At 37.8% G+C, this 72089-nt stretch overlaps 3 protein-coding genes, 1 long non-coding RNA gene and 1 pseudogene across 5 annotated transcripts; all 5 read right to left on the reverse strand.

Annotated features, from left to right (window-relative positions):
- Positions 1–4416: 4416 nt before the first annotated feature.
- LOC113095981 (protein Jade-1-like) lies at positions 4417–13176 on the reverse strand. Of its 2 annotated transcripts, none has more exons than XM_026261353.1 (11): positions 13006–13176; positions 10988–11120; positions 10508–10578; positions 10211–10368; positions 9936–10120; positions 9623–9834; positions 9391–9558; positions 9177–9293; positions 8052–8585; positions 5904–6021; positions 4417–5765 (listed from the first exon to the last, which is right to left on the reverse strand). In XM_026261353.1, the coding sequence occupies exons 2-11, from the start codon at positions 11037–11039 to the stop codon at positions 4840–4842; spliced, it is 2541 nt and encodes an 846-aa protein (XP_026117138.1). In that variant the 5' UTR covers positions 11040–11120; positions 13006–13176; the 3' UTR covers positions 4417–4839. The 2 variants fall into 2 exon arrangements, with proteins under 2 accessions (XP_026117138.1, XP_026117139.1); XM_026261354.1 differs by lacking the exon at positions 13006–13176 and adding an exon at positions 12063–12133.
- A 673-nt stretch (positions 13177–13849) lies between these two features.
- On the reverse strand, positions 13850–15449 carry LOC113095987 (uncharacterized). The gene is made up of 3 exons (XR_003288436.1): positions 15155–15449; positions 14490–14599; positions 13850–14400 (listed from the first exon to the last, which is right to left on the reverse strand). It is a non-coding gene; the product is annotated as an uncharacterized LOC113095987 (long non-coding RNA).
- Positions 15450–19593: 4144 nt separating this feature from the next.
- Positions 19594–26540, reverse strand: LOC113095988 (membrane-associated progesterone receptor component 2-like). The gene is made up of 3 exons (XM_026261366.1): positions 26143–26540; positions 23161–23316; positions 19594–21635 (listed from the first exon to the last, which is right to left on the reverse strand). Exons 1-3 carry the CDS (start codon positions 26492–26494, stop codon positions 21538–21540), a joined length of 606 nt encoding a protein of 201 aa, XP_026117151.1. The 5' UTR covers positions 26495–26540; the 3' UTR covers positions 19594–21537.
- A 1781-nt stretch (positions 26541–28321) lies between these two features.
- Positions 28322–54912, reverse strand: LOC113095985 (la-related protein 1B-like; annotated as a pseudogene).
- Positions 54913–57592: 2680 nt separating this feature from the next.
- LOC113095977 (protein NRDE2 homolog) lies at positions 57593–71588 on the reverse strand. Its single transcript, XM_026261347.1, is given in 16 exon segments — positions 57593–57842; positions 57971–58042; positions 58122–58263; positions 59233–60161; positions 60532–60924; positions 61058–61230; positions 61501–61624; positions 62477–62610; positions 64784–65100; positions 65102–65172; positions 65253–65730; positions 68034–68177; positions 68682–68849; positions 69554–69671; positions 70500–70615; positions 71454–71588. Coding segments are annotated over 15 exon segments (3450 nt in total). The 5' UTR covers positions 70561–70615; positions 71454–71588; the 3' UTR covers positions 57593–57716.
- Positions 71589–72089: the final 501 nt, after the last annotated feature.

The following is a 72089-nucleotide window of genomic DNA, read 5'->3' on the forward strand; positions in this document are numbered from 1 at the left end:
TTCAAATATATATATACACAAATCAAATATTTAAAATGTGGAATGTGTTTAACATTCTGAGTCACTATAATGACAGCGTCAAATGTGAACTAAAACACTTTTGTAATTTGTCAACAATGAAAAGAAATACGATTCCCAAATATGGTTTACAGTAATTGTAGAAGCCAATGTCTATCGTTTGCCAATTGTTAATCTGATGCCTTGTTTGAAATAGAAAACCTGCAGAAAACCTTCCTCTCAAGGAATCCAGACATCTCCAGAAGTAACCTCAAGAAAATTTATTCACAATCTGCAACAAAACTAAAGTATTGCGTAAGAATAAAAGAAAAAGAAACATTTCTGTGAACAGTTATACCAAGCTTTCTGGCTAATGTTCTAGTGCAACATCTCAACGAAAACACTCAGGCACAAGATTCACTTTTTCTTAAGGAGATCAACTCACATTTTGCATGAGAATATACATTTACAGCTATAAAGGAAAAATGCAAGAACACACTGAGTACTACTCCAAGGCAACCATGTCAAGAAGATCAGTCCTTTCATTGCAACAGTGTCTTCATCAGAACTATAATAGTGTCTTGTGTTGTTTAATATCAAGTGCAAACATGAATTCAAAGTAATGGATACTGGAAGTAAATGATTGTTAAAAGCCTTCCTGAACAGAACTGCGAATGGCGTTCACTATATGTGTCATAATGTCATCATACTGAGTGTGGATTTGTCTGTCTGCATCTACAGAGTCCATCTATTGCTGAAGATTATGGTTAAGTGAAGAGTTAATCATTTTTTTGTTTGTATTTTTCTGGAAAGGAATTACTTCGAGACCAAAGAGAGTACATTTAAGGCCATTAACCTGTTACACCCTAAGGTTGTTTGAAAGAAAAACAAGAAATAATACTATAAATTACGTACAAATATAAGATTTTACCTGAGAAGGAAAAGGTGCCACAACTTAAGTATGGCACGAGTCACATACACACAACATGATGGCCATTTAAGTTAGCAGAATACTGAGAAATCAATTTAAAAGTCTTAAAGGTACAGTTCACCCAAAAATGAAAATTTGATCTTTATCTGCTTACCCCCAGGGCATCCAAGATGTATGTGACTTTGTTTTTCAGTAAAACACAAATAAAGATATTTAACTCGAACCGTTGCAGTCTGTCAGTCATATAATCTAAGTGAATGGGAATCACAGCTTTGAGAGTCATAAAAACATACACAAACAAAACCAAATTAAACCCTGCAGCTTGTGACGATACATTGATGTGTAAAGACATTAAACGATTGGTCTGTGGGTCATTCTACAGAAATGTCCATTTTTCTGTCCCTAGCCTTTACAGAAATATTACACTTGAAAAACACATTAGGTTTACAATTTTTTTATATTTAAAAATGAAACAATATGTAATTTGAACAATTACACTTTCTTGAGCCATCAATGTGGCAATATTTGATTTTTATTAATTAATTAGAATTCCAAGCACCACAGAAGTGCTCGTCCCCACAGTCATGTACAGAGGGAAAATGCTTTATTTTGAGGTCAAAAACAGTGTTTTCTTCCATTTAAAATACAACCATGTGTCCATAACTATAAAATATATGATGTAAATTACATTAAAAAACAAAATGCTAAATAAATATTATAAAATATATAATGAAAGTAGTGGTCCCCTGGAGTTGTGTCACTGGTGTTACCGTTTAACAAAAAAGCTCTTATTGTGAAATAACAATCACGCTGATGACATCACTCGACTTTCTTCTTCCAATTTTCTGGAGATCTATGAAGAGAAGCCCATGGTAAGTCCACTGTCTCTTTTCAATTATCAGAAATCTTCTCATTTATCTCATGATTTCATATGAAGCTTTTAGTTGAAGTCACTGGTATGACCTCTTTTATTGTTTGGGCATTGTAAAAAACTAGAATACAAATGGATTAAACTACTTAATTTAGTGAGTACACCATGATTGACAACATGTGGTTTGATACCTTGCAGCAGCCATTTTGTAAAATGCAGTTTTCATGAAAATTGTCACTGGTGTTACTGTCACTGGTGTCACCTTCCTTATGGGTAACACCAGTGAAGATCAGTAACACCAGTGACTCCCTTTTATAGATAAACTTTGTTCAAAGCTATTCATTTAGTTATTTTGCATAAAATAGCACTAAAATTGTGATTCTAACTTTTCTTTGTCATTGTTAATCCTCCTTTGGTCAGGTATTTCTAAATTGAGGGTACAGCTAAACTGAGCGCAGCTGAGAAACAGCGACTATACAGAAAGTGTAGGGATGATGATCCTGAACACAGAGCAGAGTATTTGCAGAAAAGGAAACAGAGCTATGTCCGTGACATTGTCACACAAAAAAGAAAGAGAGTAAGTAATTTGAGTGAAAGGGAGAAGAGATATGAGCGAAAGGCATGGAGGGCCCGTCAGCAAAGATGCAGGCAAAGAGTCAGAGCAGAAGCATTGACCACCCCCCCCCCCCCCATCATCACCAGATAGATCACCCAGCATTTCAAGGTACAAACTGAACTGTTACAAATACAGAAATAAATGGTGAAAGAGATATAAAAGTGCATAGCATTCAGTACCTCCACATAAACACTCACACTCACTCACAAACACACTCTCTCTCTCTCTCTCTCTCACACACACACACACACTCTCGCACACACACTCATACTCACTCTCACACACACACACACACACACACACACGTTTGTTTTTGTGTAAAGTGTGTTCATCCCATAGGCGTAATGGTTTTTATACTGTACAAACTGTATATTCTATCACCATTCACCAACCCTACCCCTAACCCTAACCCTCACAGGAAACTGTGTGCATTTTTCATTTCTCAAAAAATCTCATTCTGTATGATTTATAAGTGTTTTGAAAAATGGGGACATGGGTTATGTCCTCATAAGTCACCATCTCCTTGTAATACCTGTGTCATACCCATGTCATTATACAGAGTTGTGTCCTGATATGATACAGAAACAAGAGCACTCTCTCTCGCTCACTCTCACACACACACACTCTCTCTATCTCTCACACACACACTCAAGCTAGGGTTAAATGAGTGAGAACTTTTTTCACGAAAATATTTTGCTTTACAGACAACTACAACGAGGGAGGAGACAACGTAGGAGAGATGCACAAAGGAAACAAAGGGAAATAGAGAAACTGAAAGACAAGATCATCGGTTAGAAACAAAGATATGAAATGGTGAAGAAATGAAGTTAAAATGTTAAGTTAAAATGTTGTCTATGATATTTTTCTAACTTTGATTTCAGTTCTTATGAAATGAGTCATTTGTATATGTTATGTATGTCACTGGTGATTTGTTGTGTCACTGGTGTTACTGTTTTTTTTTTCTTTCACATTAAATAAAATCTGTCATATGTGGCATAATGATCATTTTAAATTCATTGAATTCTGCTGCACTTAAGAGTTAAGCTTTAAATGATTGTATTATTGCTTGTTTAAAACCTTTTTTTCAAATATTTTCATTGTTATAGCAAATACATGGTTGTGCAATTGAACTAACATCATTCAGTCACATTTTTAACAAACCTGATTAAAATAAATAAAACATAATCACCGTATTACTTAGATCATCATTAATTTTCTGTACCTCTGACTGCATGTGCTGAAAAAAAATTAAAAAATATTTCATAAACACCTTTAATATCGCTAAAGAAGTAAGGTAACACCAGTGACAAAAAATGGTGTATGCGGTCTTTAAATAAATGCACACAAAAAATAAAAAATCATTAAGCTGTAATTTATGTGTACTCATAAAGTCAAAGGGTAATCTAATAATGTGGTCTAAGTTTAAATGTTAGAAAAAGAAATCAATTTTAAGAGATCTTGCCATACCAAATGTGGACGTTTCTGTAGAATGACCCCTGTGCAAGAAACTGAAAAGTATTTATATATATTTTTTTACCTTTTTCAGCACAATGTCTGAACTGTCCCGAGTGGTTCTCAACAGCCTGCGTGACACGTCTTCTTGCATTACGGTGGATCGCTGAATTTATAAGTGCATTACCACCACCTATCTCTCAGGTGGACCACTGACACTCCCAACTGAGACTGTAGATAGTGTCAATGGTGCATTCGAGAGATAGGTGGTGGTAATGCACTTATAAGTCTGAGATCAGGACAGTTCATACATTGCGGTGAATCAGAGGTAAAAACGATATAAATACCATTTGGTTTTTTTGCACAGACCAATTTTTTTCTTGTCTTTACACATCCATGTATCGTCAAGAGCTGCAGCGTTTTGTTTGTGTTTTTTTGACTCTCAAAGCCATGATTCCCATTCACATCCATTATATGATTGACAGACTGAAAGAGTCAGAGTTAAAAATGTTTGTTGGTGTTCTACTGAAGAAACAAATTCACATATAGATAAACATCAAGTTTTTATTTTTGGGTGAATAAAACCAAATTCTGGACACTGGTAAGAGTTGTGGTCAGATATGATATTCTTTCAAACAGTTAAGTGCAGTAATTCTGTGGAACTTAAGACAGTTGGGCTGTACTGGCTTTGTTTCACGCTGGTAACATATGTTATAAATGCTAATAACTCATCTAAAAATTGTGCCAGTTAATTTAACCTGATTTTAAGTTTCATTCATTAAGAAGACTTTTTTTCTTTGTCATCAGCCAATCGTTTGGTCTTTGACACCTCTCTGCGTATGTTTTTGACATACACTCAAAAAAATAGTTTCAGCAACAGCAGAAATTACAGAATAGAAAAATAAATATTCCACCTGTTCACCTTTCATTGAAGAGCAAATGAAAATGAGAAATATAATATATTTAGACACTTCATGATGCAAGAACTCCACGTTGGATCACATCTGAACCGTAACGTCTAGTCATCGGGCTTCGAAGTCTTTGAGCATGACACCTCTTACCCTGTTCTGATTGGCCTAGATCAGACTCTTCCAGATGGCTTCGGTTCTCACTTCCTGTCCGCAGCCGGGTCCTAATTTGAGGGGAGGTTGTGGCGGTGGGACTTGTATTAAAAATTAAGGAAGAATTTTGGTCCATGTCATTTCTGTCCTGTCCATCTTTCCCCGATGACGTTCTTTCACTCCGTTTAGGAATTCTGAAACTGCCCCAGTTTTTCAGATTCCGCCTAGTTGTTCCATTTGGCACAATTTTTTCTTGATGATGGCTTGAGTTGGTCTTCCTCGGTGATACATTATAAGTGGTCGAAGCAGTGACTACAGAACTAGCAGTGGTTCTGCTGTGAGACAGCAGTAATCTGTCATCCAAGTTGTCATGATCAGTCTCATTCTTCACCGCGTCCTCCATAGACTTCGACTGTCTCAGTTTGTCTTTTATAGACACCTGTTCCAACAGCTTGCTCCTCCTCCTCCTGTCCTCCAGGGGGCGCTCGCTCTCCTCATCTCTTCTATGAGATTCACAGCCCCTCAGTCTGCCCTCTGAACGTGTCACCATAGCTGAAGCTGCCGTCTTACAACCTGCAGAGCCTGAATCAACCACCTCAGTACTGGGAACATTGTCCATGACCAGGCTTTCCAATCTGGGCATCTTTGCAGGCTTGTCTGCTTCGATATGCTTTGAGACTCTATAGGTGTTGCTCCCATTCTCGTGATTTTGAATAGTGGTGCCCAGGGCGCTGTTGTGGCCACAGTGACCCTTCAAAGGCTGAGGGGATGCAGGTACAGGAGGTGCTGTCCGAAAGTAAAACATAGCCTCCTCCAAACGTCTAGTAGAAGATATACCTGAGCAGGAGAGAAGGTAATGGTTTAAAAAATAAAAAAATAAACGGAATACAGACAAGACAGATATATATTGTATTGTATATATTCTCATATTTGAAATATACTCATTCAAGTGAGTGCAGTGAGCATCATACTGACCAGTGGCACGTCCCTGCTCGAGCAGCCGGATGTGGTGATGAAAGATCTGCTCTTGAACTCGGCACAAGGTTCGTTTAATTCTTTCCCGGCGACTGACCATGTATGTCAAATTACGCACCTGAACACACAGACATATGAATTCTACAAACAAAACAAAGTGATAATTCACTCAAAAATGAAAATAAATTTACTCAGCCTAATTCATTCATCTTGAGAACACAAATGAAGTTATTTCTAATATTTTCTCATCTTTCTTGATAAGGTTTGTTCTTGCATGTCAAGCAAGCATGACTGAGCTTTTGTTTACAGTTGATTTGCTCTATGCATGTGCAATGTTAATGTATGAACAAAGGCCTAAATGAAATCTGTTCATTATTTAAAGCGATAGTTTCTTATTTGAAACCCCTTGATTCATTTTCAATATATTTTTCAACTTTTAATGAGTGATTCGATTGCATGGAGATTAAATGGAAAAACAGTAAGAGAATATGAAAAATATCTTCATTTGCGTTTCGAAGATGAACAGGTTTGGAACAACATGAGGGTTAATAAATAACAGTTTTTCATTTTTTGGGTGAACTAACCATTGTGTGGAGTTTCTAAACATGAAAGATACTCTCAGCAGCTGTGGCAATATAGCACATAATAATCTAAAGACTTACCTACTCTGTAAAAATTGTTTATTTGTCTAAAACTTCCTTTGTGTAGTGGGAATAGTTTTTAGGGTCCCAATCTTAAATTCTTGCAGCTGGAGTTCACAGAGAGTTATATTACATTTCCATAAAATAAATTTTAATTCCTTCACTTCTGACGTCTTGACTCTCCTATTATTTGAAAAAACGGGCTAGTGTGTATTTTCTATTTGGGTTTGGCCAAGCAACATATTTTATGGTCTAATGATAGAGATACAGGTGTTGTAATGACTGTGGCGTGACAGAACGACACAGGGACAGAAACGTTGTCAAATGTTAGTGATGACAGTAATTTAAAACCTTGAGAAAACAGTTTTTTAGTAACAATATTGAATAAAAAAAACAAAACAATTATAGGAATCCAACAATTGATGACTGGACGATGGTTATTTTCATACTAATCCACAAAAACCCACACTGAAATATCTGCAACTCACTAACAAAGTGTCTACAGCCGCTGCAACAGTTGTCACACCGTGTCATGGACGCGACAAAGTGACTATTGCAAATCATTTGAACTTTGCTACACAAAATCGATTACAAAAATCGATTCCATTTGCTGATTTTGAACACGATTTTGTGTAGCTTGTCAGTGAACTACGGCTCTGTGTAGTAAAGGCCAACCAGTGTTGCCAAGTCGGCAGTTGTTTTTCATGTCCGCGGGTTAGGGCTGGGATAAACGATTATTTTTTTAAACGATTAATCTAGCGATTAATTTTTTCAGACCGATTCTATTTATACATGTTGATTTACATATCTGAATGAAAAAACATGAATTCCTTAACATTGCAATATATGTTTATTGCTCTTAAAATTACAAAATAATTCGCGCCAGAAACTTTGGTGTTTCGCCCTTTTTCTATCATGTTTAATGATTTTGATTAATATGCACAAGGCAGAGAGGACCAATATATACCAATAACGTGATGTTTAGCCCCTGAAATGCGAATTTTACCAAGGCAACCCTACCAAAAAAAAAACGTGTATTTTAACCCTGGGACGCAATTTTTATCAGGGCTAGTTTTGAGGCTAGTTTTGAGAAGCAAGTGGGCAGGATTTGTTTTGAAAACCTGGCAATCCTGATCTGAAAGCACATGCTGGAGATCTACTTCTAATCACAGGAGCAGCTTTACTGACGAGATGCGCATGAAAATTGCATTCGATTGATAAGCGCTTGTGTGAGAGGGTTATGAAAGAAGTGCAAAGACATTTTTATTGGTTATAACTTCCAGAGATAAACAGAGCACTGGTCTAAGCTTAAGCTTTCTAGAGAGCCTGCGTTCACAAAAGCTATCAAATGGAGTATTACTTTGAAAAGCTGTGCATTAGACTGTATGTAAAAAAAACTGAAGAATACTTTAGGCTCAACAGTCTTGAGCTGTGACTGGTGGCTGCTGTCTTCCTTTATATTGTGCCAAGTGGTAATGTGGCTACAGAATGGCTTTGCAAAACTTACCCTCTCTAGATCCTGTCGTAAATGCGTGAAGAGGCGGAGTCGTCGCAAAAGCACTTCCTGTTCCCGACGGGCAAGGCTTTCTTCCTCCTCTTTCTTCGGCATGATGAGTGGCTGGTTAAAGTTCACCTTCCTTTTCAATTTCCAGTATTGGAACAGGAAGTCCACAGTTTCCAGGGGCAACTGCAGGTGCTCTGCGACTTCATCAGCGGCGACAAAGCGATAGAACTCGTCCTCCAACTGCTGAACTCGAAGTTTACGCTCACTGAGTCTGGTTTCTTCTGGGTTTTGTGCTAGCCTGGGCTGTGAAGAGGATGAGATGTTCACTCCTCTATTTCTCCCTCTCTCTTCGCTGGTCTGGACCTTCACTGGCCTGTCATCATCTCCCTCTTCCTCATTCCAGTCCATTCCTGAGTGCTTGGGACAAAAAGACTTAAACTTGACTTCATCTGCTTCTGTGAGGATTGTGTTCATCTTCAACCCACACTGCAGACCGCAGGTCACATGGAATGCCACACGGCAACTTTTGGCAGAACACTAGGGGGATTTTGAAAGAGAGAATGCCAGGATTAAGAAATAGAAAGATGGGGAAAATGTGAAGTTGATTTTGTTTAAATTATTATTAATAATTCTACTATTATTAACAAAATTCTACATTTAAACCAAGTAGCATGGATGCAGCATCTTGCAAAAACCAAACGGAATAAATAAAACTACTTTTGGCAGTCAGCAACTATTAATTTATTCCGAGAGTGAAAGCATCCAATACCTGAGGGGGATTACGGAAATATCAGAGAAGTCATGTGATCTCAACATGTTGGTCCCCATGAGGTGATGATAATACTGATATGACCTCAACCGATGTGAATGTACATTATTTAAAAAAAAAAATCAGAAATACTATGTATTTTGTATTGTGTCAATTTTTTATTAAGGTTATGAAAGGTAACTAAGTGCTTCAACCTTAAATTACTGATGGTATCAGTTGATGATATTTTATTCTCCAGAGCTCAAATTGAGAGAAAATATTCAGGTTTAAAATGCACTTTAGGCCCTCTGGAAGATTTTGAATATCTAAATGAACGACATTAACGATCTGTATATTAGTTAGACATCAGCACTGTTTACCTGAATACAAGCTCCTGTTTTCTCTTTACACAGGCAGCATATTAGAGCCCATCTGTTGCTGGGTATATGGGACACATTAGTGATAGGCTCCATCTTTTCAGGGTTACCAATGCTTACCTAGAAGTAAAGAGCACACAACAAAAACCAGTCTGAGCTCACACACTACTCTTAACAAAATGACTTTATAAGTCTTAAGTTTTGCATGCATCCTTACTTCTGGTATCCAGAGGGCACAGCTGACGTGAACCCACTTGGTGCCACTGCGAGTGGGTTTCATGGCCCCTCCTGTTTTAGGACACAGATGACATTTTGGAAAGATGCCCAGTGCGCAGGTACGACAAAGCCAGCTGCCGTCGGGAACCTTCAGTATACCGTAACATGCCTGTGGGGAGGTACATTGTTATATAATGTTATACATATATGTGCTTGCACAAACACATACACACCTGATGCACACAGATGTTGCACTTGTCACAGAACACCATTTCATTGCCATCCTCGCCGTCAGGGGACTGACAGACGTCACACACCACGTCTTCATCGTACTCTATGCCAAGCCCCTCCTCCGTTTCCATGGCGTGGCTCATGTTGTCATAGCAACGGTGCTCAAACTCCTCCATGACCCGCTCCATTGTCAGCTCATCCAGGAGTTGCATGCCTACAAGCAAATCAGTTAGTCACACGTAACATTTGTTCCAACAGTGTAAGAAATTTGAGTGCATAATGGGTCAAATGAAAACTCTGACTGTATCTGCTCACCCATCTTACTGAATTCCTCGTTAGCAATCTGCAGCCAAGCGACGTCCTCCTCATTCAGGTCATAACGACACATGCCATCAGCCAGCGTCTGAATACCCACGTATCCCAGCATCGATGACTCAGATGAGCGAATCAGCTTCTTCGGCCTGATGAACAGAGGAGCGGGGGATTTCTCAGCTACAGTGCTGCAGGGAAAAAAGAAAACAGGAATAAATCAATGGCATCCATTAAAGAAGAATAATTTGACTTGTTAAAAAAAAAAATACAACTCATACCGCACTATACACTGCGGTATGGAGTTGGGACTAACAGGGACTTGAACCCCTTTCTCCCACTCCTGCCGCCAGGGATCTGCCAGCTCATAATAATCCTCTGAATTCAGCTGGTATGAATCATGCAGCTTCATAGCAGTGATCAGGTCTGTCCTGAACACCTGGAGGAGAAAGAAAAGGGGGGGGGGTGACTATCGGAATATGCATCAAAAGATGTGTGACAAAAATCTACCACATTATCTTTTAGCCTGTTAAGGTCGTATGTGAGGTGGTTCGGAGTGTGAAGGCAGATCTGTGTACCTCTGAGGGTCTTTTTCCATTCTGTTTCCTGTGCTTTGACTTGGAATGCTGAGAGCAGGATGTGGAGTTACCTGAAAGAGACAGTAACAAATGCATGCAATGTGTTGTGCTGAAGATTCTGAGAAAGAGGGATATTCATGTTATTAGCAGCACTAATGGTTAGTGTTATGATATATATATATATATATATATATATATATATATATATATATAGACAATATGTTATTAACGGTTATATTAGTTTTAAAAAATGGCAGTAATAGTTATGCATAAAGAGATGGCTTGTGACACATGTATTAAAATAATAATAATAATGATGTGGGCAGATAATTTACAATAAACATATTGCAAAAATAAGAACGGTCCAATCTGGATTTCACGGTGACTTTAATAACATGCAACTTCAGTGTTACCAGAAAGGCTATTTTAGATTGCTCGAGGCAAGTTGGCACTAGAAAATAAAGTGTTTGTCTGTCTTACTTCCATTATCCGAGTCCTCACTGGTGCTTGGGACACGGCTTCGCTTCATCATCAGCTGCCGTGGCCTTCAAGTGATGCAGGAATCTAAATGACTGCTGAGTGCACTGCTTTCCCCCAACCAGCCACAGCTTGACTAAAGCCAGAAGACACAGATTCAGCGTTCAAGAAGACTTTACAAGCCTAACTCAACTTAAAAACTACGTTAAGTTACTTAATATTATACTTTATAAAACTTAGTCCTTCTATTCGAGTTTAATATGCAGAATCAATTTAGAAGTAATTCGTAGACTCAAAAACGCGGAGCTATTCAACCGTTGTTGTTGTTGTTAGAAATTTGCTAACAGCAAAAATTATTAACGTCTACACCAATCCCTTACAAGAAGGTAAAAATAGTAATTAACGTTGTACGGTGTAAGAAAAATTACGCTATATTGATGTGCGCATGCCCAGTAGTTTTTGCGGTATGCCAACTAGACTTCTAACCAGCTTTTTAACCGCTGCTGCTTGATTGAGCACAGCAAAATATTATCGGGGCAACCAATCCGGTGGGTCTAAAGGCGGGACTATCTGTTTAATCGACCAATGGTAGACTGAAATGCTCGTGAAACGTAAAATCTTAACATTTAAGTTGGTTGTTTTGCTCTAGTCTAGTTGTGTGTACATACCATTAACTTATCCGCTTCATCTGTAACTTACATTAAATTAAAATCCGATTTTTAAATTACCCAGGGCACCGTGTTGAAAATTAGCAAACTCCAATTTTCTGTGCAACGCACTCACGCTGGGAAAATTATAAACAATCCTTATATACTGTTTTTTATCATGTGGCGAATATTCAACGACTTAAAATGATTAAAGCCTAACTATTTTTCCATTACAGAACACCACCACACGAAGAGGACGAGTGACCTCGTGTTTTTATTAGTATTTACTCAACTAACTGAGCAAAAGCAAACACAGATTTTCAAAAAACTGATTAGATATGCCAAACTTAACAAAAAACATATGGTTCTAAATACATTTAAAGATACAACATCAAAATCTTATAACTTTCTGCTAATTTCAACTGAATTACAATAAAAAAAACTTCTGGCCAAACTCGACGTCTCGCTCATACGGTCTATGGTCTCGCTCCATATAAACAAACAGCAGCTCACGCTGCGCTAACGCTCCACGTGACGCTACTTGCAGAACACGCCCCTTGACGTCACATAGCTGTCCATTTTAATGCCAGAGTAAAACAAAACTATTATTATTCATAATTAATTTCCCCACTGAATCCAAATCAATTTTACAGTGTTTTAATACACAACCTCTGCTGCACTTTGATATATTTAAAAAAACAACAATTTATAATACCACGACACATACAAGTCCAACATACAAAGCTACGTAGATCAGAAAACATTTTTTTATTGCACAAATACATAGATTTGGCGGATTTAACTTCTAACGCAAACATAAAATAAAATATTAATAATGTCTAACGCTATTTATCCCAATATCACGGCAGCGCTGAATCCGGACCAACCCAGACCGTGGCACGGGGAATGTTTTACTCTCTAAACATAACAAAAATTCATATATTCACTTAAACTGCAAAAACATGGGCATGCGTTTGATGACATTTGTCGGTTCGCTACCAAAACCTTTGGGTTAAATAAGATAAGGCGCACATTCAGGCCAGGACGCGCGCGCCGAACTTACGACATGACGCTTTGACACACACGGCGCGCGCGCGCACGGCTAGCAGCTACGCGATTTCAAAGTAACTAACAAATATTAAAGCAAACCAAACCAGGAGCTTATAGAAATTAATACAGAGGTCAAATACATGTAAACATTTATTTAGGGCAGCGTCTGCTGTTTCTCAACTTAATCTTTGGCGCCATTTTAATTACGTGCTACATTTGCACCGGACCATCTGCATGAAGAGCTCGCAGAAATCCTGGAAAGCACTTGAACGTCCCTGCCTTTAAAACATGTATGCTACAGCACACCAAGAAAATTTAGTGTACCTTCATAGGAAGATCTTGCTGATCCTGCGCTGGTGTTTCTATGTGGCGCTTTCTCAGAGTTTGAGTCTCGTTTCTCCTCTCCTCTCCTCCACCCCACACACAAACACATGCAGGTTACGTATGCGCGCCGCTGCTGCTCCTCGTCCACCTGCAGGGGGAGCTAATGCCCGTGCGCGCTCACGCCAGAACATGATTATCACTATATCACTTCCATTTCGCTGCTCCCTGACATCCACATCTGTTTTGGAGACGATGACAGGGATTTGTTTTGTAAAGCTCAGGTTAAAAGCTACTCATTATTTAATACGAATCAATAGGAAACCTCTGTAAATAAAGATGTATTATTATTCATCACAACTACTTATCAGAAGTACATATCAAATATGTAATGCATTTGAAATATCAGTCCAGTTTAAATAATCTCAGTTACGAAAATACGAATCCATTTCAGTTGTTTACTTGTTTGTAAACAGCTGAGATGCATCATGAACATCTTGAACCTTTGATGACAGGTGCAAAATACAAAAGCTGGAAATCCCATTGAGGTGACCTCACAACAAAATATTTTGGTCATTGTTTCCTTTTATAGGATTTTTTTTCTCAGTGGACAAGTATAAATGTGTGGCACAACGTCAAGGGTGGTGCAAGGTATTTACAAAAAAAAAAAAACAAGTACACAAACAATAGAAAAAAATCAAGAGCCATTTTTTTAGAAGGATGGTAAATGAACTGTATTAGGATTATTAGATTTGAAAAATCATATTTTTGAAATGAAATGAAGCCAGGAATTGATATTAAATTTTTCTTTATTTAAAAATCAACTACTTTTTTTTGGACTGTTAGTTCAACCAATAACCACAAGGGGTCATACTTAACCAATTGTCAAGACAACCTAGATACACAAGGTGAGAACGAGGGAGGAGTTTATTTTGACACACCACTGGCCAGACTACATCTGGTAGGCCTCAGGAGCCAAGTTCACAAATAACTAAAACGAATTGATGCTAAAACAGCCTTTTGAAGGAATCATAAGGATCAGGAGTGGGCTCATTCTCTGATGGAGAAATAAAATGCTTTATAACTTAACAAAACAAGGCCAAGGTGGAACAACAGATGTCTGACATGTGCATGAATATGATTACTCCCGTGTCTGCAGATACGGCAGAAGGGTTCTGATTACTGACAATGCTTACATGAATACATGTGTGCATATTCATTTGAGTGCCAAAATAGCATTTTCTAGTCTGACAGACCTTCTCTGAATCCTGCTTCGGTAAGCAGATGTTTATAATGAGAGGCTAGACTGGACCAGCAGGTTCAGAGAAAACATCTGAACCACAGCTGGACCGCAGCGGTTCTCAAACAACAGTGCATCTGCGATCAGAACGCCTCCACCTAGATAGAGATGATGAAGATGAAAAGAGTTAGATCATTCTCGGGCCACTTATTGATATTATTGACCAGTTAATGAAATCTGTTCCCACCTGGATGACATGCTGTATGAATCTTCTTCAATAGTTGGAACTTTTTCTTTCCTCCTTCCAGTCATAAATGATCCGTGCCAGAATGTATAAGTCTGCAGGAGGGATTTCTCCTTCAAAAAAAGTCCCATACAAATACAAAATGACATATACCGTATTTTCCGGACTATAAGTCACACCTTTTTTCATAGTTTGGCTGGTCCTGCGACTTATAGTCAGGTGCGACTTATTTATCAAAATTAATTTGACATGAACCAAGAGAAATGAACTAAGATGAATGAACCGAGAAAACATTACCGTCTACAGCCACGAGAGCGCGCTCTATACTGCTCATTGCTCCTGTAGCCTACACTGAGCAGCACAGAGCGCCCCCTCGCGGCTGTAGAAGGTAATGTTTTTTCTTGGTTCTAAATAAATGCGACTTTAAGAAAAATAAATAAGAAAAAAAATCATAATGGCAATTCTGATCTATAAAACAATTAGATACCGTATTTTTTATTTAGTTTCAGTTTTCATTAACGCTTGTAAAAAAAAACACACACATAAAATATTCTGTGGTTAGGGCAGCCATTAGACAGCTTGTTGTTTTCGACAAGTTCAGAAGGACAGAGAACCAGTCAAATGTGAACCATTAAGAATGTTACAATGTGTCATTAGTCATTACGCACCCTCTTGGAAACAGATGGTGTCCTCTTGCTGGTCGAAATGCTGCTGAGTGGTTTGGACCACAGCCGGGAGATCCAGCACCGTGACAGTGGAGGAAGGATACTCTTTAGCCAGCTCTCACAATAATGCACAAGAGCAGCCTGCAAAACATACCAAAATAACATACCCAGCAAACCTACTACTTCTTGCATATATTCTAAAACATTTTAGGAATTTTTTATATTTATCTAAAATAATTCTATTCATATTTCATAAGGAAAGAGTCGAAACAACATTTATACTCACCTCCCAGAACTATGACGGCCATGAAGTTAGAAAGATCGAAAGCTGTCACTTTGTCATGGCCGTCAATGACCCTCATAGAGTTCATCAGTCCAATGAGTTTCAGCATCTCCTTTTCTGACCTGGAACTAAACACTGACTCCAGTATCACCAGATTTCTGTTTTAATGGTTTACGGTCACTTTTGATCATTTTAACACAACTTTGTTATATAAAAGTATTACATGCACTATATTTCTCCAGGAGGAATGCAATGCTAAAGGTATTATAAATAACATCAGCACATGACTATCAGATTTTTGGTTAAGCAAAACATGCACATACTGACCTAATAAACTCTTTTGGAGTCAGGCAAAATGTCACCGGGCCCACTCATCGTTTTAATCATACACTAGATTTAATTATATCTCATGGAATCGATCTTACTGCTATAGATATTGTATCTCAAAGTGATGATATTACAGACCATTTCCTTGTATCCTGCATGCTACGTATAACTGATATTAACTATTGTTCCAGCCACCAAAGAAAGATTCGCAAATAACCTGCCTGATCTATCTAACTACTATCTGTACCCAAAAATACACATGAATTAGACGAAATGACTGACAACATGGGCACTATTTTCTGTAATACATTAGAAACTGTTGCCCCCATCAAATTGAAAAAGGTTAGAGAAAAACATACTGTGCCATGGTATAACAGTAATACTCACTCTCTCAAGAAAGAAGCTTGTAGTCTTGAACGCAAATGGAGTAAAAATTACTTGGCAGTTTTTAGAATTGCATGGAAAAACAGTATGTCCAGCTATAGACAGGCTCTAAAAACTGCTAGGGCAGAGCATATACACAAACTCATAGAAAATAACCAAAACAATCCAAGGTTTTTATTTAGCACAGTGGCTAAATTAACAAATTACCTATTATATATTAGATTCTACAGCGTCTAACTCTTAAGTTTCATCCATCGCAACCAAAGATAAACTGCAGTGCTTTACAACCATAGGACAGGAAGAGCTAAATAAACTTATTGTAGCCGAAGAACTTCTTCTCAATATCATTAACTCGTCGTTATCTTTAGGTCGCGTCCCAAAACCATTTAAGCTGGCGGTTATCAAGCCTCTTATTAAGAAACCAAAACTAGATCCTAGTGTACTGGCAAATTATAGGCCTATTTCAAATCTTCCATTTATGTCAAAGATTTTAGAAAAAGTTGTGTCTGCTCAATTGAGCACCTTCCTGCATAAAAATGATCTGTATGAAGAATTTCAGTCAGGTTTCAGGCCCCACCATAGCACAGAAACTGCACTTGTTAAAATTACAAATGACCTGCTCCTTGCGTCAGATCAAGGCTGCATCTCATTTCTAGTCTTACTTGATCTAGTGCTGCGTTCGACCCCATAGATCATGACATACTCATAGATCGATTACAAAAGTATACAGGTATTCAAGGGCAGGCTCTAAGATGGTTTAGATCCTACCTGTCTGATCGCTACCATTTTGTTTACTTATGTGGGGTGTCATCTCATTTATCATCAGTAAAATATGGAGTGCCACAAGGATCCGTCCTAGGTCCCCTTCTATTTTCAATATACATGTTGTGTGTTAAAAATGTAAAAGATTGGATGACAAATAATTTTCTCCAATTAAATCCGGATAAGACCAAAAAAAAACTACACAGAATCTTGTAGATTACAATTTGCAACTAGACGGATGTACTGTTACTTCCTCTACAGTCAGAAATCTGGGTGTCGTATTAGAAAGCAAATTTGTCTTTTGAAAATTATATTTCCAATGTTACAAAAATTGCATTCTTCCATCTTAGAAACATTGCCAAGCTACGAAACATGTTATCTGTTTCTGATGCAGAAAAGCTAGTTCATGCATTCATGACCTCTAGACTGGACTATTGTAATGCACTTCTAGGTGGTTGTCCTGCTTCGTCAATAAACAAGCTACAGGTAGTCCAAAATGCGGCAGCTAGAGTCCTTACGAGGTCAAGAAAATATGATCATATTACCCCAATTTTACAGTCTCTGCACTGGCTACCTATTAAGTTCCATATCAGTTACAAATTATCGTTACTATAAGGCCCTAAATGGTTTAGCTCCAGCGTACCTAACTAGCCTTCTACCACGTTACAACCCATCACGCACCCTAAGGTCACAAAACGCTGGACTTTTGGTCATTCCTAGGATAGCAAAGTCCACTAAAGGTAGAGCTTTTCACATTGGCTCCAAACTCTGGAATAGCCTTCCTGATAATATTCGGGGATCAGACACACTCTCTCTTTTCAAATCTAGATTAAAAACACATCTCTTTCACCAAGCATTCGAATAATGTTTCTCTTAAATTGTGAGTGTTGTTGCATCTGATGAAATGTGCATTTTTATTCATTAGCTTGGGTTAAACTAATTTTAGTTTGTTGGATCAGCAGCTATGCTAATGATGTCTTTATTTTGTTTCTTTGTTTATGCCACGGGGTCACTAGGATTTACACAAGCTCCAGTCTGGACCCAGAACACCTGAGAAGAGATGATGCTGACCCTCAGAGGACCTCAGATGATGCTAACCCTGAATCAACAAAAAGAACTAACAATTATTGCTACAAGTGTGACTGCATCATATAACAATTATTAATTAATAATATTAATAATGTTCATCGTCTAGCTGACTACGTCTTGTATTAATTTTTTCTAAAAATCCTGTCAAACGTGCACAAACTGACAGTCACCACCATAAGCTACTACTAAATATTGTAGAAACATAATTTTCTGTAAAGTTGTTTTGTAACGATTCGAATTGTAAAAAGCACTATTCAAATAAACTTGAATTGAATTGAATTGAATGCATACTGGTGTCAACATATGAATCTTTTCCTCATGAATTCAGGCAAAAATTACACTTATTCTAAGTCCTTAATAAAACAGAAACGTACCTTAATAATTAAAAACATTATGGGTAAAATCTAATAAAATTATGTGTAAAATGTGTAACAAAAATTTAAAAAAATAATTAACATTTCCACATAATTCCATGCACAGAGCATGAGATGCATTCACACACACACACACACTCACATTCACATCATCACAAAACCCCAACGATTCCAAAACACACATACAATAACACAAGTCATTCTTTCACAATCACATACACACATAATGGTGGGCTCATATATATATATATATATATATATATATATATATATATTTTTTTTTTTTACTCAATAAATGCATATTATTTCTAAACTGTTTAGTTTTTAGAAGGTCAGGATTTTATTTTCATTGATCACAAATCCTGATGTGTTTGAAAATCACTACAATGAAAGATTTATCACAGAGGAAGGATTTTAAAGTGGCCAGGGATCAAACGTTTCTCAGACGCTGATGGATGATGGAAACACTGATGTCTACCTAACAGCATCAACCAGATTGTTCCAGAGTGGATGGTCTGAGAGTTTAAGACAAATATTTTGATGTTTTTTGTAAAATAATTCTTCCTGGGAATTTCTTTTTTGGCTTTTCGGCATTAACCGATTCACGGAAATGACTCGGACATCCCATCATTGGTACATACCTCAGATTATGGTTTCAGTGACATCTGGTGGTTAACGCCGAACAACTTCAATCACTGAGAGGTTTTGTTTTGTCATCTTTGTTTAATAACCCAAGTCCTTAATGAAATCATCTCCCAGAAAGTGATCATTTATAGTAGGAAGACAACACTAATAACATAGCATTAGCAATGGGTAAGTGTGTCCACACCAAAGTTTGATGTACCCTTTTATAATATATAACTTTTTTCAGCTCTAATAAGATTGTGTGACATTTCACACTGCTATATCATGCTTCAAATTATAAGTCTGCAAGTCCAATAAAAAAATTGACAAACTATTGCTATTACTCTATCCATGCTACATTTTTTTGCCTATGCACTCTCAGTATTTATAACTGGAGCATGACATACCTCAACCAACCACAAATTTCCTCCCTTATCCCTTCACCACATCATTCCCAGCTAAATGCTGTATGGAAGTGCAAACTTTTAACTAGTCCAAAACTCCCAGTACAAACAGTGGTAGAATGACACAATCCATAAAGGTAAATCATCCTAGTGGTTTCTCGACACATCTTACATTTCAGTTGTCACAGGCTCTGCTTCCACTTTCATAGTTGTTTTATTTGAAAAAATACCCTTTGTGAGAGACAATGCCTATTTTTTCCACATAAAACGACACAACAGAGGGGCAGAGGATAACAGTAGTTATTAACCAAATGTATTTATTTCTGCAACAACACATTCACGCCCCCCCCCCCCCAACCAGCACACACGCGCACACATCCTTGCAAACTCCATTTAAATACATGACGTGAGAGCCAGCATTACCTCACTGTTTGCTGCACATGCTTTAATAAAATGATACACATATTTACAGAATCCACAATTTTTGAATTTCGCCTCATCCCCCTCCCCTCAGCAAGACAAAATATCCTTCCAAGCTCATAGTTCCCCTCTCCAGAAAACAAAAACAAAATATAACACTTAAGGGTGGATTTGCAAGTTACCCACAATTAAAAATAAACTCAGCATCGAAAACAAAAAGGTGGAAAAAAGATGGAAATGGGGAAAGAGCAATGGATCTTTTGGCCAGTACAACACAGCAGTGCATGGAGTTTAATAACAGCGCAGATATGGCAGTAACACTGAAATAGCTCATAAAGTCTATATACAAGGTCACAATAATGGTCGAGCCTCCTGTGTGGGATTCCCTCACAGACACGAGCACGCCTCGTATGAACCGAGGAAATGGAGGGGAAATATGCCTTGGCTTTTGAAAAACCTTCTAAGAGTAAATATTGTGAAAAGGGCAGAGCAGAACATGTTTAATCTTTGCATTTTTTCCCTCTAGTTTTCATACCTTCATCTCTTTGACTATTCTGAAGTAGAATTAAACGGAAATAAGGCACAATAACTACGCTGACAGGGAGAGTTCTGATGACCGAAGAGCAGACAAGCTGATCCAAACTACCGAACTGATCTTCCCTTTGCATCCCAACCAGCTGTTTAGATTTACACAGATCAAATAAAACACGTTTTATGGTGAGAATGCTAATGGATGCCCCCCCCCACACACACAAACATTTCCCATCCTGAATGATGTACAATCACATTGTGACAAAAATTGCTACACACTAGAGTGGTGCACACAATACAAAAATAGCTAAGAGCGCCCACCCACCCCAGACCCTCCCAACCTTTGGATTGATTGGCTGATGGTAGACAATCTGGCTTTTGGATTGGTTACCATATCCATTCGACATACTTTGATTTAAAATGACAACGTTCTCAGAGTCAACGAATAAGCATGAGATTTAGATGCTTGAGAAGTGTTGATGCACTAAAACAACAACAAAAAATATCACTTTAATCAGGGGGAGGAGAATCAAAAGAGACCCCGGTTGCGTTTTTTTAACCTGTTGTGTACTGAACTCCAGGCATCTGCCCCATTCTATGTATTTGACCTTTGAGGTTATTAACGGTGAAGTCCCCCAAAGAAAATCAAGTGAGTAAACATGTAGGTGTATTCAGCGTTTTGTCCTTCTTCCTTTTTATTTATCTCTTCAAATTGTCAATCCGAAGTCTGAACACGCAAATGTGCAGGATGCCAAAAGCCTCGGGTGCGTTTCACTTTCCATTGGACTGTAGGGTTTAGGGTTTATAGTATGAATGATGATTTAGGATGTAGGACTGGTGACTTATGGTATTAAAGTAGTGTTTGATGGTATTTACGGTGTAAACTGAGTGATTGGGTGGGACAGGAAGATCGAGGGGACAAGGAGCTGGATTAAGGAGAAGGTATCAAGAACAGACAAGAAGAGTACAGGAAACTCTGACAGGCTATTGGTCTGTTTGGAAGAAGAACAGTCAGAACAGCAGGGGGCTTTTAGACAGACACGTTTATCTCTGTGGTGGAGCAGTAGTGGGGATACAGTACAACCAAGGCAAAGGGCAGATTCTGAGGGGGTTTCTTGCTGGGGTTTAACTATTCTGGATGGTGGCCTTCTCAGTCCTGGCCTTCAGCTGCTGTGATGTTTCAGCAGATCATTCGTGTTTTTGATGATCCTTCATGTCCTCTTCATCTGTGTACTCAGACGGCTCATCTCCTGGCTTCAACAAACGGCCAACGTAATCATATTTCTCTGAAAGGGAGGAACAATTGGAAAAAGAATGAATAAAACGGTTTAAAAATAAAACTGCATTTATGCTATTTCTTGTTCATGCAAATTATGAGTATATTTATCTTGTGCGCAAACTTTTGGAAGGAGTTTTATTTGGACATTGAACTTTTATAGTAACAGACAGGGAGAAGTTAGCGTGGACCTATTAGCTTCTTTTAGCTGTAAAAAACCATCTTTCTCCATCAGTGTTATTGTTAACTATAACAAAACTAAAACGGTTAAAAACTTTTTTTGTTAAATAATAAATAATATTAAATGAAAATTAGAAATGTAGCTTTGCCAACTAATTTAAATCATTAAGTTGAAGTAATGATTTTACCTCAAAAAAATATGTTAATAATATTAATAAAAACTGTATTAACAACACTGTTGCCTTTGACAGCCATTTAAAAAAGAACTACCAGTTTTATTAATTATTTTTAGAGGGTTCTTAAAAGGCATTAACATGAATTCATCTCTGGTAGTAACAAAGCAAACAAGCAGTGTGGAAAAGTCTTATGCTTTATCATCACCAGAGTGACTTAGTTGTCAAGCAGCATAAAACTGTTGTACAATTACATGCCTTATTTTCCCCACACGTGGTGACTGACAGGGGAGTCAAGCAGCTTCTCACATAACAACACAAATAGATCTCAGACTGTGCTACACCAAATCAATCGCTTTAGACCAGTCAAAAATAAACCTAATTGAATGTTTCTACAGAACAATAGTCAATATCCCCAACATACACGCACAGATACTCATTTGTGCGATTCATGTTATATTTGTTTTTGAGGGCAGCTAGTGAAAACAATGCCATAAAAATAGTTTTCTTTACTTTATTTTGTGGTACTGACTACCCAGTCTTTTGATCTTTTCTCATTTAGAGACCGTCTGACACATCAATGCTGAATAATGGACCAGGAAAAAGAATGATATATTGGCATTTCTTTTTTTTTTTTTTTTTACAGCTCTCGGAGGTTACTGTCACTCATCATCTAGAGAATTTCCCCAGTACCCCATCCCTGCATCAGCTGTGTGATTACAGTAAATGTAGAGATCAGCCCAAACCAGCACAACAGGAACAACATGCAGAGCTTGTGGTCCAGGAGGAATGATAACTAACTACCTGCATTACTTTCATAGCTCCGATTACCCTAAAGGCCAATAAAGGCCTGGTTTCACAGTCAGGGCTTTGACTAAACCAGGTTTAGGCCATAGTTCAAATAGGACATTTAAGTATCTTTTATAAATGTTCATTAGAAAAAAAAACAAAAACAACAGTACAGTTGTGCATCTTGAGAAAAACCAATGTCACCAATATACATTTAAAATATGTTAGTGCAAGTTTCATTAAGTGAAAACAGCTCAAACATGCATTATTAGTCTGGGATTAGGCTTAAGCCCAATCTGTAAAAACGGTGGAAATCTTTCAGACACTGTTATTTTTTTTTTGGGACCAATTATGCTTTCCTTTCTGAATTCAAAGTAGAATTCTCCTGCTTACCCATGAACTGCATCTCCCATTCTCGAACGCTTTCCATCTGTACAGCATTCAGGTCTGAAAGATCATCGTACTCATCTAGTAATGCATCCTTCTCCAGGCAGAATGTTGCCAAACCACGAGAAGCATCCCGTCCCGCAAAGATCCCGTAGGGGCCCTCTGGAACAACAGACATAAAGCACATCATCAGCATTAAGGTCGGCAATACAAATTTAGGAACTTCTGCACGTTATAGATATAGGAGTAAGAACGGAAAATGCAATATTGCCAGGGATTCATCAATTACTGTCTGAGTCTGATCAAAACAAAAAAAATTTAAATTAAAACAACAACAGCAACTATGCATAAAACAAAACAATTAAACTTAAACTGAATTTTAAAAGTTAAATGTCCCTCCCACATAAAAAAATAAATAATTATATTTATATATTCAAACTGAAAAAAGTTAGGCCTACATTTAAAAAGTTAAAAAGTGAAGGTAAAGTATGCAAAGTCTTTAAAATAATAATAATAGCAGTTATATAATTATTCATAATAATGAATAATAAACAATTACTTACTAACAATAATTTATATTTATTATCATCAATGTTATATTATTTTAAGCAGTACTATTAATAATACCTTTATAATAAATAAAATAATTATTGAATAATACATTTTATGCTAAAAATCCTTTGCCTGATAAAAGTTTGAAGAACCCTGCTTAAATGCAATCAAAACAAAACGCTGCGGTGAAACTACTAAAGGAAAACAGTTGTGGAGTCAGTGGTTCAGAAAATCCCAGACAAGCTGGAGATGAATGGAGCCACTCACACAAACCAGAGAAAACACAGGTAAACAAACAGCTACTACAGAACAGCTGTGAGAGATTCTGTGAACAACACACCGCACTGAGTAAAGAAATGAGAGCGAGGTGCTGCTACAATACACTATATGCACCAAAAGCTGTGCACAAACCACTCAGGCCTCACCTTTCCTCCTAAACCTGAAACGTGACAGATGAGCACAACAGACTGATGAACTTCAGACACATAATCAAGACAAACAAACAAATAGATGTGATAAAAAGAGACGACAAGAGGACAGGCACATCACTTATACTCGCTGCATTCATAGTTTTACTCCATAACCTCATGAACAGGAACTAATAAATAAGAACATAAATAACATGACTGCCAAAAGCCTTCCAGATCAAGTCTGATGATGACTAGGCTGCTCTGGCATGTGTACATTCTTCTGTTCTCTTTCTTGACAGAGGGACTGAGCTTTAGTCATTGTTTATTCAGAACAGAAGGCAATAGTAGGGGCAATCACTTTTGACACTTCTTGTCGTTGGTTCATCATCTGATCTCCATGTGCAAAAGCCTCTTTTTTCAGCAGTTGAGCAATCTTAGAAGAAACAAGCAGGTCCAGTAAAAACATTGACCAAAAAGACAAGCTGCCCTATGGTCAAGTGATAAAGACACCACATCTCCCTACAAAATACAAACCTCGGCTATAGTCTCACGGGGTTATATATGAATGCAGCAACATGCAAATATAACTGATCTCATATATTCTCTCTGGGTGAAACGCTGCAAGATGCCACATGGGACTACAGGTGTCTAAACGAATGACGCACTGGTCAGAGTCTGGTTTACTGCTGACAACACACATTAAACGTCCCGTGCTCCCCCATAAACGCCACAGATGGTCAGATAACATATCTCATGTACAAATATAGCAGAGGGAGATGTGAGGCCCAATCACAGGCTTTAGTTTGTACTGTGAATCAAAACTTGGTAAAAGCAATCAAAGGCTGTGGCAATCCTAGTTTTATGTGCCTTCTTGGTTTCACTTCTGACCTGGGTGTCCAAATATAGACTCCAGACAGACAAAAGACTGCTGTTCTGCCTTTGAGAGCAAATAGTTCAAGTATTCTGTGTAGCAAACAGCTGTTTTGCCAAGCAGCTGAAAGCCTGTAAACCGCTCTTAAAGCACAAAGGAAAGAAACGTGCGTTTCTCCGCAGGGGAGAGAGGAAGGAATGAAGCTCGGGGCTTGATTTCTTAACCAAGGCCACTGCTAAACTTAGCTGACCTAATATCCGTCATAGCAAATCAAGCTGTTATAGCTTTACATGTTTAACAGAAGCATATCGATTAATGCATGGTACAGCTGTACTTGTACAGTACATACCTGACGGGTGTGCCAGCACATGGCTCTCACCCCGTATGTCCACGTCACACATGGCTCTCATTCAAAAATGCACTGACATGAAAAGTTGATGCCTGGGAAAGAGTTCACCAAGGCAAAACAGAGTGAGACCTTACTACAGGTTTAGCTGGTTAAAATGATGCACAATTTATTATTATTACTACTGTAACTACATGGACACCAAAATAAATTGTTTCCAGTAATCTAATTGTATCCTTCACTATTTCACTAGCAACTACTCATTAGATGTTAGTACTTCATTATGTATCTATACAATTAGTCACCAGTTCGTATTCAACAGATGTTAGTCACTGCTGGAATAATTACTAGTATCCAGCGGTAACATGTATAACATGTAACTATTACATCTGAAACATTCCCATCAGCCTGGAATGCATTGTTGCTGGTACTTCCAGTTTTAGTTTAAAAAAAAAAAAGTTACTGTATTTTAAGATGTCCTTGTTATAGTAAATTCATACAAATGAGTGCGGAGTAATATTAATTAACCAAATATACTTGCTATAGGTTTGTGGCTAGTTTCTTGTTGTTACGCATAATGTACTGTTGCTCTTATACAGGGAAGCTGTAAAATAAAGGGCTACCGAGAATATTAATAAAGCACTAATTCCTTTTTTATTAGTCGTAGTAACTATCAAGTAGTTATTAGTACGTATTCCAGCTTTAGTAGACTTTGTTTACTGGATACTAGTAACGTTACCTTTTCCACGGCTGAAGTTAAAAAACACCGCTGAATGTGGGTGTGAGCCTGAGCCCAGCGCTCTCCTTACCGCGTCCGTAAAACTTTTTGCCGCTGGTCACGTCGAAGACCTTGGTATTGACTGCCATGAGGATGCGAGGGTTCTGCACACCGTCGTACTCGCGCAGCTGCTGCAGGGTGAAGTCGCGTCTCCTCATCTTGGGCAGCGGCGAGGCCTCGCTGCCCCGGCCCGCGTATGCGCCCGCCTTCCTCCACCACCGCACGTAAACCACGTAGCACGCGGCCAACAATAGCACTAGAACGCTGAGATCGAGCAGCATGCCGCTTATACCGAGACCGGTCCCCGGATCCAACTCTTCCGTCGTCCCCTGCCCACTGCTAGTGTCCCCCGCTGCACTCTTACCGTCCCCATCGTCCGCCATACTGCAACGATAGCGCCTTCCCACAGCGCGCGCCCGGCCAGCTGGCACCCAGGGGCGCGTCTGATTGGCTGCCTGTCACCGGAACACCGTGTTGTCACCTGGGATTTGTAGTTTCATTTCAACAGTGGCGCCTACAAGACCACCGAGCGCATGCGACCAGATCAGTCTATGGACCAGACAAAGGCTAGGGGTAATGAAAAGGCGGTAACCGTTATGATTATATTTATTAGTAGCTAACCGCGATAAAATACTAGAATATGCAGGAAATATGTTTTTAATTAGCTTGCAGCTCAAAAGTTTAATATAGAAAACAAACACACGTTTAAAAACAAGGAATGCGAATTAAATGCAAAATCGATTTAACTGCTTTGAATATTACATGGCAGGCTATAATAAAACTTAAAAAAAAATCACAATCATAAATCAACAAAGATAACAATATCCATTATGAGCCATCTTCTCAAATCGGTATTGACAATTTTTACTATTGCTAGAGTACAAAATGGCCCTTGATCGCTGCAGTTTCTGTATGTTTATTGTTATTGTTTAAAAATGGTCTATTCTTTGGATTTGCTGGATTCCTCTCACGGTTTATTGTCTTTAAGATGGGTCCCGCCCGTAATCATGGAAAATGCACACATGCTTCAGGTTATGCTCAACTTTAAAACATTGGGCATATATATTGTTCTTTGTCAGTGAAATTTTTTTTTTTTTAAATCATTATCCAGTAATCCAAATAACAGCTTTTTCCCAAAATGTGTCACCTGGAATGTGTAAGCACATAGAAATACAACACATGTTATTTTGGGTTTTATAAACAGATTTTAATATATTTTAATTTTTTTTTTTTACATTTTACAATTTGAGGAATTTTTTTTTTAACCGACATGCATACCAACACACAAGCGCACACAAACAAAAATACCACAATAAAATGAATCAATAAAAATTATTTGATTGAAATTAGAGAGCTGCTTCTAATATTTTTTATGTACAGGTTTCATAAGCAAATATGATACAATCGGGACATTAATTCAGTGTCTGATTACTGATCATAAGTGAGAAAAAAAAACACAGATTCAATTTTATTACTTACTTTTCCAAAGTGAAAAATAAAAATATAATGCAAATAAAAGTATTCTTTGGGACACAATGTTTGCAGCATTCTACACTCTCTCAGTAATATCAACAACAACAACAAAAAAAAAGATTATAATCAATTAAGCTTTCAAAAGAGAGTAAAACAATAAATTATCTCAAACTAAACTCCAATAGGATTCAAAATTTAAAAGGAAGAATAATTCCTTTCAAAAAGTTAACATTTCTTAGAAACTTCAAGTACACAGATGTTTTCCAATTTAAGTCAAAATTATCAATTGAGACGTGGCGTCTTCAAGATCACCAGCTCAGCAATGTGAACGACCTAATATTCATTTAAAAGGCAGGACAAATCCTGTAGTTCCTGATGATGTTAACACTTTAACAATCCCTCGCCACTGATATCTACGTACTTCTCCAATATTCAGCTCAGACACCAGCTAATCATAAAAGCATAAAGAACTTAGTATTCCATCACTGTCATATTTCCTACACAATCTAAAAGAGCAAAAAATGCAATAAGCTATATAGTGTGTTATCTTGTGTCAACCTCAGTTCAAGTTTTTTTATTTGAGTTTTTAAAATAACTGAACTAAATATGTGAGCAGTGCATTTCGCACAAATTAAAAACACTTAAAAACCAAGATATTATTAATTACTTAAGCTGATAGATATATATATATATATATATATATATATATATATATATATATATATATATATATATATATATATATATATATATAGTTGCTTTTGAAATGTAAGGCATTTGCAAAGGTAAAACTAATTTTAAAAAGAGATTAAACAGCATTCAATGTAGGAACGCACCTTTTGTAAACTTTACAGCAAAACAAGTTCACAATGCGTCATTGATTCTGAAACTACTAACTGCAGAAAAAAAAAAAAAAAAAAAGTTCTTATGGAAGTTAACCTGTCCAGAAAATGCACCTTGTACAACATAAAGATATTTCTGGTTTACTCTTCAGTTTGTGAACGCAACGGTCTGACAGTTGGTGTTTGCTCTAACGTTTGACTGGCTCACTTCCGAGGTTGTGGTGAAAAACGTAAGCCAGCACCAGCACTGAAAATCTTTTCACAGCTCCAGAGTTAGAATCACACTCAAATACTGTATATAGTGTAGTAAGATGTTCATTTCTTTGGCTGTTGGGCATCGTTGGTTTTGCTCGTCGCCGCCTCTCCTTTACGAGCATCTGATGAGGTATTCTTCTTCACATTCTCTTTGGGTGGGGCTTTTGTAGACGGGTCATTAGCCGTGCTGCTTTTGGCGTTCAGATGGCGCTGGTTTCTGACTGGCTGTGACTGGCTTGGCTGATGGTTGATTGGTGGTTTTCCCTGTTGTTGGGGCAGCGTCTTGATCCGTTGTGGTTGTTTTTGCCATCACTCCTGCGGTTGGTTGATTGTCTGAAGACGTCTTGGCAACTGGGGTCTGTTTGGAATGATGATGTTGAGTTGTGCCGCCTACGTTTCACCTCATCCCCTGTGGAGGATGAGTGTGCTTTCCTCCTTACTCCATCCTCTGCTATGGGTGGCTAAGAGAAGGGAAATTACATTTGGTTTAGAGTTCAACAGACTAATATTAACAATTAGAAAGTGATTAAATGTGTACTTACTAATCCCATTAACCCTATAGAGCCTAATGTATAATACATGATATACAAATAGCTAAGGCCTCTAAATTATCAACATGATCAAAACTGCTGAAAAATCTGTCGGGCACAATTTACTACATGCCTTTTCTTGATAAAAATTTTTTTTTAAGTAGGCCTAAGTAATAAGCCTTTTAGTATAATTCTAAAAACACCTACCGTGTCTTTTTGCTGTAAAATCTTTACTGATTTTTATAAAATAATCAAGGGTGTAACTTTGGTTTGAGAAGTGGGGGGGGGGCACAAAATGGGGAATTTTTTTTTTTGATTTGAATCCCATTTCCACCATTTACATACAGTTAGGGACTATGGTAATACAAAATCCAGGAAATAATTAAGTTGTTTATAATGATGAATTCTCCCAAAAAGAATAATAGGCTACTATGTAGAAGAAAAAGATACTTTATTTATTGTTGAATACCAAAGACTTGAGAGAATAATTTTATATATCAAAAACGTTCACTAAAGATTTTCCCTGTCTCACCTATGAAATATGAAAATGTGCTAGTCTGTTTCTGACATGACATAATTAAAATTAATTACCTGACCCTTTACACAGCACATACCTGCAACTCTGAGCTACTTCTCCCTGTCTCACCCTCCCTGTCTTTAAGCAGCTTCACCTCATCTGTTCTCTGATATGAAAGCATGGCATAAAAAAAATAAACAAAAGTTCATCACAACTGAAACTATATTATAACAGTCAACAGAAAAGTATCAGGGCCTGATTCTGTTTCTCTCCTTCTACAAGTGAGCAGGTAAATAATATGAAACCACACCCATGTGATGATGTGACCATGTTAAAAAAATATTCTAAACAAATAACAACACGCAGTTTGGCTCCTACAAGAAGAACATTTAATTTGATAATATTCTAACTGTATTCACTATTTATCATGTACACTTCTTCCCTTTTATCACCAACAAATCAAAATCACCTGGCGTTTCATACAGCACATAACCCTACCTGTAACGTTGTGCTGCTACTGCTTTTCCCTATCTCTCCCTCTCTGTTCTGAAGCAGCTCCACCTCATCTGTGCTCTGATATGAAAACAACTGAGTTATGATCATATTGAGTCCACATAGCCAGAAAAGAGTCTCTGGATGTACATTTTAAAAACTGGGTGTGCCACATTCATTTTCAGATTAATGTGTAAAAAAAACCCTACTGCGTATCAATAGCTTTACGGACTAGACTGGGCTGATGTGTAAAACTATACTCAGGCTCACCACATAACCATAACACTATATTAAATATAGGCTAACTCAGGCTGGCTCGACATCAAGCCTTTTCTTTGAACAAGTAACTCAATTTTTACAAATTAACTTCCATTTTAAATGAACAAATATTATAAGTGAACAACAATAGCTCAAGTTTATAAAAACATTTATTATTAAGACTTATTTTGTTTCTGCATCTGAGTATAATGAGTTGAGTAGCCTATAACAGCAGCCAGAGTCTGCTTGTCATACATTGCTGACAGAAAACGCTGCTGTTTAAAGTGGACACAGAATGTTCTAGGCAACATTAAATGTTTAGGTTAGCTAGCTAATGTTCTGAAGTTACCTAGCAACAATGTATGTTAACGTTAGCTCATCAACAGGTGTAGACCATAGACTGTAAAAAAATAAGTAGACAGACATTTTGATTACCCTGACCTGAGCTAATTTACTTAATCAACCAACTCACATCTCCTTTCTTTTTTCATCCATGAAGACATTAAAGTCATCTGTTGCTAGCGTTTCATGACTGACTGTGATACCGGCTGCTCAGTCGAACTTTTAGTGCGCTTACACTATTTAGAGTGTGCACGAGACGTCCCTGCCTGTACGCGGACGCGCGCATCGACACAGACAGGCAGGTTCTGCTCCGTCCTGCTCCTCTGTGGCGATGACGGCGCGCGGTTAAAAAACAATCATAAACTAATTTGAAAGTGGGGGGGACACGAACGGGATTTTGAAAAGTGGGGGGACATGTCCCCCCTGTCCCCATAGGAAATTACGCCCGTGAAAATAATATTATATAAAAAGAATTCTCTTTATATTGTAAGTAATATTTCAAGATAAACACTTCCTGGATTGAAGCAATTTAGGATTTACATTTTATGCACATAATCTATTACCATATTTTCCGGACTATAAGTCGCACCTAAGTATAAGTCGCATCAGTCCAAAAATACGTCATGAGGAAAAAAAACATATGTAAGTCGCACTGGACTATAAGTCGCATTTGTTTTTGAACCGAGAACCAAGAGAAAACATTACCGTCTAGTAAGCCGCGAGAGGGCGCTCTATGTCTTCAGTGTAGACTACAGGAGCACTGAGCAGCATAGAGCGCCCTCTGGCGGCTGTAGACGGTAATGTTTTCTCGGTTCATTTCTCTTGGTTCATGTGAAATTAATTTTGACAAATAAGTCGCACCTGACAATAATTCGCAGCACCAGCCAAACTATGAAAAAAAAGTGTGACTTATAGTCTGGAAAATACGGTATATACTGTTATGAAATCTAATTAATTTAGCTTAAAAGTTGTCAGAATTTCATCATACTTTTTGGTTACACACGCACACACGTTTGTTTTTGTGAAAAGTGGGGACATATCATAGGCATAATGGTTTTTATACTGTACACAATGTATATTCTAAGGCCCTACACAATCACCAACCCTACACCTAACAGGAAGTAGGTGTAGGGTTGTACTTTCTCAAAAAAACTCATTCTGTATGATTTATAAGCGTTTTGAAAAATGGGGAGATGGGTTATGTCCTCATATGTCATATCCATGTCATTATACAGAGTTGTGTCCTGATATGTCACAAAAACAAGAGCACACACACACACACACATCAGCAACTGCACCAAATTCCATTTTTTTTTTCAGTTTGCACTTATAAATAAAATTCCTATGTTTTTCTTCGAGTATGAGCTCCATATTCTGCTATATCATATTATGAAAATTATGCTAAACATAAAACACACAAATTAACCTTTTTATTTTAGATTTGATTTTAGGTTTACAAAAAACTGTTCCATTTCAGAAAAATATATTTTTAACTACTATTTAATATGTTAGGCTTTTAGAGGGTTAATGTGTTTTTCTGGGATTAAATTACAATTCAAGACTGATGCTTATACTCACATCTACTCTGAAATCATCAATGCTCTTGAATTTGCTGAGGTATTCCTGGAGCTTGGGGTCAATGGGCTGATTCTTCACCTTTGCATATTTCAGGAAAGCCCAGAATTTCTCCAGTCCATATAGTTGAGCTACACGTATAAACAAACCCCCAAACATTAGATGCAAGCACACGCCGACACATCTTTCAGCAAAAAAAAAAAAAAAAAAAAAGGTTTATCAATAAGGTTCCACCAATGTAAAATGAATTTGACCCACAAAACATCAAACACGGAGATGGTGGGTGATATGCAAAGTTAAAATGACACAATAAAGATTTCAGCCTTTGCATTTTTTTTTGTTTTACTAAACTATGAATGTTTGACCTTTCTCATAGTCCTGGATGGTCTCCTCCTGGAAGTCCTTGAAGATATCCTGTCTGAACCTGCGCTCTAGTCCATAACTGTAGAACCGGAACAGACACTCCAGTCCGTACCTATGACAAACATTTGAACACACATTAGGAAACTAGTGTTGGCCTTCCCAGGTAGCACAGCAGACAGTATACAGAAACCTTATATGTCCTTTACCAGTGCAATTATTTGCATGACTATAAGCATTGCAAATGCTATACAAGCAGAAAGTCAGAGCTGGTATAGTTTACAGTACAGTTTGCACTTGCCTTAAGACATATTGTGCCCAAAAAACATACACAAGATTCTGAAATGTTATTTTGCAATGATCTGGCTTACCAGAAATATGTATTTTGTTTGCAAAAACTTGTTTTTGTTTTTGCATGAAAGGAAATGTATTGTTTACGAATCTGCATGATCGAAAGCATCTCAAGTTCAAGATGCTTTAAAAATTGTACATGATTTTAATATTGCATGAGTTAAATAGGAGTCCAAGCCTTCAGCATTCAGAATTTAGTACTGAAATATACACAACAACTAATACAAACAATCTGTGAATAAACAACCAGAAGAGTTTATGCATCCCTGTATAGGATTCAGACTTTTCAGTCATTTTAATGTGAGTGTTATGTAAGTTGAACATAAATGCCAGCTGTAACACTCTCTAACAAGCTACTGCTATGATAGCCAATATTAAATTAATATATTATTTTCAAGAATAGGGATTATTCATTTTCAGGTCTTCTGTAGCATTTTCTGTAAAACAAATTAAAATTGGGAGAATTTTGAAGCACCTGTAATACCTACGTTTAAACCACTGGTTATGTATATACCGTATTTTTGGACTATAAGTCGGACCTGAGTATAAGTCACATCAGTCCAAAACTTTGTCATGATGAGGAAAAAAACATATAAGTTGCACTGGACTATAAGTCGCATTTATTTAGAGCCAAGAACCAAGAGAAAACATTACCATCTACAGCTGTTTTCAGTGTATACTACAGGAGCTCTGAGCAGCATAGAGCGCCCTCTAGCGGCTGTAGACAGTAATGTTTTCTCTCGGTTCATTACTCTTGGTTCGTCAAATTAATTTTGATAAATAAGTCGCACCTGACTATAAGTCGCTGGACCAGCCAAACTATGAAAAAAAAAGTGTGACTTATAGTCCGGAAAATACGGTAGTCCGAGGGACTCATGGGCAGAAACATTTATATTTTTGGTATGTAATTTATGCACCCTCCTGCCAAACTGGAGGCACTTGAGAAGGGGTCAAATGAACTTGGTTGACTTGCTGCCTGGCTATTCTGGAAATAGCTGCCTGAATTCTCAAAGGCGGAGAACTTCTTCAGGCAGGGTCTGCAGATAAAACACAGAATTCAGGACTGTGACTCTTACCTGTAGTTCTCTTTGGCGTCCTCCAGGGCAAACTGCTTGAACTCCTCATACATCTTCCTGTTGAAGTTATCTCTGAGGAAGAAGGACCAGAATCTGAAGAGGGTGTTCATCTCCTGAGACTGACCCACACCTAATCGCTTCCTCTCTGAGGAAAGAAAATACACAAAAATGAGAAATTCAAATAAAACAAGTGTATATATATATATATATATATATATATATATATATATATATATAAATAATGTAGATAAAGATAGAACAGCTGTTCAAACAAACAATCATTGTACCATTAAGGCATCTTCTGCGATATTTGTGGTAAACTTGCTGGGTGAAGCCATTTTCTTTCAAAAGCCCATGTGATGGATGCCAGAACTTAGGCAGGGACTGCGGGGTGCAGCCGTAACTGCCTGACAGCGCGGGAGCTCCTTCTGACGGAGACGCATTCGAGCTGCTGTACAGAGGATGAGGATAATGGGAGAGAAAGAAAAACCATTAGGCAGAGCCAACTTTCTCAAGTGTCTCAAGTCTCTGAAATATTGGCATCTCAGTAATGAGTGCATGACAAAAAAAAAAAAAAAAGCCAGAAACCTGATGGAGGAAGTGCGGGGTCTGTGCTCTCGTGAGTCCATCACCCAGCCTACATGGCACTCCAGTGGAGGGTTAGAGCTATGACGGGTTTTCCTCTTTCTGGGTGTCTAAAAGAAAGAAAAAAAAAAACCTGGTTATTTGCACATGGTTATGACAAATATAAGAACTCCGGCATTAAGCATAAATGTTAATATATCTCAGGTAATACATAAGTATCATTACAAAATACACATAAAAAGGTCATCCTTTTAATCCCAGAATATATTTGCCTGTTACAAACATACTTTTCCATCAAGGTCTCCGCTATCTTTGATGACAGGGTAGAAGCGTGGGGTTTTGGTGGGGTCCTGTCTTCCAGGAGTGCGTGGTGTACGTGGAGTACGAGGCACACTGGAGGATTCTGGGACATCCGTGGGGAGAGAATGAGCCATGCTAGAATCATCTACACAAAAAAATACATACATTTAAATACATAAATAATTTTATTTAGGATTAATTGCTTGTTTACTAATAAAATAAAGATAGATTGATAGATAATCACCTGTCTGACATGGTGGAGGGGGCGGGACCTCCTGGTTGGGGTCAACAGGAAGTTTAGGGGTCAGAGTTTCAAACTCATCTTGGCTGATCACGTTGAGCTTTTTGAAGTTCTCCACCTCCTAAAAAAGTGGAACATATGGACACATTACAGAGAGTACAAACAAACAACTACTAGAGAGCTAAAACATAAAAACACCAAGTAGAGCATCACACTCCATATTTAAAAATAAAGAGGAGAAGAGGAAGACAAAGTGCCCTGATGGGCTTCCAGTTTCTGCCTGTATGAACAATAAAGTCACAAGTTTCATTTTAAATTAAATGATCTAAAAAATAAAAATAAAAACACATGCTCATTTCTGTCATTTTGGGCAGCTGTTTATCAGGTGTCTGTACTTTTGAACTTCAGCCCACAGAGACCTTGGCACAGTTAACCCAGGTGTTACAACTCTCATGAGCGGGAACAGGCGTGCACCCCCGACAACACAGTACAGTTCAAACACATATCTGTGTAAACTATAAACTTGATAGCACCCACTCGATTCTAATTATTTGACCCACATTCTTTCAGCTTTTTTGACATTTGCAGATGGCTCAGATTCAGTTGATGTTAGTATGAACTGGCTTATACATTAGTTTTTTTCCTGGAAGTTTTCCTCTAAAAGAATATACACATCCTAGACCACATGCTTTCACAGAGCTCTTGTCTGATTGGCCGTCTGTGAAGGGTACATACAGGTATTTGTCACTGTTCTGTTAAAAAACAAATGACACCGTGCTAATAAAACATAATATGATATTGAAAGGTATTAGCACATTTCAAAACCTAAAGAGGTCTGTGAACACATGCCAAATCTAAGAGTGCACAGGTTGGTTGAGAAATAAATCAGCGATGACACAATGTGCTGCCTAATGTGAGATATTAGATCTTAAGCAAATATTTCAGCATATTTTTGGTCACCACAGAGCAATTCAAACATTTGCAGCAGAAAATTCCCATATTACTGCTGAACGTGGACTTGTTTTTTTGTTTTTTTTACACTAGGGATCAAAAGTTTAGGGTCAATAAGATTTCTTTCATTTAGCAAGGATATATTCAGTTGATCAAAAATTACCTTAAAGACTTTGTCTTACATTTTCACAAAATTATTTTATTTCAAATAAATGCATTCTATCCATCAAAGAATCCTTAAAAATGATCACAGTTACCAAAGAAAATATTAAGCAACATAACGGTTTCAACATTGATAATAAAAATTATTATTTTGAGCAGAAAATCAGCATATTAGAATGATTTCTGAAGGATCATGTGACTCTGACATCATTTCTCCAGTCTTCAAAGCTGTTCTCTTACATACAGTGAAGGTGGATGATGACTTGCTACAGGTGAATGAGGAATTTTTTTGTCATGTAATAAATAATTTAGAGGGCACAACTATTCTCACCTTGGCATTGGCACACTCTGGTTGCCCTTCTTCCTTTGTCCAAAGGTCCTGTTCATAGTAGAACAAACCATCATTAATGGCTTTGGCAAGGTCAGTTGAAATTTTGGCACGAGACACATGGTTCCCCGTCCGATCACCCCCAGGGTGTTTCCGCAGATGAGGGGGGGTCTGAGTAACAATCAGGATCTTGTTTACATCTCGGTCATCAAGTTCATCATCAGAATCATCATCTGACCAATCAGTGAAGGTGTTCTTGCGAGGCGCTGCGAGTCGTTCCATTTCTTCATCAAACAGGAAGTCCAGCTCCTCCTGATCTGCCTCAGGCTGCTGCTTTGAGCTGGACTGAAACAATTCTTTGGGCTCCTGAAGCAAACATGAAACATATCTTATTTATTTATAATAAATGTGAAAAAAAAATCATGCAAACAGAACACACAAAGCAGAGGGGAATACTCAACTGTAGATGGGGACAACTCAACAAGGGGAGGTAGAGGAGAAGAAGGAAGAGGAGGAGAAGATGAAGGAGGAGGGCTAGGAGGAAGAGGAGTTACTGAGGTCTGCACACCAACAGGACAGGACTGGAATTATGGAGAGAAGAAATGATAGATGAAGAAATATGGAGGAGGAAAAGGAAATATGTAGGTGATAAAAATGGAATCTTCAAGGAATATAAAGAAATCAGAATCAGCCAAAACATTAAAACCCATTAAAAAAAACAATTCTCCAAATTGACTTTAGTAACAGTGTATTGTGCATCCCTATTATTTTGTTTCATGCACTGCTTATCAGTTATTGGCCGATATTTTCATTAAGCGATTTTGTACACTATTTGAATAGTTGATACGGCAGTACCTTATTTTTTCCAGGAAAGTTTCTATGCCGTTTTTCCACCTGTATCCACGGCTGGGCATCTGGGTCAGAGAGACTGCTGGACCTCTCTTTAGGTGTATTCCCATCTTCACTAGAGCTGCTTTTTGAGCCTGAAGGAGAGGATTCTTTGGACTGAGGTTTGGCTGCATCTGTGTCATCACTAGTTTGGCCATTTACCAGACCGGGTTCATCTATGTGCTGACTGACTGGGGAGGACGACACTTTGGCACATGTAGAGAGAGAGATTGCAAGCAAATAAGTAAGTGTGATGAGGGCTGCTATTTTCAGAATCAAGCTAAATAACTCTGTAATTGAATAACAACACTGCAAAACAATTAAAAATACAATAAAAAAAGCTAAACAGTGGAACACATCAGAACCTTTGCCGAGGGAGGAGAACGTCTGTCCTGGGACAAACTCAGGGCAGTGAATGAGCTGGGAAAAATCTGTGCGAGGGGAGTCCAGAGAGGGAGCCGGGATAGGCCATTGCTCGGGTTCTTCTTTCCTACGGATCTGCTCATTAACAAGCTCCACAACTTCACTGTTCTTCAACGCCTGCTCATACACACAAAAACCAGATAGAACACAGCTAAAGAGAACAATCTCTGATAGAGCAGAGGGGAAGGGTCAATAGTCACCTCCTTAATGAGGTTGATATCGGTGGTGAGGGCCTGGACTCTGTGGAAACTGGCGATCAGAGAGATGGGCAAAAAGCCTTTTGAATCCATCTTTCTCCTTAGGAAGAAATCACGCTCCAGGTTTGGAAGACTAAAGTAGTATTCACTAAAAACAATCAAACAAACAGACAGTCATCTTTAAACTCCAAAATAATAATTAAACAGCACAGTTTTACATTTGCTGCCTCTAATTACTGTGCATTTAAATAAGAACTACTACGTCATGTATATACGCAATTAAGATATAATTATATACAACTTAGATATAATTATGTACACATCACATAGTTAAAGTGGTGTACTTAAAACACATAAATACAAATAAAAACAGACTATAATGCATGTGAATAGCATTTAATAGTTTTATTTGTTGCATGCACTTCTGGTATAATGGCAATAAAATATTATTTTCTTTCAATTCACCTTTAATGTGCATAAAGGTATAAAAAGACAAGAAATCAGATATTTAGAAAGTCTATAAAGTGTGGACCAAAGGAATGAGACCGATAGAGCAAATTGTGCATTTTTCTAAGACATATATTTTTTTTATAAATTATATAAAAAATAAATCAAGTAAAAATTAATATCGCATAGTATCTTAGTATTTCAGACATTTAGTATCTCTTTTAATGACAAGGAAGCTACATGAACAGAATATTTTTACTTAAAGTAATTTTATAAAAACCTAAAAGTCTAGATTGCAAGAACAATCTCAGATTTTAGACCACATTACTGCACACAGTGCCTTTTTGTCTTAAGATGCACACCAGTTATGCTTTTTTCTAAGGTAGGTTTATAAAAATTACTTAAATGTCCTAATTGAACTATGGCCTAATCCTGGTTTATCCTAAGCCCTGTCTATAAAACTGGGCCTATTGGTAATAATTTAACAATGTTTTTAAAACAATATAAAATAATACAGCAATATAAGCCCTTTCATTTGATATTTGACTATGTGAGAAATCCTTTTTAATATGACCATTAATTAATACAATTTATCGCTAAGCATTCAGAGTAGTGTAAAACACATGTAATCATATCCAAGAGCAGCTGGGGATTACAGTCTTGTAACTGCTGCAGGTGGTTGCACTTAAACTAACTGTTATATAAGTGCAAAGACAGAAATCTCATAACCCTTTAGTTATTCATCCCTCCATCTCTTTTTCCACCAACATATGCATTCACAGATCAGCGCCGCTTCTCTTTCCATCTCTGTCCTCTGGGTATTGTGTATTGTGTAAGGTGAGGAACACAGCACAAAGCCTCTTGCAGGATTGCAGTGAGACCAAAACTGCAGACCAGACCTCCACTATCACTGCTCATTTTCATATGTAAATATTGTATGGTAATTTTTAAGGGATTTTGTGTACAAGTGGTTAGAAGAAAAGTTGATTACATTTCTCCTAACGCACGCAAGTTCCTACAAAGTACCCTGATGAAGCACCTGAAGATTGAAGCCGAGAGACTTCACCAATGATATACATCAACCAATCAAAAGCTTCCTTAATGTGTAACATACATAAACATTTGATAAAACTCCTGTAAGAAGCAGAAGTGCTCTGAGAGGAACGCTGTGTCCTCCACCCAGAACACACCTCACATTCCAGCAGCTTTAGTCAGCTGAGGTCAGGTCGCCCCATGTGCCATACGGTAAATGATTTTGGGAGTTTCAGCGGAGATGCTGCGCAAGTTTCACTCACTTGTATGTTTAAGTGTGAGGAGACACTGGCCTCTGAGAACATCCAAGACAAGGAATTAAGAAACATGCCAAATGGACACACACGTATCCTAAAAAAATAAAAAAATAAAGATACATCCAAAAATCATCCCAGACCCTCCACTGAAAGTAGAGTTCGGGCGCAGAGCCTATATATATATTTGATATATAAAATGTGCTTTCTGAATGGAAACAATGCAAATTCTTTTCATAAGATTAAAAAACACGTAAAAAATTAATGAGTAAATGAATCAATTTCATATTCGCAAAAAAAGAATTAGTTTGAATGTCTGCTGAGGAAAGCGATATCTTTGGCGTTCTTTCCTTTCATCTGTGATTTCAGATGACCGCACTGCTCAGAGCACTTGTTTGCTGCGTCTTACAAGGTGTTATTTGAAAGTAAAAATAACTTCCTTGTTTACAACGCTGTTTCAGTCTCTTTCAGTATAAAAGTCTCTTGTTGCAATCTAATGGCAGAACAATGTAACTAAAAATCAACATCACAAACACCGCTTCCCAATACTACATAGTAATATTTACTATTTATTTATTAATAATATTTAATAAGTGTTCAAATATTGAACACCAATAGCCATCACAAAAGTTGCTAGGCAATTCAGTCAAAAGTACAAAGGCAGCACTCGGATATACACCATTAAAGTTATATAAAATATAAAGTTATGTGATTTTACCTTATAAAATCACCTTATATATTTAACAAATAATAGATTAATGAAACTAAAGACTACCCGTTATAAACCATGGTGTTTTCAGCCCCACCAAAATTTGCATAAGAACCATCTTTCTTACTGATCTGTGAACAGTTTTTCATCATTAAGCAACGGTCCTGTTTTTGAAAGACCAGTGATAAACAGCCAATGTGTGTGTGTGTGTGTGTTTGTAAGAGAGAGAGAGAGAGAGAGCACTCCCTGTGGACTCTCAGCTCGTTATGATCAGTGTTGAGTGAAGTAAGCTTGGCTGAACTCCGTGGAGAAGATTACATGGGCAAGAAAACACACACACACACACACACACAATAACCTCATGCTGGGTAAAACACACACACACTTTGACTATGCAAAACTGATACGCTTTTTCATTTCCACATGAAATGTAAAAGTCATTATTTCTGACTAACTAGGAAACACACCCACACACACAATGCACCCAGTGTCCTCTGTCCTAATCTCTCTGACCTCTTCCCCATCATCCATAAGGCAGACGAGCTAAATTAAGGACACACACAGACAGGCAGTGCCAGGCCGCCTAATGCTGCAGCTGCTCCTCCTGCTGGCGGCAATGCATGAAACACTGAGAATACAATACAACCAAACACACCTTGAAAGTACAAATCCTCATAAAGTCTTACATTTGCTGTGATGTGACCAATAAAAATAAATCATGTGCACAATTGAAAGCTGGACAGCTGGAAAAACAAAACGTGTGCTTTTTTTGTTTGAATTCAAAGAGAAGAGAGACACTAAACTTACATTTGGCGTTTGATGTATTCTTTAAGTAAATTCTCCTCAATCGTATACATCTGCACGCGGTTTCCATCGTCGTAGTAATAGACCATGTTAGTGCCGAACTCAGCTGGAACAGTGGACCCTTCCGGGTAAGTGTCCCGGTAACTGTGGGAGTAGTCATAGCGACCTGAAATAAGAGAGAGATGATACAAGTTAAAACAGGTTTTATATTTCTATACATACACTTGACATGGAATAAGTGAAACCTAAACCCTAAAACTAAGTTGTATGACTAAATCAATTTTAACGCTTTACACAGAAGACTGATTTTAAAGTTTAAAATGATTCTTATCCTAATCACTTTTAGTTGTTTTTACCAGGATAAGCTTATATCAAGCCCTGGGAAACCTTTATGTTGCCTTAACACATACAAAAAACAAATGGAAAGTTCTTCAAGGAAAGGAAATTGAGTGCATTTTATTCACTTTTATGTTATAAAGACACACAAAATTCAAATTAGGGATGTCAACGACTAATTGATGATCGATTAATTGTCGAGAAGAGATGCACTCGATTAAAGCTATCAATGGTCGGTTAACCGATTTAATCTTGGGCCACATGTGCCTTGTGCGCAAAACACATGCGAGAGTATGTGAGTGACTTTGACCATATTTAAATGCATCATCATTCATTCATAATGTACAAATTAAGCTTTTTGATTTGATTTAAATTAAAACAGAAACAACAAAGTTCTTCAACATGGAAATCAATAGAAATGTAGTAACTAAGTCAATATAACAGATCATTATTTCATATTGTGCTGCGGGACACAGGACAGTTAGGCTATTCATTCCTAAAACGGGTTTGAACAATATTCTTTAATTAAATCGTCTAAACTGAATATTCGAAAATCATCCCTAGTAAGTAATAGGCCTAAAATAAAAATAACAGTTTGTTTTCATAAAAAAAAAAAGCAAAATATATCTTACTTAATAAAGATAATGGATTTTAAACAGAAGTGTGGCACTGCGCTCCATAAAGGAAAGGATTACAATGCGCATTCTGTCTGTTTGCTTTATTTTACAAGAGCACAAATCTTCTGTTTTTTATTGTGTGTTCGCACAAATGAAAGTAAACACTTTTGCAAACTACATCTAACCTAAAGATCTGCTGTTCGATCACGCTGAAGCCTCATGCACTCATGTGAAGAGGATGATCTTTTCCGTCTATATGCGAATGTGTGTAAAGCACAAGACTAGTAGTTTACATTATAAATAATATTTTAACATTCAAATACAGTGCGAATATGGAAACATTTGGATTTGTGCCGACGTGAGCAATAGCCTCCAAATAAATCCAGCCAAACCTGCATCCTCGTATGCACACATGTACATACTGTCATGATCTAATGCACTGTAAATGCCGGGATTTTGAAAAAAAAGCCTACCAGAACCCAAAAATCTAAATCTGACATTTTCAGGAACAGGATCAAGCAGGATCTAATTAAGTACTGGTCATAATACTCAGATAAAAATGTTTCATGTGAGCAACAGTTTGTTTTGCAGCACGCCGATGGAAGCGATTCTCTAACTGCGCAGTCACACGCACGACAGTTACGTTTGAGATCATTTTTAAAAAAAAATGGCATTAATGTCAGTTGAAAACATTGCAATTGCGTTTTAAAATACAACAATGAGCACGAGGAAACCATTTAAAGAGGCACATTCAGTGGTCAGTAAAATTATCTCAAATGTATGGCGTGCTCTCTTCATTTTATCAAATGATCATAATCACCTCTATTCATTTTAGAATCCTTCTACTAGCATTTTATTCAAACTAAACCACAAATTCTTTTGAGTGGGTTTTGTAAATCCTATCATAAACGTTGCTGCAATAGATGCATTTTGCAGCATTAAATGATGAAAATTGACATCCCTACTTCAAATATAAAAATCTCCTTTAATTAGTCATTGTTAACATAGTCTGATTGTGAAAATGAATGTTTAGTTTGTTTAGGGATGTTTATTGGTTACCTCGTCCACGACCTCTGCCTCGGCCACGACCTTTGCCCCTGCCCCTGAGGCCTCCGCGGATATTGCTGCCCTCGCTGCGAACGCTCACTGTCTCATCAAAGAAATCTCTCTCTCTTCGCCAGCCTGAGGAACACACAAAGGAAAAGGACAAAATAAGTACTTCAATTAACAGTGTAAAATATTTACAGTCATCTTGAATTAAACAATGAACAATTAAGTACCATTTAATTAAGTATTTAGTATTGTGTAATACTTCAAGGATATTAAAGGGATATTTCACTCTGAAACTAAATTTTGGTATGTTTTAGCTTACCTCAAGGCCATCCAAGATGTCGGTGTCTTTGTTTCCACAGTAGTTTTAATTTTGATATTTTTAGGTCAAACCGGATATGGATATGCACTGTTATGTGTGTTAATGTTGTCTAGTCTTACCTCCTCTCCCGTGGGTGGCACTGTTTGTGCATTTCCACTCCATCCTCACAATTAAGTATTTAGTATTGTGTAATACTTCAGGGATATTAAAGGGATATTTCACTTTGAAACTAAATTTTGGTATGTTTTAGCTTACTTCAAGGCCATCCAAGATGTCAGTGTCTTTGTTTCCACAGTAGTTTTAATTTTGATATTTTTAGGTCAAACCGGATATGGATATGCACTGTTTATGTGTGTTAATGTTGTCTAGTCTTACCTCCTCTCCCGTGGGTGGTACTGTTGTGCGTTTCCACTCCATCCTCAGTCTCCTGCTCACTTGAAAGTCCTGTGATTGGATCCGACTGCGCCTCCCTGTTCTCCTTACTGTCACTCCCATCACTTCCGCTCTCCTTCTCTCTCTTCTCTCCCCCGTGATCCTTCTTCCTCTCCCTCCTTTCCGGACGTCCCTTTCCTCACCTGCACGTTTATCACATTCTGCTGCTGCTGAGGGGCACAATCAAATCAGGCTCTCAGTAAATTAAAACTGGACGAAGAAAGCAGTCCAGTCAGCCAAAACCAACACGGATACATTTCTCCCACAAGTCTCTGCAGGCAAATGATATGGAACGAACACTCTTTGACAGTGCATAAAGCTTTCATTTCATAGATCTTAACTCTGCCATAAACAATGAAAAACATATACGCAGAAAGAGAGAAATGAAGGCATAGTTAATTTAAAAAGTTTTTTTTTTCTTCCATGGAACAACAAAAATGATGTTTAGCTGAATGTCCAGGCTGCTCTTTCTCATTCAATGAAAGTGAATGGGGATCTATCTCAATATTTCACTGTAAATTAAAAGGTGATGCGTTACTTTACTAGTTACTTGAAAAAGTAATCTGATTACATAACTAGTGTTACTTCTACATCCCAATCCACTTTTGTTGAATGGAAAAGAGCAGTTTCGATTGTTCTTCTAAATCTCCTTTGGCCTTTCATAAACCTTTTAGACTTGGAGACACCCACATTCCAATATCTAAAATAAATAAATTCCTTAATTTATTTTTTCAATAACTAAATGTATTTCAGGCTTCACATTTTTTTATTTTTTTATTTTTTTACAACCAATGAATGGTCTTGATTACCAGATATGATTAGGGTTTTAATTAATTAATTTTTTTTCCACAAAAAGCAATTTCTACATTTATGAACTTGACATTGCAACAAAAAAAGATCATATTGTCTTTAAAATTTGCCATGATTTTTAAACTTCACTCATATACAGCATCCAGGTGTTCCAAGACTAAAGTAACAAATTAAAATGAGAAATATTAATAAGAGACCATTTGTAGCAAATCATACACAGCTGCCGTATCAAGATGGACATACTAAGAAATAAGTCATTTTTACAATGTCCCACATCAAAATCACATGGTAATAACGTAAAGTGTCACTGTTTTCATTATGTAAATCAAATAATAAAGGCCTGAAACTGAACAAAATTAAGGAAGATTTAAATTGTAATGCATTGTCTTCCTCACCTCCTTATTGGCGATTTCTCCAGGGGTTGGCCAGTTTGTGATGTCACTGAAGTCACTCGACTGCAGATGGGAATGAAGGAAAAAGAAAAAACTAAAGTTACATCTGTATTGAAAATTTGCATCCTCCTTCGTGATCTATTACTGCCAACAGCCAATTCCTGTGTTAAGAAATGAGGGGCAAATGCAGAAAACTAACACCACCTCATTTAATTTTAACAAACAGAAAAATAAAAAGACAACATTATTTCCTAATAACAGTCAACTGAAAAGCAATGTGCAGATGCATGCTCTCTCAACGTCCAGTTTGAATGATTTATGAAAAGGCAGCTGCTTCACTCCACTGACATCTGTGCGTCAAATACTCATGTCGAGTTTCAATCTACACGACAACTTTGTCAGTATTTAACACACAAAACTTTATTTGGACGCTATGGGGGAAGTGTGGCTGTTCCTTCCCCAGAGATCATTTCACCTTCTATTACCGGAGGAACGTCAATCATTCCTCAAGCAGAGTATCAGATTCCACTATCGTCCAGAAATGGGTCCTGGGTGTCCCAGATGCTAAAGCTAGACCATAGAAAGTGAATTTGTAAGGCAGTGCTTTGGAGTTAAAAGTGTGTAACCAGCGTAAACTAACAAGGCTGGTCAAAACAACCCAAACGTGTCACATGCATGAGGAATGAGCACTGAATAACATGCTAGGAGTCCCGAAAGTACAAGGGAACCTGTCGAGTGTTGTATGTGTCAGTAAGTGGAGACAAACTAACATGCCTTGGAGTCAGTCATAGGGACAACTCTCCTGCCCCACTTAGGACTGAATTTGAGTCCTCTATGTGCTCTCTCTGGAATGTCCCACTGAGGTAAAAGTCAAAAACTCATGTGCTGACTCTCTGTTGACTATCACCCACACAAAAGACAGAACAGAGCGAACAAATATCCACCTAAATACAAACACAAGCCAATCTGCTCAATGACTGGCTGCTGCTGACCCCTGATCCAGGACACCCAGACAAACAATTGACTGGAGGATAAAACTGCAGATTTACACAAATAAAAAGAAGGTAATCTGTCCTTATGGATTTATAGAGTATCTATAATTAATGGCAGGGATTAAAGTTTATGATTTCATCTCCATTAAACAAATAAATGCCGTTGGTGATCCACTACATAAAAATGACTTACCTTACTGGTCTTCCTGGATCTGGGTTTACTGACACGGACAACTTTGGTAGGACTCTGGGGTTCAGAGGACACTGAACAAAAACAAGAGAGTGATTATACTTGATGTAGTGCATTAGAGAAAGAGAGAAAAAGAGAAAGAGAAAAGAAAGAAGATACTTTTAGAGGATACAAAGTTAAGAAAATTGTTTTTTTTTCTGCAAAGTAAAAAAAAAACTATAAAAGCAGAACTATATTAGTCAACCACTGAGTGTAATAAATGCTTAAATGCTCAAAAAAAAAACCACCTTAACCCACTGTCATATTTTACTATATTTAATTCAGCTTTCAAGAGCACTTTGGTTGCTTTCATTGACTATAAGTGACACTGTATGAACACAGTTAGTCTAACTGTACTTGTGCATTTACACAATGACTTTATTGATCATTCATTCATAGAAAATACTGAAGACACTTCCACAGAGGAAGAACTCGGTCAATTTTCGGTCGATATGGAGCTAGTTTCCTCTTTTCTAGTGGACATGCGCAATATGTGTTGAAATGTCTAAGTTAACTAAAGTAATAATGACTCTGAGGACATTTACACATTAAACCAACTCCTACATATTACATATGCATCCGTATAGTTAGTAGCCATCTGTTAAAACAATTTCAAACGGGAAAGACTTGTGCAATGTCATCGCACTACTTAATAACACTAGGTAAAACACCTTTCCAGGCTTTTTACAGGGCACACGACACATTATTTCACACATTCACATTGTTAAATACATAAGCAAACTATGGGTCTCATTCATGAAACATTCGTAAATATACGAGTAAATATCTGAGTGATTTGTGCGTAAAGAGAACTTCACGAAAACTCTTCTCCTGATTCACAAAAACTTCGTAAACGTCAGATGTGATCGTGAAATGTGTGTGTGTGTTAATGAATTCCAATCAGTCGTAAATGGGACGCGCGTGCACGCTCACTCTCAATTACCATAAATCACGCCTATTAAATCCGACTGGCAACTATATATGAGCATCATATTATGACACCAAATGAAGGATTTCAACATGTCTTCTCAAAAGCGACTGAAAAAAGACATTTCTCAGCTGCAGAAATTGAAGTCTTATTATCAGAAGTTCATTCAAAACGCCACATTTTATTTTCAAGCGTACTAGTGGCGTATCAGGTCCTAAAAAAGGAAGTTTGGCAGCATATTACAGATCCTATTACTGGCTCTCATAATAAAAGTTAAAAGAAAAACCGTATGTAATTAATATATATAATATTTTTTTCAAAATGCTGTGTAAATATGTACCCGATTAAGGTGAATTCAAATGCAGCCGTATTAATGAGCAAAACGCTCAGACGTTAAACGCACTATTTACGCGTGGCTGGGAGCAGGTGTAGATTTCTTTCGTACCAACTAACATTTGGAAAATACGAACGTTTTAATGAATCCGAAAATTTACGCCAAAACCACTTTACACGCGATTTACACAAAAATTCGTTCTGCTCGTGTTTCATGAATGAGACCCATTGTCTAGATTTTCTATAAAACACCTCCAGGCTACAAAGTTTAGTTAATTAATAACTCAAACTATGACCATAAATATAGCATTTCTTTATTCACGTGACTAGGGCTGAACGATTTTGGAAAATTATCTAATTGTGATTTATTTTAAAGCTAAAAATCATTGTATAGTACGACCAAACACAATATTGGATAGATTAAACAGAAATGTTCTCTTCTGTAGGCCAGGCCTATGTTACAATGAAATTAGTTGATGCATGATGAACTACAATCACAGTATACTGACTGATTTGTTGAACTTCCAAAGTGATAGGCATGTAGTAATTATGACAACATAACGCAATGACAAATAACCCTGATGTAAACATTAATAAACAAATCACAAAAATTAAAAGTAGACTGCAGAAATATAAAAACAAATCTGTTGCTTTACCACACTACTTCAGGCAATTTAAAGTCCCTGTAATAAACATGTAAACATGTGGACTGCACTTTTTAAACATTGTCTGTTAACCTAAGACCAGTGGTTTTCAAACTTTTTTGGTCACGCCAAATTATTTCACTAAACATTATGAAAAATGTATGTTTTTTTTTATTTTATTTAAAAAAATAGCATAGAGAGTATAACTGTTATTATTCCCTCTGTTATTTATTTATTGTGGGTTTCATGCTGTCCACTAAGGACACAGGATTTCTTTCTCACCAATGACATTAAACACTGTTTCTACACCAGAGTGGCAAAATACAGTAGAACACAAAACAATGAGTGACACTTTCTACACAGGATCCAGCGCGGGGGCGACACAACACGGCAAAACCCAACATTAAACTGATGCCTTGTTCTATTTATGACGTACTGACACAAAGCTACAATTATTTGCAACGTTCGCTTTGTTGTGTCCAGTGTACAGTTGTTGTGGCTCGATGCAACAATTATAGCGTCCGATATAGACAAAGTGAGTGAAGTCACATTTGCGTCACATTTTCTGCATTTATCTTTAGAATGGCCAGCATCTGCTGTATATTTAATTTTATATATCATTTTATGGTCAAAGTCTTCAGAAATGCACAGTAACACTGTTACTGCTTGCGTAATCTCAATGTGCCATTTTGAAGTATGTTCATATTATATATGTTTTCAAACATTTCCGCATGTAGAGTGCCAGGGTTGCCAGGTTATCACAACAAAACCAACCCAACTGCTACTCAAAACTAGCTAAAGCATGTCTTGAGGGAGGGTCACCAGAATTCAAAGTGGTAAAATACTGTGATATCATTGCAAATGTAATTAATTGTTCAGCCCTACACATGACTCATGAATGAACCCTGGATTTTCATCTTCCGGGTATCACCGATCTTCACTTAAAATCTACAAACGTCTCTCTCTCTCTCTCTCTCTCTGTGTGTCCAGTGTGGCAGGTCAATACGGATGAAGTGCTATGGTCAATTATCTGGGAACAGCTTCACTTATATTGAAAAGCCACACGCCAGCACCTGCACAGCAAGGTCATGCATCCATACACGTAAAACATTAACTTCCTCTGCAAGATGGAGCAGAAAACAACATTTCTGTGAGGACCAGTGAAAGTGGTATTCCGATCCCTCCACCACCCCAAACACAATGACATGGCCCCTATGGGTATTTGTGCCACTGTTCACATAACCAACAAAGAGTTGGGCCACGTCCTGACAAACTGCCCCCACCATAATAACAGATCTACAAAGTCACACTAGCAGATATAAACAGTGTTTTTAAAAACAGCAAAAGGAATATGATGCTGAAGCTAACAGTGTTGATTCTGGTGTAGTCTAGCCCAAAGACAAGAACGTTAAGGAGGTTAGCACAATGTACGTGACACAACCATATGTCTGACTCTTGATAAATGTCTATCCGTTCATTGCAACATCGGGGGCTTCACAATTACACACGAGGAGTCTAAATTCTTTGTGGTTGTGGAGAAACAATCATGAACCGTCTAAGATTAACATCCTAGTCTTAAACGATCACATCAAATCAGCTTTATTCTTCAGAAATACAGCAACATTCAAAGCTTGTTCCCTGTGGGAGAATCAAACACTACTTTGTTGTAATTGCCAACAAAACCAGTTTAAATTTCTTTACTTAAAAACAAAACAAAACAACACCACAGAAAGCTGTCGGGATTAAACAGGCAACACCGAGGGACGCCTATTCCTGGGAGTGTCTGGGGTCTTTTATCATTACTGAAAGGATGGCCTGTATGATAAGGCACTGGGCGCTTGCTGACAGTGTGGGGTGTGACCATACATACAAACCTACTGATACTGTCCCGCCGACACCTTTCTGTCAGTAAATAAATACCGCCTGAGGCTTAATAACCTAATCTGATGCAAACGCTCATTTAAAATCACTAAAATGTTAAGTCATTATGGAAAACCAGTTGGGTGGCTTTTACTATGCCCATCAATAAAAGCTTAGCAAAGGTTTGTCAAGTAAAAGAAAGAAGAAAAAGTTCAATTCAAACAAATCCAGTTTTAAATTCATTCAAGATGTTTTTTGTGTTCATGTTTTTTCATATAGTTAAAAAAATAATAATTCAAGAAAAGTTTTAAAACCAAGTGGTGTATCGGTCAAATAAAACATTCAATTCATCAGTTTTCAACTATGATAATTATATATACATATACTTACATATATATATATATATATATATATATATATATATATATATATATATATATATATATATATAGCATATAAGCATATATATATAAGCATATTAGAATGATTTCTAAGATGATAGAGTGATTTAGGTTGTGGTCTAGGTATAAAAGGCTTTGCTCAAAAACATCTTACTGTCCATAAACATTGCACCATCTAAAACTAGAGTTTGAAAATGTGGTATTCACATTAAGCCAAAAGTTTTAGAACCTAAGAAAATTACCACATTCAGGTATTTCTGCAGTCTAAACAGACAAAGCTGCTTACAACAAACCCCATGGTTGTTTGAGAGGGGAGCAGCCTATTCTCAAATGTCAGCTAATAAGTCATGTGTACAGAGTCTAAGACCAGAGTAATGGTAGCTAAAGCCCTGTTATCAGTCCATATATCCTCTGACAGCATTCTGATCATTCAAAGCAACGCACACATTTCTTGTTTTCAACATGGATCCCTGAGGATCAACCTGAGAGCATCTTTTATAGCACTGTGCCATTAGCAAATACTTGGAATCATGACTTGAATCCCAGCTTTGGCTTAACAGGGTCAGCACGATCTACAGCTCTGTTTTTTCCATCAGAACAATGAAATGTGCAATGCATATGGATTGACATAAGTCACACAACAACAGACTGTACTGGTTCGGTCAAACCACAAAGGAGAAACGCTCATTTAAGACACGTCTCCATTCAAACTGAACAACTGTTTTGTCATAAGGAAAAACAGGAAATTGGCTGTGTAGTTCAGACAGGCCTACTCAACGGAATGTAATTCAACTGAGGGGTTTAATCATTCATTGACTGACAGAGGAATTTAATCACCATACACAACACTGATTGGCCAGGAGTGGCTTGAAAACATCATCTCTATTTGACAAAATGTCTATCACCCAATACTGCATACAAAGGAAAAAACAAACAAACAAAATATAATGATGGTCCAAAAGTTTCACAACATCGCATTTTCAAAAGAAAAAACAAGTTGGCAGTGTGGACACACTTCATTGTAACCAAAAATGATGCTAGAGAAGCAATATGTAGAAATTTGTTCATCTGAAAAATCAAAAGAAGGCTGAAGAATTTTACTGTGACTGGTTTAATTCAGCTGAGAACACAACACCCTGAACATCACACAGAGTTCAGTTTAATTACAAAAAAGCAAGTTTCCAGCTATATTAAAAAAAAAAGAAAAAACTTTTAATGCATTGCTAATAAACTGTGTACTTTAGGTATCAGGTGGGAACCCATCCAATCACTCTAATACTAGTCTAGCTGGTATCCAGACACATAAAGGTGTGGCCATCTTAACGTTGCTTTGTGAAATGTTGTGTGTGAATAAAAAAAAAATTTCCATGCAGATTTCGCTAATTTTCAACTTGGTCATATAATTTTCCAGGCGGGCCAACAGGTTTTAAGTGACTTTGGTGTGAGCTTTCATTTTCATATGCTATTGACAGACAATGGACCTTTTTTGTCTGCAGAATTTTGCAGAAATTTTGTGAAATTAATTGCACCTTAATTGTCAAAACTTTTCCAGTTATAACTTAACTATGTAAAATACTGCAAAGTCAAATGATGACCTGAAGCAATCAGATCTATTTTTCCTGAGATGCACTGTTTGAGCCATAATGTAAATAAGCAATCGGAGTCTGTCGGCCCAACCCTAGAGCTGACTGTTTCTGTCAGGGGCCAGTTTTAATTTAGAATGTTTGTGATAAAGTATTTTAAATGTTTTGCCCCTTGTTTGAGCAACTTTTTGTGCTGAGTTTAAGCTACTGTGCAACAATTGCATGAGTGTAAAGAAAAATGCACAGCATGATCTAACTTTTAGGTGAGATAAATATATATTTTTGAAAAATATATATATATATTTCCAACAACTAAGTGTTCAAGTGCTGAAGAAGTGTTTAACAGTTGTATGAGTGGGGTTGAGACTCCAGTGTAGAGAGGTGAGGGTGTAAAGGCCTCTCATGAGCTCCTGCTGGAGTTGCAGTGCTCAGCACTCCACGTGCTCCAGTGCAACTCGATCAGATGGGGTGGGGAGAGGGGTTAAATCTGCCCACATCAGCAAGTCTGTCCAAATACACCCAACACACGGGTCAGTCGTTAGAATCAAGTGGGAACGGGAGTTTTTGATGGGCGTTTATTCCCACTACCACCATATTTGGTCACATCACAAATGGTAAAAAAAAGAAGCTCCGGGCTTCCTGACAACAACATGCAGTGCGTTTAACACAACTAAAACTACTTAAACTAGCCTAAAACCTATTACAACAATCTATATAAGTACATACGAGTAACATAACACGGACATGTTCTTATATGCGTGTTTCACGTACTATCTAACTTTCATCAACAGTCGTGTTTTTAATCAGGCGAGCCAGGACAGCACAGCATATGTCAGCCAAACCACAAACGAGGCTCCGAGAGTAAAAGCCTAAAACACTGCAGTGACGGTTAAACAGCCACTTATAGACCATTTCAGATATGTGAATCAAGCAGAGTAGTTTGACTTTCATTGCTTTATATCGCTTTACAGGATTAAACGATCTGAGGTGTTGCTAAATAGTGACGTCCGATTCGTGAATGAATTCGTAAGAGTCGGATCTTTTCAATGAGATCAAAGCGATCTCTGAATTGTTTATGAATCGTAATCTAATGCCAGTTTTATCAACGTGTTTACAGTAATTATAGGACTGATTAATGTAATGTAAATTCTAATTATAGTTTACTGTTTGAACCCTTTATTCAGCTCCTAAGCACAAATTAAACGTTGTTTAATCAAATTACAATAAACGTTCTAAATAATACAAGTTTAATAAACAGCAAATGTCCTCATACGTTTATATTCAAATGTTTTAGGGCATTATATCACGCCAGGTTGCCAGGGACGACGTTATAACGTACAACAACGGCTGAATCAGTCGATCACACGAGCTGCTCAAAAGAACCGACTCGCTGAAATGAGTCGGACGTCCCATCACCGGTGCTAAAGCTAACAGACCACGCCCCCGCCACTGATTGGTCCATTTTTCTGACCATGTATGAATAACACACTTTACAGATATGGGCACAAAGTTTATGAATTATCATAAATAGAGAGAATGGCCGGTGTTATTGCTTGTTTCAAAGCACAGGTGCACGGTCAAGCGAAAAAGGGCATACAAGTGAACTGACGGGAGTTTAATGGCCGCAGTAGTAGCACATGCGAGCTAACAGAGCACATGTGTGCATGAGAATAAACACTGTTGGAGGCATAAATATGTGTGCTGTTGTGAGCTTAAACTCCCTAACGTTACCTGTTTGTAGCGAGCTGTTGGTGGTATTATTAGGAGGGCAAGCGTTCCTCTTCGTCCACGGGTTTACTTTTGGCGGAGGAGCCTCGATCACTTTCTTGCCAGTTTCTGCTTTGTGGCTCGATGCATTCTGCTCGTTCTCCTTGTCGTTCGTGTTGTCCGTGCTTTCGCCATCCGCTTTACTTTCCATGACCCCTTGTTTTTGATGTTTAGAGTCGCCCTGAGGAGGATCCTGCTGACCCTCTTCGTGGCTCTCTCGATCGGGTTTCCTGGGTCGATCAGTGTCCGACTTGTTTTGGTTCCCTTCGCCCAAACAACTGACTGTCACGTCCAAGTCACTCGCAACTTCAGTGGTCATGGTTCAAAAGCACAAACGCCCTCGCGTTGTTATTTTTTACTATCCTGCAGTAGTTATTTTCCAGGACAAATGGAGAAAAAGACTCGGTCAAAGCCGTTGCAGCTAGAGCACAAGTTGACAGCCAGCAGCTTGAAACGCGGCGGATAGCTGCATCGGACTTTTTCGTCTTCTTAAATGTCAAAATGCTCGATCCCTTAAAGAAGCCATGCTGTGTGAACACACTCACCGATTACAGTAAGCAAAAACGAAAAAAATAATTAAAACTTTGCCAATGTTTTCGACCCACTCCTCTATTTGGCTGATCTGCAACTCACCTAAATAAAAGGAAATACTACGAACGAACGGCCACGAGTCATTGAACGAGCGTGTGGCGCCTCTCTGTCGCCCCTCGCGGCCACACGGCGGCACTGCAGGACTGTAGAACGTGGTGGATCAAAGGCGGTGTTGCCATATCCACTCTTTTCCCACAGGCTTGCTTTATTTATAAAGGTGCACATGGATAGGGGAAGTAGGTTGCATTTGTGTTTATTTCCAGAATATCTGGACTTGAAAGTGCTTGGTCCCCTACCACAACAAAATATGACTGACCATAAATAGCAGCTGTCAAATGTTTTTTGTTGTTGTGGTTGCTTGTTTTGCTTTCAATGTTTTATACTTAATGTTTTATAAATAATAAAAAAATCTGATAGTATGTCTATACCTCATGTAACTGTTTTCATTTGCAACTAAATAATATAACATAAAACATGTTGTCCATGTTAAACATGTTGTTTAATTAAATTACTGTCATTTGTATTCTCTCTCTGAGCTGAAGAGCTTCACCCCAAATTATAAGTACACACTTTTCCCTTTACCATAGGTAGAATACATAGTTTGATTAGTTCTTTATTCTGATGGTCAGTATTAAAATGCAGCTTTACCTTGTTTAAAGTATATGCTATGCAAGTTCATTGTTCAATACATAGCATCAATTAATCCAAGCAATTTTCTTTGTTATTTCTGTTGAGAGGTTTAGACATTTGTTTTGACCTTGTTTTCCTTCCGCGATCTGGCAACCCTGATCAGAGGGAGTCTGACGTGGCCTTTCCCCCAGTCAACACACACAGTCACAGACTGTTACAAAAACTGAGAAAACACTAAACGAGATATAAAAGATTTTATTAACTGGTGAGACTGTTTGCCAAATTATAAATACGTTTACAGATAGATGTTATAAGTAGCACGTGAACTGAATATAGTTGAGCATCACCATCACACTGAGGGCACAACAATAACTAAAGTTACTGTTTATATATCAGAAATGGTGCCATTAAAGGAAGAAGACAGATGAAATTAACAGTCATTGTGGATGTAACCTAAGATGTTTTGGAAGAAAATGGTAAACATTTTTTTAAATACACCACCAGATGGGGTTCTTTCACAAAATAATTCCACTCCTTTTTATCTTGCTCCAAATTACTAAAGTAGCCTTCATCTCGTAATATGATTAAAACTGTATTAACATAAAAGTTGTATATACTTCCTGTATCGCAAAACTCAACTGGTGTGGCTGTTTTTGTTATAACATAACTGGGAAATACTATTCAAAAAATACATAAAAGTAATTAGCTAACAAAGGTATCTTTTTAAACTACAGGCAAATTACTTTTCTCATTTATATAAAAAATCTTCCCCTAAACGAAGAAATAATTAATTACTTTTCATAAGTAGTTTGTTATAAGTGAGTTGTGAATCACTTTTAAATTATTCAAAATAACGTATGGTTAACAGACATTACCTTTGCTTTATTCAAGTAAAATTGTCCAAAAAGATGATACTGAACATTTATAACTACAGACTACGAGAAGATCATAATGTCATTAACTGAAATAATAAGTCATCTCGTTTCTGATTCAACATGGAAAAAAACCATAGTGGTCATAGTGGTCTTCCTGAAATATGTCCAAGAAAAGCAGTGCAGTGGATAATGCTTGTGTAAAACCCCCTCAAAATGACATGAGATGTTGTCAGGTTCTTGCTGCCACACTTCGTAACAACAGACTAAACTGTTCAGTTGAAGTGTTTCATTGAAGAAATCCCCACAGGAAATTACCACACCTTAAATACAATGGCAGATGATATGAAAGACGATCTTGTAAAAAACCGAATCTAATTCATAGCAATACAATCTTATTTAAATAAGCAGTATATTCATTATCTAATATAATGAGGGTATACACTGGACAAAGTAATCTCTTTGAAGATGCTCAAACTGATGATCATGAAAATTCACATTAAGTTACTCAAAATCTATCACTTTTTATACATAATATGGTAAGGAATAAAAAGCTTGAAGAGAGCTAGCAGATGATGGTTCTTTGGATCTTGTGTTTAGATAAGAGTTATGATGTGCCGTGTTGTTCAGAGCCCTTTAGTCAGCTTCTTGTGACCTTTCACAGTATGATGAAAAGAATGAACTGTGGAGAAACTTTAGTTTAGCTGTACCCGCCCCAGAGATGATGCTGGGTAACATTTCATAATTCATTATGGCATCAGTTCCATCTCATACTTTTTGAGACACATGGAAACCCCAAACATTACAGTAATAAAGGTCAAAACAAATCACTGTCATTATGACAATCTCACACTAGCATATTGAGTACATTTAGACAATTTGGATTGAGAATTGTACGCAAAAAGCATTAAAACTCAAGCATTTTTTTCTTAGCAGTTTAATGGACGTCAATTTCAGGTTCAAATCCAGCTCCTCCTGCAGCTCAGTTGAGCATAAAATTCAGCTCTGGGTAGATGAAAAGACTAAAGCTGCAGACTCTAAAGATCAATTACAGCATTGAAATAACCTCTTGGTATTTGAAGATAATCCTAATGTTAATTCGTGGGTCAAACCAGGACAACATCAAGAGAATAGAGAGAAGGTAAAGATTTACCTCTGCTGGCCAAAAAAAATAAATAGCTGATTGCAGCTGGCTTTAAACTTGCATCTCTTTTTCGAACCATCCAGGTCACTCAGCTAACTGAAACGTACAACAAACAAACCATGATAAATTCTCACAAACATTATATTCAAAAAAGACTTAACACTCATTGTATCATTTATTCCCCAAATCATGGAAAAATACATTAAACGATGCATAAAAATAAATCTTTTGCTTGTTTCTGTTGGTTGTCGGGCATCGGTTATAGGAAGGGTTTTGATGGCTAGTCCTCCAGCAAGATGTCCACCTCCTCCATGGGCACTCTCAGACGCAACTCCTTCTCAGTCATAAGGTCTAAAAACTCTTGCACACGTTCAGGAAACAGCTGCACTGCGTCCATGTACAAGCCCTGTAGATACACACACACACACACAAATTTTAACACTTATTTAGACTCTGAAATTGAAGTGTTAATTGTGCAAACATTTTCACAGTAACCTGCTTCTCATTACCTTGTGTAAGTATAGTAAACCTTACCTTTACCCAGGGCACTGCCTGTAGGGCCTTGTAGAAGATCCCACTGCCCCTCTCTGCATTCCCATCACATACCTGAAGAAAACACACCAGGAATCAGTTCCCACTCTGTACCTGTAGCCATTTCTAAACTGTAATGTGTTTATAACTTTACCATGAAGATCAGATACATCCTCCACAGCAGAGGACAATGGGCCCCATGTTCTGTTGCCGTAGCATTTTCAAACAGACAACGGATACGGTTGCTAAGACCATTATTTGGCAGGGCAGGCAGGGCTTCTCCAGGAAGATGAGACCTTAGGACAAAGATTACATCAGTTACTAAACCATTTCATTGCTAATAAACCAGATTACTGTTAACGTAAATTAATTGGCTCTGCAAAAACCTCAACCAACTGTTCTTCCAGCATGGCTGTCAGGTGACCTGAATGAGATCACTGACTGTAAGAGAATAAAATGCTGCTATAGTGACCTTTACTGCAATGCTGAGAATGCAGCACATTTGTGTCACATTTTGTAATGTATTTTGACACAGTGGCTATGAGATGTTAGACTGAGCTTTGCCAGAAGTGTTTGTACGGTCAAAATTACAAGAATAAAGTCAAAATATTCTGAGAATAAAATCTAAATTACGAGAATAAAGTCATAGCAATTATGAGATTAAAGTTCTAATATTTTAACAGTTTTATTTAATGAAACGAATTCCTCTTTGTAATAAAAAAAAATCACTGATATACATACTAAGCATAAATAAACCCATTACTGTAAGATATGTTGTTTGAATATTGCTATAAAATTAAAAAAACTTTGCTTTATATTAAAAGTACCAAAAGCACAGAGCTTATTGCTATTACTGGGAGGCTGGCGCACAACAAATAATAAATGCATTCGAAAACGTTAAATATTATTTCCAAGCATACTGTGCCTGAGAGTATATGACACATAGTATGATTTCTGCTAATAATCCCACATATATTCAAATCAGATGCCAGGCCAACATATAAAATTTGAATCTCATAATTGCTACAACTTAAATCTTGTAATTCTGACTTTATTATCAAAATATTCCGACTTCAATCTAGTAATCTTAGATTTAAAAAATAAAATAAAAACATTTACGTGGCACTAAATCACTGTCGTAGAAACTAAATGAAATGTAAAGGAACCAACAAACAAAAAAAGAGAGAATAAAGAAAAAGAAGAAAGAAAATTAAAGACCAGTAATTTAAAATTTTAAAAGACCAGTAACACATGTTTTTCCTCACCTCTGAACAGAGTCCAGCATCTGTTTGAGTCGTTGCTCTGCAGTAATGGCAAAAAGATACGGCACAACACTGTCAGTTTTCTTTGCCACACTGTGGAAAAACCTGCGGGCACGGCCTGCGCTGTGATAGCGGTTCTCTGTTTGAATGTAGAGTTGCCATAATGAGGCGCTGGAGGGCAGTAAGGAGAGGGCATCTGTAAGGGCCAGTCTAAGCCGGGAGAGAGGAAACACATTGGTGTTGGCGTGGTGGCGCAGCAGTGCTACATGCTGGACAGCAACAGACTCCCAATCTGCAAAGACCTTGGGTCTCCTCAGAGATCCATCTGTCACTTCTGAATTCAAGTTCCAGGAAATCAGGTTTTGGGTGGCCTGATTGTACACAGCATCAGCTGCATCTATCCCAACAGTGAGGTACTGAAAAAGCCCAAAACATCCAACTAGGCTGGACATTCTGTGGAGTTTCTTTGGAGCTCTAGCATTGGTGCCTGTGCTCTGCTCAGGTGAAAAGCTCAATAGGGCCTGCTCATAGGCCTTTCTGGCCTTCAGGATAGTCACTGGGTTGATTTGGCCAGAGAAAGGTGTATAGGCAGCACCCTCAGCTAATTTAGTGAGAATGTAGACAGCTTTGGACGTGGGGACTGTCCCACTGTTTAAGGCCTGCTCTACCTCTAACTGGGCATAGAGAAAACAGAGATTACAGAGAACAGGATCATTAAGACCTCTAGTCACGCCCATGGCCAAGGCAGTGTCAAATACTTTGCGGGCCTCTTCCAGATTACCCAGAAGCCACTCCAGATGGGCATACTCTCTCCAAAGTGCCAGACTGCCTCTGTTATCTGGCTCTTTTAGCAGTCGCTTCGCTAGCCGTTTACTACGCTTCCCCTGAGACTTCAGTCGCCTTTTATTTCCACTTCGTAAACATCTCAGCACCTACAATTGAAAAGCAAAGGAGCTGGGTGATAAGTAAATAATCACAAAAAATGGTTGCTCTCACAATAACTTTAAAGAAATGTCATATAATATTCATATTATATAAATAGTTATATAATATAGTTACATCATTTTATATAATATCATTAATTTGTATTTAATATTACTGTTGGTGGGATTTGATTAATTATCATGTAAATATTTGCAATATTATTATTAAAATAATGTCACAATGTACTGCTTTTTTTTGCATGAAATATGACCGGTTCAGTTCCCAAGAAATGTATATTTATAGTTTTGCTCACACCCACACAACACACACACACACACACACACACACACACACACACACACACACACACACACAGACCTTTAGTTTCTCATACTGCAGCCAGCAGAGCGTAACAGCAGCTTGATCCTGTGCGGAGATGAGTTGGAGAGTTTGCTGTAGAACGTTCTGGAGAAACTCCTCCCCTGCCTTACACAGCCCTGCCTGCCTCCTGCAGTCCCTCAGAAATGTCATGTGACCCACTGCACAGATCCCAGCCATTGGGAGGTCATAAGAGGTCAGCGGTCGCTCCGGGTCTGGGCCCTCCTCAAGGAAGGTTAGATCGTCCAGTAGAATGTTTGAGGAAGATGTTGTAGAGAACTTCCCTGAAGGTCCAGGCAGACCTAGGAACTGCAGGAATGACAGGATCAACTGTAGCTGAAGATCTGGTCTGTCCACACGAATCAGAGATGGGCCAATATCATCAAACAAGACCTGCATGAAGACAGAAAGAGAGTTCAAGGGGAGGTCTAATGCTATTCCATGCACTCTGACCTATTTACTTTGTTCCCGGCATTTCAATAAATATTTAAGTTGGGCCTACTCATCAGTTTGTCAAACATCGCACCTGCCTATCGGGGTCCTCACAGTCCTCCTCTGATTGGCCCTTGGTTTTATCTGGTCTCCATGGCAACCAGTGGTTTGCCTCTCGGGACGCCTCCACATCCAACCAGATCTTCCACTTAGGCCAGGTCTTGTCTTTGATCTCGGAGTCGTCCTGCTCTTCTTCATCATCATCATCTGTGGGCCACAGAGTTCACTGTAATATTAGCTCTCAGAATCTATAAAAAAAGACTGTGAGTGATATAAGGAATTCAGCATTCAAAACTGTGTTGGTCAACTCCTTGATTTATCTTTATCACATGAAGTCACAAGCATTCCCTATCACCCATATCTGTGTTAAATAGTCAGAAATACCTTTGCACCAAATGCTGAACCACTAGCTATGCTACAGTGCATTGGCAATGATCTACATCTATCTGTGTGTGTGTGTGTGTTTGGTTTGAACACCTGGCTCAGATGGAATCACCCATCCTCCTCTCTCCTGCTGAAGCATCCAAGCCTTCCATCCCCGAGCCCCCCGTTCCCCGACCCTGGGCTCTCCACTGTCCCAAAAAGGCTCAAAAAAATCCACCTGGACACACAAAGATAATAAATATCATGAAAATACAAGTAGAGAAACAAATAAATACAAAAAATACAAAGTTCCCAAACATTTTGACCAATTAAATGTAATTTTTCTTTTTAAGTCATGACAGTAGTCTACAGTCTAGGGACTTTATATTTTATTATTAGTGTGTTTATTTCTTTGAATTATATGCAAGTCTGCACTTTTCTACTTTCTGTATTGGAAGCTTCTGACTATTGGAAGCTAATTCCTTGTGTGCGTTAACACACTTGGCAACAAAGCTCTTTCCGATTACTGGATAAGAATTTAAAACATTTTTTAATCATATTTTCTTTATGAAATATTTAGAGTTAACCATACATACAAAAATCGGTATTTGCTGTAGAAATTTAAATTCAATATTTTAATTTTAACTAACAATCAGTTTCTGATCATATCAAGTTCATAAAAGCATAGGAAAGGGAGCATTTTGACTCTCTAGCACTCCTCAGATCTTGCTCAGCAGAACATGTATGTGGTTGTTGAAAGGGCAGATATTTCTGCTGTTGAAGAAAAAGTTCGTTTTAAAAAGCAACAGTGCATACAAATATGCCACATCAGCAAATCCTGTGACCAAAACAGAGGGTAGAGCAACCACAGTTTCTTATGAACATGCAAACACATCTTTAGATGATTATGCTGTCTTAAAGAAGCTTGATATAAATAGGCAGGTTTTAGGTCAACCTGACCCAGGTTGGGCAGAATGGAATGGAAAAGAATGCAAAAGACATTCATCTGAAGTTTTATGGTGTTGCTTTAAAAGGAAAGAATTATAACTTTTACAGAAGGGTTTTAATGTTCTTCTGTTTGTGTGTGTACCTGTTGTCTAGTGGGCAGGTCCTTCACACTGTCTGGCTTGAAGAAAGTGAAGTCCAGAAGGGCTTGGAAGAGACACACAGCTTTCTCTGTATGACCTGCCTGCCGCAGGAAATGGCACTGTTGTAGAAAGATATCTGGCAGACAAGAGAGAACAGTTAGTTTCATTTGAATTATGATCATATATATGTGTGGGGGGGGGTGCATGCGTAATGAGACTAAATATGAATGAAATTTACCTAAAAACTATACATAGTTGATACTGCACTGCCAGCTCTGAACACAAGAGGGCAGCACAGAGTCACAGAACCATTCAAGGAATAATTTACCCAAAAATGATCTTTTACTCACCCACATTGCTCCAAACCTGTATGTCTTTTAACCCAAGTAACATAGAACAGGTTTAGAACAACACGTGGTTTAGTAAGAGATGAAGAGACTTTATATGTTCTACATGACCAATATCCTGTTCAGCTCATACAGTTGTATGTGTAAATGTGCATCTAAAAAAAATAGTGTATCATGGATAAGGTCATTATTTTTTGTATTTTAATTAAAAAAAAATTTACTTTCTTTTATTCTTGATTCATTGCACACAAGCTGAAATATTTCAAAAGGTTATTTGTTTTAATTCTGATGGTTACGACTTAAAGCTTAGGAAAATAAAAAATTCAGTATCTCAAAATATTTGAATATTCCAATTTGAGCTTGATTAGTTAATTTTGAGTATAAATACTGGGTATCTCTTGGGCTAGTTTAGAACATGCAACCACAATTATGGGAAAGACTACTGACTTGACAGCTGTCCAGAAGACAAGCATCAACACCCTCCACAAGGAGGGTAAGCCACAGAAGGTCATTGCTGAGAGGGCTGGCTGTTCACAGAGTGCTGTATCAGAATATATTCATAGAAAGTTGACTGGAAGGAAAAAGTGTTGTAGAAAAAGTTGCACAAGCAACAGGAATGACCACAGCCGGTGAGAAAAAGCCGATTCAAGAACTTGGGAGAGCTTCACAAGGAGTGGAGTGACATAAAGAGTCACCAAACTTAGACGTCTTCAGGAAAAGGGCTACAGCTGCCACATTCCTAGAACCAAGCCACTCCTGAACCAGAAAAAAACAAAACATCAGAAGCATCTCACCTGGGGTAAGGAGAAAAGGAACTTGACTGTTGCTCAGTTGTCCACAGAATCTATGGGGTTTTGTGAAAAGAAAGATAAGTAACATCTGACAAACAATACAGAGGAGCTGAAGGCTGCTATCAAAGCAACCTGGGCTTCAATAACACCTCATGCAAAAGTCATAACCATCAGAATTAAAACAAAAAACTCAATGAATCTAGGATATAAGAAAGTTTGCTTTTTTGAATTAAATAACAAAAAATAAATATCTTTTCCCGTTTAAAATGACAATGTCACACATTTATGTGCATTTCACTATAGACCTAATAATGAATTCGGCCCAATCTGTGTAAAAATTAATTGTATGAATGAGTGTAAATTTCAGCTCCGTTCAGAAAATGTGGACCAAGGGAGTGATTTTCCAGATACACGCTGCACACTCACCCGATCTATGGAGGAAATTGTTTAATTAGGATAACTGAGAAGCCAGTAATAGACAGCACAGAACAGCGAGTGCCCTGGCTTAAAATCTGATCATTCATCCACACAAACACACACGCACACACACACACACACACACACACACACAATGTCATTTTAGATTTTAACGCCTGTTCATTTCGGCAAATCCCAGGACGGGGAAGCCCAGGACAGTGATGTTTGTGTTCCCACTCACTGTCCGTCTCTTTCTAAACAGACCCACACAAAACACCCTCTAAACTAGCTGACAAACGACATGCCAATCAACTTCAAAAACACCACATCATCACCTTTTACTGTTCCCTGTCAGCCGATCCCTGCCACACACACACACACATACACACACACACACACAAAGGGTGGACAGCCCAAAACATACTCCAAAACATACACTTGCACAAATTTTACATGAGCTGCTTGACTCTACAAATATTTACGCATGTAATCAAAACATGTTTACAGTTTCTACCAACTGCTGTCACAGCAATATGAGGAGAGGGAGAGACAAAACAACCCAGGCTGCAAATTCACATCTAAACAAGTGAAACTCAAACGATGGCAATGCAAAATATGATCTGAGGACACTAGGAGACATTAACAAGAACCTGGAGACAAGGTATCTGGAGAGTCTAAAAGATGCTAAAAACATGATGAGAGTATCTGTATCTATATGACTATCTATATTTGACAAGTATAAAATATTCTATACCTAAGAGGTCTTCCTGGGTGCCTGGAAGTGGAGGGTGAGATACCATGCTGCCATCTTGGACTGCACTGAGCGTGCTTAAACACTTTCCGAACACGCTGTTGACCTTTGACACTGAGAAAGTGCTGAAAAGACTCTGTGTGAAGAGAAGATACTTCTTCCATAAAGGTGCGCTGTTTGGATGGATGAACACTAGTTTCTTCCACTCTTTCTGCAGGGTGGCAGGCTCCCATAGTTCCTTGCAAAGGTGGAGTTTCTTTAGTTTCAGCTCCACGCTGGCAGGGTTACTTTTCACTCCCATGAGTTCTTCCCGAGAGACATCTCTTCATGTCACCCTCATTGTCAGTGTCACCGGCAGCAGAGAATGACCCCGAACCAAAGGCCAGTTCATCCTGATCAGAGACAAAGAGAGAGAAATTAAAGTTAGGTAAGGAAACAATGAAACCGGCACGTTTCTTCTCAGGAGGCCTACCTGGAAGTGTATAAAGTCCAGCCACAGCTGGGTGTCTGTGGGATTCTCCCGTAGCTTCCTGTTAAACTCTTCCACCCGTGCACTCAGAAGGGAGCTGCTGCTGCTCCCTTGAGCCTCAACATCCGGCTGATCTCCCTTGACCTCTGGTTGACCCTTGCCCTCCAGCCATAGAGAGGTTCCACGGTCATAGATGCCCAGTGGATTTACCCATGATACGGGTGCCTGAGTGGAAGAGCCCTGCTCTACACTGCAGGCTGAGAGCTTAATGTAGGATTCAGTGCTGACAGCACTGCCCTCAGAGAGTACAGGCAAAGCAGGCAGATTCAACGGATCTGAACGGAGCAGCTGACGGGTGGAAAGACAGAAATAGCGCTCGGGTTTCTTGTCCACTCGCTTCTTCTCTGGGCCTCCATCGTTCCAGTTCACAGCTTGCATCCTGAAGTCAAGCCCCAGGCATGAGCATCCCTTCCTCTTATACCTGAAAAGCAGAAGTTGTTAACATAAGTGTCATGAAACATATTGAATCTGGGAAGAACAAATGAGCTTTTCCCAGTGCAGAAAATATGACAAATCTTTTTGGATTCCATCTGGGCCTACTGACAGATGAAGGACAACGTAAAAACAGCAGTTGGCAGGTGTCTGAGTCAGGATGAGATAAATTGAGAAAGTGAAGGAAAGGGATCGAAGATGAGGGACTTGTATCCTCTTTAGTGCAGCACTTGTCCTTCTCAAGAAAAGAGTTCTGTGATGCACCTCTGTACACTTATTCTGTTCACACTCTTCACGCATGATACCAATCAGCTTTAGAGTCGTGTGTATGGGGACTTCTGTGTCAGAGGGGGATGTCAGGAGAGAGGGACAGTGAGAGAGAATCTGAGAATTGATCGTGGTCTCTTAAGTTATAGATGGCAACTCTGACACCAGTTTAAAGCTGATAGAAGCCATCACTTTAGCCTGCAGTGCCAGAACATTGGAGTAAATAAGACTCAGAACGACGCTTATGGAAAGCAGGGGTACGGAACTTTAACTACAGCTGCAAGCTGACATCACATCATTTAAATGTTTTAGAAAAAAAACATCAGTGCTTTCAAGTCAGCAAATTAAGTTTTAAGCTTTGATTTTGCATAAAATAAATGAGTCATAAGAACCATAAGAACATCCTTTTCCATACCCACTGTAAACACTTGCCTGGAAGTTTCAAATGAGCCCGAATTACTTTGGTTTAGGTGTGTTTATTAAGGATTACAGCTAAACTCTCAGGCAAACATTTTAAAAGTGAGTGCGTTCAACCTGATAACTATCAAAACATGCATCTTAACAGACATGCATATTAACAGATTACCAGTAAAGGTGTTTACATATAAACAGCGAAACATTCTATTCATTAGGATATGGACATAGAATCTAGTGTTGTTGTCAGTGTTAAGTAAGTTTCATTCATAGTATTTCCCCTAATTCTTTATAAAATTTGATACTGCTTAATAGCCTTTAAGCGAACTTAACTGTAATATACCAGTTTGACATAGGATAAAACTTAAAAGATTTGTGTTGATAAAAATACTCCTTCACCTTGCTCATTTTCAGAGTAGACATTTCAGATTTTTTAAATGTAAAATTAGCAATACAGTAATTTAAACATAGCTTTTGTAAGAATATTAAAGGGGTCATATGATGCAACTTCGATTTTTCCTCTCTCTTTGGATTGTTACAAGCTCTTTGTGCATAAAGAAGATCTGTAAATTTGCAAAGACTATAGTCTCAAATCCAAAGAGATATTATTTATCAAAGTTAAGACTCTGCCACGCCCCCTAAACGTCTCATTCAAACACGCCCCCAAATGTCTACGTCACTGTGTGGTAATATTTGCGTAATGCCACCCAAATGTTGACGCAAAGAAAGAAGGTGTGGTTTCAGTAACCGCAGTTAGTGTTGAAGCAGCCATGTCAGGGAGATGCTGTGTGTATCTAGGTGAAAGCAAAAGCACTTTATTTGGCCTTCTGAAAGTAGATGTATTTAAGATTACTTACAACAGAACAGCAACGCATTTTACCATTTCGTGAACCTAGGAGAGAAAGTAATTCTAAATTTTGCTACGAAAATCTGGCATAGAGGACCTACATTAATGTACAATATTTGAAAAATACGTTTTTTTTTTTTTTTTACATTAAAGACTGTTACCATATTCTGTTAAACCAAAACACCTAATAATGATCTTTAAAAAAGCATCATATGACCCCTTTAAGTAAAAAATAGAATCTTTTGACATTCTATAGCATAAACAAGTATTTCCAATGTCAACAAGCAGCAGTAATATTGTTCAACCGACTAGTCTCTATATCTTTTTGGCAAATGTCACACTTTTTTCTGAGTAAAAAGTACACAAGTATTATCTACTAAACAAAAATGTAAATCTGAATGTTAATCATTGGATAAATTGCAATTGTAGATTAAAAAAGAAGCACATAAAAAAAAACTGAACCTGTGTGTGCCAAATGGAAGAAAAAAGTACTTCTGGAGTTGGGATGCAAAAAATTTCATGTGGATTTCAAAGGGTTTCTGCAAACAGAAGCTGGGGTTATAAAAGCAGCTGAAAGAGACACATGGAGACAATATGCACTGCAGCTCTCTCGTGCTCTCCTGCATTATGGAGCGTCTGGCACCTGCTGCTACTGCTGGGACTGGCTGACCTTCACAGAGCCAAACAGAAAAAATGAAAGAGGAGAGCATCTGTCTGTGAGACTGACAGACAGACAGACACACAGAGATACTGAGTAAAGTTACCTTGCTATGTCTCCCCGATAAAGGGATTTATATTCCCAGTTGGCACGGTCAGCTCTTCTGTCAATACAGAAGGGGGAGTCAGAGGGGGTCTGGAGGTCATCCAGCCACATAAAGGTCTCGCTCACCCGAACTTGAGCTTCCTCTCTGCAGCCAAGAAGATGAAAGACAAGGACATAAAAAACAACCCACACCATTATCCAAAAATCCAGGGTTAAAAGTTTCTTAAATAAAAAGTCTAAAATTATGGTTGATGTTTTGTACATTTCAATGTTCTTAAACAATGCAAGTAACAATGCAAAGAACTCGCAAATCTTTTGCATTCCCCCAAATGAACCAATTCACTCAAAAACTGAAATTACATGCCACAAAAAGACTAGTTGTGCTTTAATTGCTTTAGCTGTGTAAAAAATAACTGCGTTATCATTCTGCTAAATTTCTACTTTAATGTTTAGTGGAAGAAAGAGAGTCATACAGATTGAAAAAGCATGAGGATGAGTACATAATAACAGAATTTTCACTTTTGGGTGAACTGTCCCTTTAAGAGATTAAATGCGTGAAGCCTTTTAAGTCTGATATAGATGTAAGTGGGTACAAAGATCAGAGACTGACTGTAGATCAATGTACCGTGGGATTTTTCTATGAACACACCTGTCAGCATCCTTTTTCAGCAGGTCGCTGGGGTAAACTGTGTCTGATTCAGATCCACTGCTCTCCGAGTTATCTCTGCTCTTCTTCTTCTTCTGTTTTTTCTTCTTTTCTTTCTTTCTCTTCTTCGATCTGCCATGGCTATCTTCTCTCTCTTTATGCTTCTGCTCTCTGCACAGACATAGAAAAGCAAGTTCACGGTGTCCTCTGATAAACAGGCACTCTGTAGAAGTATATCTTTTACAGTCAAGCTAATATTTTAATGTGTATAAATATGTATATGTGTAAATATTTATAAAACTGGGTCCTGCATTTCAAGCCTGGTCTAGAACATGCATAATAGTCCTATATTAATGTACTTGCATTTTTAATTAGGATTATTAAAATAGCCTTTAAAAGACACATTTATGATTAATTTACTTGTACATGATATTTCAATGTTACTTAATACACTTTAATATTGGAAGGACAATGAAACATTTAACTTATTAGCTTCAGTTTTGGTTGAAGTCCATGCATATCTTCTTATTTTATATATATTTAAATTAAATTAAAATTAAATTAAATTTATACATTTAGCAGACGCTTTTATCCAAAGCGACTTACAGTGCATTCAGACTATCAATTTTTACCTATCATGTGTTCCCGGGGAATCGAACCCCCAACCTTGCGCTTGATACAACAATGCTCTACCAATTGAGCTACAGGAAAACTATATAAAAAAAAATAAAAAAAATTCACACAAGATTTAGCTTGAAATCCAGATCCCATTTTGCAACCTATTAGGTAAGTTTTTTAAGCACATTAAGTTCCACAGATGATAAAGATAATTTATTGAGTAAATAACTAGACTGTGCTTCAAAAGATCAGATGACCTTATGCCTGCTGGTTCTTCTGCCTCTGCTTGCGCTCTCTCTGTGGCCCGCTGGTGAGTCTTCAAAGCATCTTCTTTGTTGAAGCTCTGATTACTCAGCCATTCCAAATCTGCTGGAGCTGAGAGATGAAAATTCAGTCAAATCAAATTAGCTATGCTGGCCTCTTAAGAACTGATAAACCAGTCAGTTAAGACAGACAGTCTGTCTAAATGAAGTAAAATCTCAGAGGAGTGCAACTGATGTGATTTGCACACAAAAACACAACTGTCCATTAAAGAGGGTTGAATCCCTTAAGCAGTGAGAAGGACAGAAGCGTGATTCTGTTACTCTGTGGACAGCCTGGGAAGGAGCCAGACGCATTGCTGACCTGGCCGATATTCTTCACAAATCCCCTATGGCAGCAGAAGTTTTCTGCATGCAAGAGTAGTGTGTTCTTTTCTACTGTACTCAACGTGTGAACGGTCCTTACCCAATAATTTTATATTGATTAGTTGGGATCTGTGTCTTCATCTACTTTATTAAGTGGTCAAAGATGGGATCCACTCAAACAGAACGGCTGACTGATTACACTGCGATGAACTGCAGCCAAATCCAAGGTCCAGTATTTGGCCTACAAAATCATTTGAGATCGCAGAATATTTGCTAATTATTCATCAGTGCTTATAAGCATCACTCCAACTTTTGCTCACTTTGAACAAACAAAATTTAACTTTCCAGTGTTACTTGTCACACATGTTTGCGTATGGACATAAAGACAATTTTCATACACAGGCAAAACCGTTTTCAGAAAAAGCAAAAAACTAGTGAACCAACGTGTAATGCAGCTGCACACAGATACAGTAAACCATGAAGCAGTTATAATAATAATCAGCACAACTGTTAGGCTTCGTTTTCAAGTGCACCTGGCCTGATCCTGTATGAAACTCCGAACGCAGAGAGAGCTTACCTCTATCCCCAGTAGAGCTGTTATTGCCTGACAGTTCAGCGCAGGACGGGAAAAGAGCCATGTTACTTCCCACAGCTCAAAACAGACGCGCGCCGCTTACGTCATCCGCCTGCGACCTGGAAAGAAAGCAAGCAGTGACGAAATGACTCATTTCTGCAAATCGGTTCTTTCGAACAGTTTGTCCTAAAGAGCCAGTTCGAGAAATCATTCAGCAGTTAATTTGTGTCCTGATATAATTACAACACAAAAACAGTTATTTAGAACCTAAATATAATTTACAGTAACAAAATTAGCAAAGTTAATCTTCTACCTCCAAAAAAGTTCAAGCATTTTTAAACAAACTCTTCTGCGTGTTGATAAAAATATCACACAGGTCAAGTTATAAATATATTTCCCAGTTCGTTTACTTTTTAATATTCATGATGTTATAGTTAAGCAGCATTTCCCCATTAAATCATCCAAAAGCTGGTATCATCAACCAGTACGTCACGAATCGGATGCTCGACTGTTGATTCGATCAACTCTCAAACTGACTCGGTTCACTGTGTGAGAGAATCGTAATTCAAAGTATTTGACACACAAAAAATGACCAGTTTATGAACATGCATTGTTAGGACCGCTGAGGGAAAATAGTTGGGGAAATGGTGAATTAAAAAAAATGTCCCTGGTGAATAAGATATTTTAAGCAATTTTATTGCACGGTAGATTAAGAACAAACTCAATAATAGTAAGTTAACGTTACTTGTTTTGCAAAACTTTACTGCGTACATTTAACAAAAAGTTGATCCTAACAAGTGAAATTAATTCATCATCATCATCACCATGATATATTTATTTATTTCTGTTCCAGAGACCCTCATTTCACCCTGATTGAAATGTTAATTTATTTTTAACGACTGTGTCCAATTCGCTTTATAAAACTTAGACTTACAGAGCACAGTATTCAGTGCTTACCATTGCTTTCTATAAAACTTAGTTAAACCTTAACGTTATGGATGTGAAGGAGTCTCATGGTGAGGCTATAATATGAGATCTGGTCCCGGAGCGAAACTGAATCAACCCCGTCCTGATAACCGAAGGGCTTGTTGACCCGCCGGTTCCAGTGCTGCGTGATCCGGGATACACTGAGAGCAACGGCTTGACGCATTGCAGGTCTAACGTAACCAATCAGAGACGCTGTTACAGTCACGAGCGGATTGCAGGTCTCATCTGGCCAATCATAAAATCAGTGACATGCCGAGCCGAAATCTCCCTGGCGTCAACAAAGACCGAGGACTTGATGCAAAAAGTAATATTCCGACGAAAGAAAATAGTGCCTTTTAGAGAAGTATTCCCTCAAGATGTAAAGTGTTCCTATACTATTTTTAGTACCCTAAAAAATATTATACTGGATGTCGATTTGTCCATAATATATATATATATATATATATATATATATATATATATATATATATATATATATATATATATATATATATATATATATATATATATATATATATATATATATATATATATATATATATATATGTGTGTGTGTGTGTGTGTGTGTGTGTTTGTGTTTGTGTGTGTTATCTTGTTTGTAGATAA

The sequence above is a fragment of the Carassius auratus genome, unplaced genomic scaffold (assembly GCF_003368295.1).
Source record: "Carassius auratus strain Wakin unplaced genomic scaffold, ASM336829v1 scaf_tig00215828, whole genome shotgun sequence".
NCBI classification, from domain to species: Eukaryota; Metazoa; Chordata; class Actinopteri; order Cypriniformes; family Cyprinidae; genus Carassius; species Carassius auratus.

What these genes read in the sequence shown, in the direction of transcription:
- LOC113095981 (XM_026261353.1), bottom strand. Translation starts at nt 11,039, where the DNA reads ATGATGAAGCGAAGCCGTGTCCCAAGCACCAGTGAGGACTCGGATAAT. An exon ending in TGAGGACTCGGATAATGGAA is followed by an intron (nt 10,579 to 10,987) that starts GTAAGACAGACA and finishes TGTCTCTTTCAG; the next exon opens with GTAACTCCACATCCTGCTCT. An exon ending in GCAACATCTGTGTGCATCAG is followed by an intron (nt 9,559 to 9,622) that starts GTGTGTATGTGT and finishes ACCTCCCCACAG; the next exon opens with GCATGTTACGGTATACTGAA.
- LOC113095988 (XM_026261366.1), bottom strand. Translation starts at nt 26,494, where the DNA reads ATGGCGGACGATGGGGACGGTAAGAGTGCAGCGGGGGACACTAGCAGT. An exon ending in CAAAAAGTTTTACGGACGCG is followed by an intron (nt 23,317 to 26,142) that starts GTAAGGAGAGCG and finishes CTGTTGTTCCAG; the next exon opens with AGGGCCCCTACGGGATCTTT. An exon ending in ATGGGAGATGCAGTTCATGG is followed by an intron (nt 21,636 to 23,160) that starts GTAAGCAGGAGA and finishes CCTCCCTTTCAG; the next exon opens with AGAAATATGATTACGTTGGC.